Below are 72,089 nucleotides of genomic sequence, written 5' to 3' on the forward strand. Positions count from 1 at the left end.
TTACAACATTTACAATCTTGCTCTTTGCTTTTAAATCACAGTTTCATATTCTGAATTGTGGCGCGCTGTGTTGTGACATAATGTCTGTTGTCTTCCGGGTTCTGTGTAAAGTCGCGTAGTACTGGAGACGACTGGGCGCTTTTGATTACGCACCCTGTAACGTCACTGAGAGAGGCGGGGAATATGAAGGCTTTGATAATATCAGGCTTAGGGGCGGGAGATATGATTTAGTGTCGCAAAAGCAAATCAGCCAGGTCAATAGCGCCAGTCATAGGATTATCACATAATGTCGGCGCACACCAGCCGGATTTATCGTTTCTTTAGTGGACAAAAAGTCGGTTGACGCCCCTAGGAAATTGTACTATTAGCGAACAAAAGGAGTGCTCTTAAAACACTTTCACCCTGACAACGAACAATACAAACAACGTTCTCAGAACACCCCCATTTTGTGTAATTGCAACCATTTCGGGACACTGCGAGTGTTCTTAGAACACATTCAACTAGACAGATTACAATACGGACAGCGTCCTGAGGACACCCCCAGTTTGTGTATTTACGAACAATTAAGTACACTGCGAGTGTTCATAGCTCATTTTTACCTTCCTTGCGAACAAAAATGACACATTCTCCGTCCTCTAAACACCCCACCATTTAGTTTATTTACAAAATGTCAGAACAGCCGTGTTCTCCGCGGACAAATCGAACGCAACAAAAAGGTCTAGCACATAAAAAAACAAAACATTGAACCTATCTCATACTCCCCCACCCTCCCCAAACACTCTTACACACCAACACAAGGCACTAAATACAATTTTTTATCCACGTTTCACTGCGCTGTACGCGGTCGACTGCGAATACAAGATGGCGGGCGCCACAGAAAATCTGACGCGCTCCACGCCCCTCGCCGTCCAATCAGCGAACACGTCGCATGTCCGCGGACATGACGCAAGCCCATGGGCCAATCGGGGTGCTGGACGCGGAGCGAACAGGGAAGTCCGTCCGCGAAGCGAACGCAGATATCACTCATTTTTTTGCCTTACATTTTGGTCATTTTTAAAAAACTACTGGACAGATTTACACCAAATTTACAAAAGCACGCTTTTGGGACCAGGCCGCCGCTCCTGCCGCAAATTTGGTGTAAATCCGTCCAGCGGTTCGGGCTGTAGCCGTGCACAAAGATTTTTCCCATTCAGTCTATGGGAAAAAAAAAAGTTTTGGGACCCCCCCTATAACTTTTCCCCCCCTGGACGAATCCTCACCAAACTCTGCAAGAATATTCAGAGTGACGCAACTACTTTTTTTGCAAAGTTTGGTGAGGATCCGTCCAGGGAGAGCGAAGTTATAAGCCGCCCAAAAAGTGCTCTTCCTATGGAAACAGCAACTTAACCATAACTACATGGCCACTACCGTGGCCATGTAATATATATATATATATATATATATATATTACACTTCTTTATTTTTTTTTATTTTTTTAAATGATCAAAAAGTAGGTCATAAAAAATTAGTGATATTTGTGTTCTGTCCGCGGACACACTTCCCTGTTCGCGCCGGGGACAGTTTCCTGATTGGCCAATCAGATTGTGTGATGTCTGCGGACATGCAACATGTTCGCTGATTGGACGGCGTGAAGCGTGTCATATTTTTGGTAGCGCCTGCCATCTTGGATTCGCGGACGTCCGCGGACAGCGCAGTGAAACTTGGTTTAAAATTTGTATTTGGTAGAGTGTGTTGGTGTGTAAGAGTGTTTGGGGAGGATGGGAGAGTATGAGATAGGTTAAATGTTGTGTTTTTTTATGTGGTAGATGCTCTTGTTGTGTTCGATTTTTCTGCGGACAACATGGCTGTTCAGAAATGTTTTAAATAGACTAAATGGGATGGTGTTCTGAGGACACAATGTGTGTCAGTTTTGTTCGCAAGCAAGCTGAAACTGTTCTAAGAACACTCGCGGTGTCCTGAAATGTTCGTAAATAAACAAAATGGGGGTGTCCTGAGGACGCTGTCCGTATTGTTCGATGGGAAGTTGAATGTGTTCTAAGAACACTTGCGGTGTCCTGAAATGTTCGTAAATAAACAAATGGGGGTGTCCTGAGGACGCTGTCCGTATTGTTCGATGGCAAGTTGAATGTGTTCTAAGAACACGCGCGGTGTCCTGAAAAGTTCCCAAATAAACAAAATGGGGGTGTTCTGAGGACGCTGTCCGTATTGTTTGTTGTCAAGTTGAAAGTGTTCTAAGAACACTTGCAGTATCCTGAAATGTTCGTAGGGGGTGTCCTGAAGACGCTGTCCGTATTGTTCTCCTGCAAGTTGAATGTGTTCTAAGAACACTTGTGGTGTCCTGAAATGTTCATAAATAAACAAAATTGGGGTGTCCTGAGGACGCTGTCCATATTGTTCGATGGCAAGTTGAATGTGTTCTAAGAACACTCGCGGTGTCCTGAAATGTTCGCAAATAAACAAAATGGGGGTGTTCTGAGGACGCTGTCCATATTGTTCATTGTCAAGATGAAAGTGTTCGAAGAACACTCGCGGTGTCCTGAAATGTTTGTAGGGGGTGTCCTGACAACGCTGTCCGTATTGTTCGCTGGCAAGTTGAATGTGTTCTAAGAAAAGTTGTGGTGTCGTGAAATGTTCGTAAATAAATAAAATGGGGGTGTCCTGAGGACGGTGTCCATATTGTTCAATGGCAAGTTGAATGTGTTCTAAGAACACTCGCGGTGTCCTGAAATGTTCGCAAATAAACAAAATGGGGGTGTTCTGAGGACGCTGTCCGTATTGTTCGTTGTCAAGTTGAAAGTGTTCTAAGAACACTCGCGGTGTCCTGAAATGTTCGTAGGGGGTGTCCTGAAGATGCTGTCCGTATTGTTTGCTGGCAAGTTGAATGTGTTCTAAGAACACTTGCGGTGTCCTGAAATGTTCGCAAATAGAAAAATGGGTGTGTTCTGAGGACGCTGTCTGTATTGTTAGATGGGAAGTTGAATGTGTTCTAAGAACACTTGCGGTGTCCTGAAATGTTTGTAAATAAACAAAATGGGGGTGTCCTGAGGACGCTGTCCGTATTGTTCGATGGCAAGTTGAATGTGTTCTAAGAACACTCGCGGTGTCCTGAAATGTTCGTACAGGGTGTCCTGAAGACGCTGTCCATATTGTTCTCTGGCAAGTTGAATGTGTTTTAAGACTTTGGGTCAAAATCTAATTTATAAGGAACAAAGTTATACGCTACTATGGGTGTGATATGCTGCGATAGTTGTACTTATTATAATATACTTACTGTTTGGTTTAGTAACTGTAGTACATGTATTTCTTGTTCATTTCTGTGATAAAAGAAAATAGCATGTTACTATTAGTATTTTGTAATGACTTATTACATTGTATAATCAACATTTTTTTTGTTTTGACCCTCATATTTAGTAGATTACAAACCAGAGTACTGTGCAATGTGCTCAATTTCTGTGTTTGTTGCTAAAATCATTGGGTCTGTGGGAGAAAAAAGAAAATCCATGTTGGATTAAAAAAAAAACTTTTTCTGTAATGCTACAGTTTATTTGTTTATTTGTTTTCAGTGTTCACTTGTTTCTGGCTAATGCTTTATACATTGGCTTGTTGCAGTTTTTTGGAGCAGTAACATATTATTTATTTGTTTGGATACTGTAAAATTTTGGAGCAGTTAGATACCAGTAGGCGTATTCTAACTGTCTATTTTTTGATATATTTTAGTGGTATTGATTTATCTGTTTGGATATTGCTAAATTTTGGGACAGTTAGATACCAATTGGCGTATTCTAACTGTCTATATTTTGCTCTAATTTAGTGGTATTCATGTATCTGATTAGTTGTTGTAGATTCTTTGGCCAGTTAGATAGCTTTTGGTATATTCTAACAGTTTATATTTTTTACTACAAGTTTACTTAAGGTTTAAGTACAGTTTAGTCATCAAATTTTGGTTTTAAGAACATTAAATAATCATTTGTAAGAATTGCTGGTAATCTCTGCTTTAGAGTAATGTTACTATTATTACATTCAAACCTTCCACATTTCTTTTTTATATATGCAGTGTAGTGCCCTGAATTGGTTGTGGCTCCTGCGTGGTAGATTATAGCTATTGGTGTGAAGGTTTTCTTACCAAGTGATATTTGACCATGTGTGAATCCAGTCAGCTTGCAGTTGTTTTTGGTACCATCTGCATTGTAACGTAGAAGCATTAGTATTACGTATTTACTATGTGTTTGTATTACTAACGTGGAGTGATTATCCGAATTGCAGGTAGTACATAATCTACCATGGTTTGCATTTTGAAATGGAATGGATTCACAATTAGGTATTGATATATATTTGAAGCGTTCATTGGGGATTTCTTCTTGTGTCACATTGTTGCAGAGAGTGCATCTATGTTTCCACATGTATGAAATCTGGAAGATTTCATTTATAGGTATGTTTCTGTTTTCCAGTACTTGTAGTAAGTACATTAGAAATTCTTGTGGATCTTCGTGTGAGTTTATAGTGAATTTAACCATTCCAGCACAGTAGTCCAATTTTTGTCTTATTCCATAAACACTATGCGTGTTGTCAGGATTATTTGTTGCATTTCTGTGAAGTACTAACATTTGCAAACCCAATTGGTCTGTACTGTGTAAGTAAATGTTGTCAACAATTGGTGGCAATTGAGATAGAATATTCATTGCTACATTTGCGTAGCAACTTGCTCCAACTATATTTGAGTGTTTAAATGGACCAGGTAGTTCTGTATCTGATTGATTTTTTTTTATTTTGTCTTCCTTCTTTGATGAAGTATCTGGTTTACTTTCCCTTATGGGTTCTTTTATGTTTGTGGTACTTGATGAAGTTTAAGTTTCTTTTACTCTCTTTGGAGGATTTGCAGTGACATCCTGTTGCATTTCTGTTTGATTTCGTTTTCTTTTACAACGTTTTACTTTTTGTGGTACAGAATATGTTTTTAGATGGGGGTTTATAGTGAGCACAGTCTATTGTATTCTAAAATACAAGGAATATCAGTGTTTACTTTACTTGCATCGAAGTTGATTAGAAATAGACCGTCAAGTGTACGTAAGCTTGATAGTGCTACGTAGCTCATGCCTTCTTTAAAGACTGTGTTACCAATGTCTATCATTGCTTTGTCTAGGGTAAGACCTTTTGATTTATGAATGGTGACTGCGTATGCAAGGGTTAGAGAAAATTGTTCTCTGCGTATATACATGTCTTTGAAGAGAAGGAATCGAGCTGTTGAGCATCCTATCCTTTTTACTTCTGAAAGTTTGTCAAAGAGAATATTGACAAACTGAATTTTGTTGTCACATGGTTATGTTTGAAAGCCAACAACTGTACCCAGTGCTCCTTTAACTATTCCTTGGTCCACTTCAAGATTACGTTTAAGCATTACTCTGAAATTTAAGGATAATTTTAATATCTTTTCCAAGCCTGCTGTGTTTGAGATTGATTTTTCTAAACTATTGTGGCTTGGTCACACATGGGTAGTGTCATACCATGTACATCTAGTTTGTCAGTGGCGCTAATTTCCATTATTGGTTGCACTTATTTACTTAACATTATTTCTTTGAATTTGAAACAGCTTGCAAGAGTTGGCATTAAGGCCATACAATTGACATTTTTGTGGGCTAATTGTTCCATGACATCTGTAGCACATACATTATCACCATAAAGTGCATGAATGTAACGGGTTTTCAATATTGCTTCTGCTTCTTTAGAAAGTATACCAACTCTGATACCTTTTAAGATGTTGGCATAAGTGAGATCTGCAGATTGCCGCATGTTTTCTGTTAATTCTCTGTATTGGAAATGTTGCCAAAGGTTGACATTTCCAATGCTGCCAACAGTTTTACAGCAGAGTTTGTGTCCTAATGTTTTAAAAATAGGCTCACCTTTTACTGGTGTCATTTGAAGAAGATCTCCAAAAACAATAATGTGTTTTCCTGCAAAGAGCTCTTCATAGTTTGTTTTGAGTACTGCTTAGTAGCATTTTCATTTGTTTCAATACTCTGTGTAGTTCCATTTCAGCTTCTGTAGAAAGTTTGTAATAGTCTAATTTGTTTTGGTTTTCTACTGGCAGGAGAAGTAATCAGTGTAAAGTGACACCACCTATGTTGTAGGCAGCTAAACCTGTGGGGGCAGTGAACACAGTTGACAGTTTGTTGTTTGTCAATTGTTGAAGGAACTTACTGATGATTTTGATTAGGAATGTTTTGCCAGAACCAGCCTCACCACTGACGTACAATAGTATAGGTTTGTAATTGTGGCAGGTGCATTCTTTGTTTCTATGTTGTACATCATGTGCAATTTCTTTTGTTACTTCTTGAAAAATGCTACGTTGCTCATTGTTTAGTTTTGATTGTAGTATAGTTAAGTCTTCTTTATCTTCATACTGACACATGGTGTTTTCTACTTCTATCATAGCTAATTCTGCCTCATGTGTTATTAGTGGTTCTCCCAGTGGTTCATGGCTTCCTTTTACAGAAGGTTGACTGCTGTCAGGAGTGTCCTTATCGAGTTGGGTCTGGAGTTCTTCTTTGTGTTGCTGTTCATTGTGCAACATTGTTCTGTACTGTGTAAAGTTTATATAGTGCTTTCATTTGCTTTGAAAGCATCTTCATATGAGTCATAGTTATCAAGTATGTCTTCTTCTTTTCTCCATGGTTTAAAGAGTTGTAGCAGGGACATGTAATATACTTATTTATGTTGAGGAGTCTTTAATGACAATTTGATATGATTAATTACATTTGGTTTGGTGGGTTTTACTAAGCTGCCTTCACAGTTTTTCACTCTGTATTTACCGTTTTTTCATCAGGTTTTATATTATTTTTGTATGTGTAGTTTTGGGCTACGTGGTATAGACACATGGGTTCCAAAGTGGTACTCCTGTTTGGGTAGTATGGGCCTCATTACACGGTAGGCGATAAGGGTTTACCGGTACCGGTATTTTACCGGTACCGGTAAATCCTTACCGCCTTACTACGAGGTCCCTTTGCAGGTTGGGGAATTTAACGCCTGCTTTTTGCAGACGTTAAAAACCAACCCGCAAAGGGACCAGGGATCTAATTACGGTACCGCAATTTGCAGCACCGTAATTAGCGCCTTCCCCATTCCTATAGAGCCCTATCGGGCAAAATGGGAATGGGGAAGGGCAATGGGGGAAGGGGGAATTAGCGCCCCACCAACCTTGGAATAGGGCGGTAATTCCCCTTTCCACCAAGGCGGTGCCGGTATTTTACCGGCATGGACCAAGGTGCTTATAGCACCTTGGTCCACCGCCATCCGTGTAATGAGGCCCAATGTGTCTAATACATTCTTTTTTAAAATGTCTTGGCTGTTTGGATCATGTTTGGCTATTGTTTCTATATCTTCGTGTGATTTTAGAACTCTTTTTCTAGATTTAGCTGGACCAAGACTTAGCCATACTATAGTTTCAGATTTACCATTCAATGCATTACCAGTTAAACGATCAGCTGCTTCATAGGATCCACATTCACTATGGGACAGGAATTTTATGCCCAAGCTGTATAATTTCTGAGAAACTGTTTTATCTGATGATAGGTCATCCTAGAGGTCTTGCACGTCTGTCTTTTCTGCTTTGGTTAAGTATGCTGTGACATATCGTGCAACTGCAGTAGAATTGTCTGCAATGTACTGCACATCTATGTTTGCATTCCATAAGTGGGCAATGACTGCATTGTAATCATTGATATATTTTTCTTCTTCTTTTCTTTTTATGTAATATGTATTTTTAGTTGACTTACCTTTAACACTATGTCTAACTGAAGACATGAGGTTGTTCACTTGACCTGTATTTGTAACTGGTCTAGGGAAACCAAATTGGCATTTGATGCAGTATTTCCCTTTGTTTTTGTATTTGCGACGACAATGTTTGACACATTTGTGTCTTTGACATTGTAAAACTTGTGCATGAAGATCACTATTTGTGGATTCTGATGGAATTTCACAAGTGACACATTTTTCAATAAACTGTAAAACAGTGGCATCACTGTCTTGACCAAATTTAGGAGCATCTTTAATCCCTAAAAGCATGTGGATATGTGGTGCTCCTCTGGCTTGGTATTCTTTTCTCCAAAAGAAGTGTTGCACTTCTCCAAGAGGAGGAACAGTTTTATTACAAATAAAATGTAGCATAGCAATGAAGCGATGGTGAAAATATCTTGAAACATTAACAGGATCCAGAGAACAAAGTTCTCCAGGTGTTAGTATATCTATGTTTGTTTTGTTTTTGTTTGATATGCGAGGAAATCATGTAAATCTTCCCATGCATATTCTGCACAACTTAATGTAACAAACCAAGTGGGTGGGCCAAGGTTTCTGATCATACAACATACATCTCCATGATGTCGAAACCAGTACTCTTTCGTACCATGCATATTTGCTAATAGATTTGTAAAATTTTATTGTAAAACCTCATCTTTTTGTTGAACTTTTTGTAATAATTGTGTAGCTGTCATATTTTGAAAGTGCGATCCTAATTTTAATATGTGTGCAACACTGTAACATAAAGTTGCTAGTTCACTTTCAAAGAGTAGGTGGAATATGTATTCCACATTTTGTCTAAATCTAGGATCTTCATAATACATCCGTAATGAGCGGTATTCTGATGCTGATATTTGAATAGGTCTATCATCGTACCTTCCTCCTCTGCCAGTAGGAAAGAGTAGAGGAAAAGCACGTGCTTCTATACTTTTTTCCCATATGCTGATTGGTGATCCTTTTGTTTGACGCATTTGGTACGTTTCCAGTGCATCTTCTATGGTGTCATTAAAGTGCAATGGATGAATTGTATAAAGTGTTTGATATTGTAGCAGGATCTAGGAGCTCAAATTGACCAGCTTCTTATGTCTCTTGAATTATTTCAGTTGTATCCTTCAAGTTTTCTTCAATATCAATTTCTTTCTAATATTCATTATTCTCTTTAATATATTGCAAGGCTTCTGTAACTTTATGTAAATCTACCAGCTGTTACCAAATTGTTTTGTCTTTTGTAGGTACTCCATTTACCAAAATAATTAAAGATTGTTGCATTGGGCGTTGCACCCCTAGAGTGTGCACATTTTCTTTTAGATCTAATGGTAAATACACAACTTTTCCACGAATACCTTTCACTAATTCAGAGGGAGGTAATTTTGCAGTTTTTGGTTGAAGGCGTATTATTGCTTGAAATGGGTGCACTGTTTGAATTATGATGCTCTCATATAAATTAAGTTGTTGAAGGGGTTTTGGTAGTGGATATATTTCCAAATTATTTGTGATAGCACGTGAAGGAGTTTGGTTGTTGTCAAGTTTTGTAGTGCAAAAACTGCAAAGTATTACGGGGTCAGTTATTTGGTATTTGTTTTCTGCTATAAGGTAGAGAGCTAATTCAAACCCTTTAGAATCTTCATTGTCTTCTATTTTGTATGATAGGTCTACAGTTTTTGTGTTACTTTTATAAAAAGTTCTGCGGCAACATACACACACATGGTTTGGTACTTCAGCTGATGTACTTTTACATTTTAGTATTTCTTTTTTGTGTGGGTGTAGTAAAAGTTTGCCATGTTTAGAATTGTTACTAATTTGGTTTACAGCTATTTCATTCTGTAAGTGGGTTTCACTTCCAAAATATTTTTTCTGGATATAGTCGATTTCTTCTAGTAGGTCTTTTGCTGTACCATGTAGAAGAATGTTATTTAAATTGGCTAGTGCTAAAGCAGAACTTTTAGCATAGTACAGTTTATAAACTAGATTTCTTATAGTTGAATGATGTGTTGATATCCTTTTGATATCATGGAAGGTGGTTTTACAAGTAGGTCCTGTAATGCAGGCCTATGAATGTTCTTGTAGTCCTGAGTACTTGCATACTGGACAGGTATCCATATTTTGCAGTAGTTTAATTTTGATTTTGTCTTTGCTTTTCACATATTGATTGAGGAATTGGCGTAAAGTCTTGAAAAATTGTTTGGGAATGTTCCACATTGACGTGCATGGCCATTTGTACACTAGACCTTCTGATTCAGTTGAATGGAGGGGTAATTCTAAGTTTTCAGGGCATATTTTTGTAAGGAGTACTTCTTGTTCCATTATGGTATTATTAACTTTTTCATAACCTCGACCACTGCTATGTATGGCAATTGTATTTGTTTGCTTTTGTTTGTAAGCTTCTTCATTAAAGTATGGTTCTGTGCTCGAAGTGTGACTCCATTCACCTCCGCAGATACTTAAGAAGTTCTTCCTGTTGACAATTTGTTTATTGAGAAGTCTTTTTTAATTTATTAGTTTTGTTAGTGGTTTCATTTTGTTTAACACTAAAATAAATAACTTTCTTTTGAGAAGAATTGCACTGTCTATCAATGCTTCTAAGATTAATTTCCTACGATAGGTTTTAAGCGTTGAACCTGGTTTCTCTCATGTTTTTATAAGATTTTGAAGGACTTTGTGACGGAACATTTTGGCTAAAATACTTTTCTTGGTATGCTTACTTTGCACTATATCAAGATTTAAAGAAGCAGTTTTATCTGTAGTGATAGCTGATTTTCTGTTAATTGTTTTTTGGTTTGTTTTACATTTTGATAGAGGAGGCAAAGTGTTTGTACTTGAAACTTCTTTTGCTTCACTAAATGACTGTATTAGCTGTTTTGTTTCAACTTTTTTTACAAATTCTGCTAGAGATGGATGCTTATGTTGGACACTTTTATTTTCATTTGCTCTACTTCTGCGTTGCTTTCTACGGACTTGATTTTTGGTAGGCATTCTTTAGGGTCTGTTGAAAAAAAAATAAGGTATGGGTTGGGGTGTGCTTGAGTGTTTTAGTATGATGATAAAGATGTATGTAATGGTGTGTGATTGTGCATTGGGAACTAAAACTAGTAGGGATGGGGGTTCTTGAATTAATGTGTTACTAAACTGGGGTTCAGATGACAGAAAAAAGTAAGCTAGTGGTGTGGAGAAGTATAAATAGTATATCTAATGCTATACAATTAAAACATTTGTTTGTTCTATAACATCTCAATTCTAGCGGCTAGCTAGAGTTGGGTAATTTGTGTGTCAAAAAATAGGAATTTGTGGGCCATTCTGGCTATAAATCTCTGTTTAAGACATGGGGATTTTTGGACAGAATGGTGCAGCATCTCTATTTTTAGGCACAGAAATAGCATGAATTAACCTTACAGTGTGTTTGAGTAATAATACAAATATTATGGTGATATTCTACTTACTTTTTTTCTAAAATGAGCAGGTTACTTCTTAGTTGTTCTTTGTACTTCAAATTCGGCTGCTTCTTTTCAGGAGAATGGTCTTCACTGAAATTGTAAAAGAAACAAATTAGTAATTTTGTTTGTATATACCACTGTTTTTAATTTAGACATTGATTTTTTTAAAATTGAAATCCTCAGCACTTTACATTACAAACCATTAAAACTATCTTGTTTACATAAGATATGTCGCACCAGTTGAATACATATCATATGTTCTTAATGAATAAATTGTATTGAAATGACTAACTGTAGCAAACAAAATATCTTTACTATGCCTTGTGAAATTCATAATGGACCACTGAATACCACTATTCTTGTTACTAAGCTCTTCCAAGTAATAGTGCCTCAATGTCATGGGCTGCTTGTCCTATATAAATGTAAATAATTAAATAAATAAATAAATTAAAAATATGTACAAGTATTATTGTTTGAGATTTGAACATAGAGTGTGCATGAACTTTTGTTTGACTATACGTAGTCTATATATTTTGTTTCAAAAATGTTAGTTTAACCTGATTTGAGTGTGTGTGTGTATAAAGAAATTAAATAGTATAAAGGTTTGTAACTGACAGTTGATTTTAGGAGATTGAAAAAAGACAGTAGATTCATATTGCAGATTATACAAGCAAAAAGTCAGTTAGAAAATGTGTTCATGTACTGTACAGAAAATATGCATACCTGTAGTTTGTGTTCATGCATATGGATATGCATGGAGCTGCAAGTAGAAATCTTGGAGACTTGTACAGTATTTCTTGTAGATGCTGCTTGCCAATGATATGACACTTGTACTCAGAGAGATTCACAGTACCTTTGCAGTGCTGATCTATGATGATGCAGTTAGAAGTAGAGGTCTTGAATGTGATTGGTGGATGGTCATGTGACTTCTTAGCTACATCCAATGAGGGAATGGCACAGAGAGTGAAGTGGAAATGGTAGAATGGCTGTCCATGTTACGATATGTCCGCGGACATGGCGGTAGTTCGCGGACATCGGGTGTTACATCCGGGGATTTTTGGGTTAGGAAGTCATGCAAATGAGAATGAGCACAGAAAGGGATTGGTTTGGAAAGTTTAGTGGGTGTATTGTGCAGGAGAGAGTTTCTCAGATACTCTTTTTGCTGAAAGAAGAACAGATAGCTATGGCTGTGTGTTTCAGAAAACAGATTGTTTGGATTTTGGGAGACTCGTGGATACATTGGTTGAAGGTGCATGCAGAAACCTGTGGAGTAGCTGTAGATCTTGGATTCCCACATGTGGAAGTACACAGGCATGGAGTACGTGAAATGAAGTGGTTGGACTTGTTACCTCTCTGTGCTACTTTGGAGACGGAGCACCATCCAGATATAATTATAATTCATTGTGGAGGGAACAGTTTAGGACATGTGTCTGGAATTTCTTTGCAATTTGCAATGAGAGAAGGACTTGGGAATGTCATGGACATGTTTCCAAATTCTCAAGTAATTTTTTCACGGATTGCGCAGAGACAAATGTGGCTTTGTTCTTCTTCATTTGGTCCACAAATGGAGAAAGCAAGGCGTTATATCAATAAGGCTGTTTGTGCCTTTCTAAGAGATTTTGGCATGTCCTCTTTTTACAATGAAAATATTTTGTTTCGTAGTACATACATTTTTCGCAGAGATGGAGTACATCTACCTTATGCTGGCAATCAGATTTTTCTAAGAAACGTACAAAATGCATTGCGACCTTTTTTAGAATTACAGCATCCATTTTGAAGTAGGTGTTGAGTATTTATAATTTTTGAAACACAAACACCTCCCAAAGGCTCTTTTCAGAGTCACCACTTCCTCCCAGAGAAAATTGCAATGGTTATGATAGGGAAGCACCCCAAAATTGTAGATGTCCGTGGACTGTCCGCAGACTTCTAAAAATACAAAGGGCCCTGCTTCATTTATTTTCACCTCTATTTTTTAACTGTGAACGGCGGCTCTGAAAAGAGCCTTATTTTTTTATTGATTTTTGTTATTTTATATTTTTTGGGATTTTTATACATGACATACTAGGAGAGGAGGGCAAAGGAGGATAAAGGGGGGACACCAACCACAGGGATAAGAAAGGGCGAGCTGAGAGAGGAAGATGTAGAGTGGGTTTTATTTGGCTAGTGACAAGTTCTTCTCGTGCTCTGAGACGATAGTCTCAAAAGCACTGCGAAGCCGCTCCCCCCTGCAGAGTACTGCGTTGCAGTACATACACACAACTGTGACCCTCGAAAAGTAAGGGTCATCAGCATTGTGGATTGACTGTGAGGCAGCTTGAGGAAGACGCTGTCCCACAGGAGTGTTCCTTGTGGTGACAGGATCAGAAACGGAGGATGAAGTAGAGGAAATCAACCTACTACGCTCCTCGCGAGGTACAACCTTGCGAAAGGCCCCAGTGTGGAATGACTTGAGGTGTCGCTTCATGGTAGTCGTTCCAAAGCTATACAAACCATGCCTCCCGCGAATGAGTACCATTTTGCACTCATTGCAGGTGAATCGGTTCGCACAAGCCTTAGGACCATTCCCATGAATGGTGAATAACCGCCACACCCAAGACTCTTGTCGAGTGCGGGTAGTAGGGATTTCCACTACCTCATTCTCGTTCTCGTCATCCTCTTCTTCCTCCTCTGCATCCTCACTCCTGTTCCCCTCTTCAGGCCCTTGGGGAGGTGGTGGTGGTGGAGGTGTTGGGGGTGGTGCTGAAGCAGGTGCAGCCCCAGGTGGCAGTAGTGCAGCCATGGATGCCATCTCGATGATGGTATAATCTGCAAGTTGCAGGAAAAATAGCTGTGCTCTGAAGAATAGGCAGAAACACAATGAGAATAAGCTCTAGGGCATGGTCTTTTATAGGGGTGCTTGTACGCGGTTCGCGGACATGCGCGCTGTCCGCAGACAGATCAAACACAAAAAAAGGTTCAAAAACTTTCAAAAAGTATGTAGAAACTCAGGATTAGTATGTGGGACTTGTGCTATGGTGAGTTTTTATTGAGAAATATTGTGGATTACTTGAAAATGTACTTTTAAATTGTTCGGGGACATGAACAGTGTCCGCATTCAGAACGGCGCGGTCATATGATCGCTTCGCAAACATGTTCACGAAAGAAGCGGCTGTCTGCAGGACACCAAATGCACGGACATTGGTTTGCGCATGCGCATTGATGTTCTACGGACAATGTACGGGTCCTGAACTAATTAAAAGTGCGTCACACGTCAAACGAACAGTTACGGACAGCCGTTTCTTCTTAGAACAGTTTAACTTCCTTGCAAACAATACGGCCAGACATAGCATCCTCAGGACACCTCCATTTTCGTTTATTTACGAACATTTCAGAACACCGCGTGTGTTCTTAGAAGAGTTTCAACTTGCTAGCGAACAGTACAGACAGGTATACTGTTCTTCAGGACACCTCCATTTTCGTTTATTTACGAACATTTCAGGACACTGCTTGTGTTCTTAGAACAGTTTCAACTTGGTAGCGAACATTATGGATAGGTATAGTGTTTTTCAGGACACCTCCATTTTCGTTTATTTACGAACATTTCAGGACACCACTTGTGTTCTTAGAACAGTTTCAATGTGCTAGCGAGCACTACGGACAGGTATAGTGTTCTTCAGGACACTTTCATTTTCGTTTCCTTACGAACATTTCAGGAAACCGCGTGTGTTCTGGAACAGTTTCAACTTACTAGCTAACAATACGGACAGGTATAGTGTTCTTCAGGACACCTCCATTTTCATTTATTTACGAACATTTCAGAACAACCGTGCTGTCCACGGACACCTACATTGTTTTTTTTTTTTTTTAAACTGAAACTAATTACAACAAAATATAAAAATGTAACTTTATTTAACATATATTAACAATTTATGAAAGAGAAGGTGAGGCAGAAACGGAAACAAAAACATGAGAATTAGGGGTTTCAACATGATTGGTATCAGGTGAAGAAGGGATGGAAGTCTCATCAAAACGTTTTGGGTTATGGAGAGGGTTTGGGGATAATTGACTGGGATATGGTGAGGAGGGACAAGTACATGTGGGACAATGGTACGCGGTTTTTGTTTTAAAATGATCCTCAAAAAAACGTTTCAAATTATTAATTGGTCAACAATAAATCCATTTTCTCTTTTATGCTGTCAAGAGTGTTATCCGTAACAGTTTCTTCAGAGGTATTTTCTATTTTGATATGCTCTGTACAAAAAAAATATATATATGTTAAATGTATATAAAATAATAATAATTAAATGGTTTATATTGTAAAGTGTCTACCATTAGTTTCACTATCTTCTGACATTTCCTCATGTGGGAAATGCTCCTCTAGCCATTCCAGAGTACTAGACATTTCTGTGAGAAAAAAAAAAGATAATATATATTTTTTTATCTAATACAGAAAGTTTATAAATATATGAGTAAAATGAAGTACACTTACTATTTCAGGTAAGATATGTTCTGAGTACTCTGTAGGTCTGGTCTTGCTCTTAGTTGTGGAGTGTTTGTGAGGTAATTATGTTGGGAGCCAATTTATCTTCTTTTGGTATATTCCATGTTAGAACATATTGGGCCTCATTAAGACCCAGGCGGTAAGTTACCGCCTGGGTCGTACCTTTACCACCATGGCGTAAACTACGTTTACGCCATGGTGGTTGGCGGACTTACCGCCCCATTCCGAGGTTGGCGGGGCGGTAAGTCCCCATTGACCCATTTACCCTTCCCCATTCCCATTTTTGCCCCATAGGGCATAATGGGAGTGGGGAAGGCGTTAATTACGCCACCGTAAATTACGGTGGCGTAATTAACAACAAGGTCCCTTAGCGCCATGGATTTTAACACCTGCTAAAAGCAGGTGTTAAATCCTCCATGGCGCTAAGGGACCTCGGAATCAGGCGGTAAGGGTCTGCGCTGTTTACGCCGCCGTAAACCCCTTACCGCCTGGGTCGTAATGAGGCCCATTGTATTTAAATGAATGATTAGTGTGTTACATATATGGGTTACATTTCATATGTAATACTACATATAATGTCTATGTGTGCTGCTTTGTGAATATGTTAAATGTTCCTATGTTATGACATAACAATTAAACATACCCCCCCAGAGTTTTTAGGTAGTGGTACTGTTGTCCGAACATGTCCACGGACATCAAAAAAGTTAGCAGACATCAAATTCAGTAGAAGGGGTTCAGTATGTTCCATATTACATGTACATTAAGTCAAAGTTATTATTGTTAAATTGTGCTACTAAAAACCTATGAAATGCAGTGAAAAGACTTTGTTAAAGAGACTTTATGGTTAAGTTACGCTACTAAAAACCTATGAAATTCAGTGAAAAAAACTTTGTTAAAGGGACGTTATGGTTAAGTTGCGCTACTAAAAACCTATAAAATTCAGTGAAAAAACGTTGTTAAAGGGACGTTATGGTTCCAAGTAAAACCGAAAAACCCCTGAAATTTGCCAGTTATGGTAAGATAAGCAACCATAACTCACGCCACCACCGTGCACTGCTAAGACTAACACCCAGGACATCATAGATAACATCACAAATGTCATTGATGACATCACTGATGACATCACATGTCTGGCTCCCTCTTTTTTCCTTTACTGACATATCTAGGCCACATGGTTTTCTTCAGTAACAGTCAGAAACTAAACATTTTATTTTATTTGTAGACAAATCCTTCAAGTAGGTTCTTACAGTAATTCCCTTAGACAGACAGACACGGGGCATGAGCAGGGGTTGGGGGGCAACAGGAGAGACACGGGGCATGAGCGGGGGCGGGGGGTACAGGAGACAGACACGGGGCATGAGCGAGGGGTGGGGGTAAGAGGAGACAGACACGGGGCATGAGCAGGGGGTGGGGGGAACAACAGACACGGGGCATGAGCAAGGGGTAGGGAGAGAGACACACGGCGTTCGTGTGCAGGCGGCAGATCCCGCTCCTCGGCCCTCCGCTGGCCACCATGTGCCGATGGCGTGAGCGGGGTCTGGAGGAAAAGGGGAGACACAGAGCATGAGTGGGGGTGGGGGGACAAGAAGGACACACGGGGCATGAGCGGGGGTGGGAGGAACAGGAGACAGACACAAGACTTACTGTGCAGGCGGTGAGGAACAAAGATGGCAGGCGTCTCTGAAGCCAGACGCACTGCACGCTTTCACCGCATCCAATGAGAGAGCACATCAGATGTCCACGGACATCACGCAAGCTGCTTGCCCAATCACTGTCCTGTCCGCGGAGCGAACAGGGAAGTGTGTCTGCAAAGCGAACACAGACGTCACTAATTTTTTTTTCACTTACAAATTTGTCATTTTTTTTAAAACTACTGGACGGATTTACACCAAATAAAGCAAAGCACGCATTCGGGACCAAGCCACCGCTCCTGCCGCAAATTTGGTGTAAATCCGTCCAGCGGTTTGGGCTGTAGGCGTGATCAAAGTTTTTTCCCATTATGTCTATGGGGAAAAAAAGTTTTGGGACCCCCCCTATAACTTTGCCCCCCCTGGACGAATCCTCAACAAACTTTGCAAAAAAATTCGGAGTGACCCAGATACTTTTTTTGCAAAGTTTGGTGAGGATCCGTACAGGGAGAGCGAAGTTATAAGCCGCCCAAAAAGTGCTCTTCCTATGGAAACAGCAACTAAACCATAACTACATGGCCACTACCGTGGTTTGTTGAGGATTCGTCCAGGGGGGGCAAAGTTATAGGGGGGGTCCCAAAACTTTTTTTTTCCCATAGACTGAATGGGAAAAAAAATGTGCTCGCGCCTACAGCCCAAACCGCTGGACGGATTTCCACCAAATTTGGACCAGGAGCAGCGGCTTGGTCCCGAAAGCGTGCTTTTGCAAATTTGGTGAAAATCCGTCCAGTAGTTTTTTTTAAAATGACCAAAAAGTAGGTAAAAAAAATTAGTGATATCTGTGTTCGGTTCGCGGACACACTTCCCTGTTCGCTCCGCGGACAGTGTCCTGATTGGCCAATCGTCTTGCGTGATGTTCGCGGACATGCAACGTGTTTGCTGATTGGACGGCGTGGAGCGTGAAGTGCGTCAGATTTTTCGGTAGCGCCCGCCATCTTGGATTCGCGGACGTCCGCGGACAGCGCGGTGAAACTTTGTTCAAAATGTGTATTTTGTAGAGTATTGTGGTGTGTAGGAGTGTTTGGGGAGGGTGGGAGTGTATGAGATAGGATGAAAGTTGTGTTTTTTATGTGTTAGAAGTTCTTTTTGTGTTCGATTTGTTTGCGGACATCACGGGTGTTCTGAAATGTTCTAAATAAACTGACTTGGGGGACTCAATATGTGTCTGTTTTGTTCGCAAGCAAAGTGAAACTGTTCTAAGAACACTCGCGGTGTCCGGGGAGTGTTCGTAGGGGGTGTCCTGAGGACGCTGTCCGTATTGTTCTCTGTCAAGTTGAATGTGTTCTAAGAACACCCGCGGTGTCCTGAAATGTTCGCAAATAAACAAGATGGTGGTGTTCTGAAGAAGCTTCTAAGAACACTCCCGGTGTCCTGGAATGTTCGTAGGGGGTGTCCTGAGGACGCTGTCCGTATTGTTCTCTGTCAAGTTGAATGTGTCCTAAGAACACTCGCGGTGTCCTGAAATGTTCGCAAATAAACAAGATGGTGGTGTTCTGAAGACGCTTCTAAGAACACTTGCGGTGTCCGGGGAGTGTTCGTAGGGGGTGTCCTGAGGACGTTGTCCGTATTGTTCTCTGTCAAGTTGAATGTGTTCTAAGAACACCCGCGGTGTCCTGAAATGTTCGCAAATAAACAAAATGGGGGTGTTCTGAAGACGTTTTTGAGAACACTCCCGGTGTCCTGAAATGTTTGTAGGGGTTTTCCTTAGGCCGCTGTCCGTATTGTTCGTTGTTAAGTTGAAAGTGTTCTAAGAACTATCTCGTTGTTCTGAAATGTTTGTAGGGGGTGTCCTGAAAACTGTGTCCGTATTGTTCGCTGGCAAGTTCAAAGTGTTCTAAGAACACTCACATTGTTCGCGGACATTAAAAGTTTCCCATAGATCATAGTTGAAATGTTTGACTCTATGGATGTGATCTGCTGCGGTGGTTGTTGCCAGGGCATAGTGTCTTGGGTGCATGGCCATTTGGCACCCAAGACTCTATGCCCTGGTAACAACCACCGCAGCATATCACATTCATATTTGCTTATAACTTTGGGTGAAAAACAAATGTATAAGGAACAAAGGTATTAGATACTATGGATGTGATATGCTGCTATGGTTGTCCTTATTATTGTATACTTACTGTTTGGTCTAGTAATGGGAGTCCATGTTTTTCTTCTTCATTTCTGTGATAAAAGAAAATAGCATGTTAGTATTAGTATTTTGTAATGACTTATTACATTGTATAAGCAATATACTTTTATTTTTTTTCGACCCTCATATTTAGTAGAGTACAAATCAGAGTACTGTGCAATTTGCTCAGTTTCTGTATTTGTTGCTAAAATCATTGGGTCTGTGGGAGAAAAAAAAAATCCATGTTGGATTAAAAAAAAAACCTTTTTCTGTTATGCTACAGTTTATTTGTTTGTTTGTTTTCAGTGTTCACTTTTTGTTTCTGGCTAATGCTTTATACTTTGCTTTGTTGTATTTTTTTTTGGAGCAGTAACAGATTCTTCATTTGTTTTGATATTATAAAATTTTGGAGCAGTTAGATACCAATTGGCGTATTCTAACTGTCTATTTTTTTTAATATATTTTAGTGATTTTGATTTATCTATTTGGATATTGTTAAATTTTGGGACAGTTAGATACCAATTGGCGTATTCTAACTGTGTATTTTTTGGCCTTATTTAGTGGTATTCATTTATCTGATTAGTTGTTGTAGAATCTTTGAGCTGTTAGATAGCTTTTGGAGTATTCTAACAGTTTATATTATTTTAACACAAATTTATAATTTTGGGACAGTTAGATACCAATTGGCGTATTTTAACTGTATATTTTTTGGTCTAATTTTGTGGTATTCATTTATCTGATTAGTTGTTGTAGAATCTTTGAGCAGTTAGATAGCTTTTGGAGTATTCTAACAGTTTATATTTTTTTAACACAAATTTACTTAAAGGTTTAAATACAGTTTATTTATCAAATTTTGGTTTTAAGAACATCAAATAAGCGTTTGTAAGATTTGCTGGTAATCTCTGCTTTAGAGTAATGGTACTATCATTACATTCAAACCATCCACATTTCTTTTTTATATATGCCGTGTAGTGCCCTGAATTGGTTGTGGCTCCTGCGTGGTAGATTATACCTATTGTTGTGAAGGTTTTCTTACCAAGTGATATTTGACTATGTGTGAATCCAGTCAGCTTGCAGTTGTTTTTGGTACCATCTGCATTGTAACGTAGAAGCATTAGTATTACGTATTTACTGTGTGTTTGTATTACTAACGTGGAGCGATTATCTGAATTGCAGGTAGAGCATAATCTACCATGGTTTGCATTTTGTACAAGTTGCTGAAATGGAATGGATTCACAATTTGGTATTGATATATATATGAAGCATTCATTGGGAATTTCTTCTTGTGTGACATTGTTGCACAGAGTGCATGTATGTTTCCACATGTATGAAATCTGGAAGATTTCATTTATAGGTATGTTTTTGTTTTCCAGTACTAATAGTAAGTACATTAGACATTCTTGTGGATCTTCCTGTGAGTTTATAGTGAATTTCCCCATTCCAGCACAGTAGTCCAATTGTCGTCTTATTCCAAAAACACTCTATGTGTTGTCAGGATTGTTTGCTGCATTTCTGTGAAGTACTAACATTTGCAAACACAAAGGGTCTGCACTGTGTAAGTAAATGTTGTCAACAATTGGTGGTAATTGAAATAGAATATTCATTGCTACATTTGCATAGCAACTTACACCAAATATATTTGAGAATTTAATGGTCCAGGTAGTTCTGTATCTAACTGCTTTTTTTGGAGTTTGTCTTCCTTCTTTAAAGAAGTACCTGGTTTACTTTCTCTAATTGATTCTTTTTTGTTTGTGGTACTTGATGAAGTATTAGTTTCTTTTACTCTCTTTGGAGGATTTGCAGTGACGTCCTGTTGCATTTCTGTTTGATTTAGTTTCCTTTTACAACGTTTTAGTTTTTGTGGAACAGAATATGTGTTTAGATGGGGAGTGTATAGTGAGCGAAGTCTATTATATTCTTAAATGCAAGGAATATCAGCATTTACTTTACTTGCATCAAAGTTGATTAGAAATATACCGTCAAGTGTACATAAGCGTGATAGTGCTACGTGGCTCATGCCTTCTTTAAAGACTGTGTTACCAATATCTATCATTGCTTTGTCTAGGGTAAGACCTTGTGATTTATGAATCGTGACTGCGTATGCAAGAGTTAGAGAAAATTGTTCTCTGCGTACATACATATCTTTGAAGAGAAGGAATCTAGCTGTTGAGCGTCCTATCCGTTTTACTTCTGAAAGTTTGTCAAAGAGTATATTGACAAACTGAATTTTGTTGTCACGTGGGTATGTTTGAAAGCCAACAACTGTACCCAGTGCTCCATTAACTAGTCCCTTGTCCACGTCAAGGTTACGTTTAAGCATTACTCTGCAATTTAAGGATAATTTTAACATCTTTTCTAAGCCTGCTGTGTTTGAGATTGATTTTTCTAAATTATTTAGTCTTGTTGTGGCTTGGTCACCCATGGGTAGTGTCATACCATGTACATCTAGTTTGTCTGTGGCGCTAATTTCCATTATTGGTTGCATTTCTTTACTTAACATTATTTCATTGAATTTGAGACAGCTTGCAAGAGTTGGCATTAAGGCCATACAATTGACATTTTTGTGGGCTAATTGTTCCATAATATCTGCAGCACATGCATTATCGCCATAAAGTGCATTAATGTGCTGGGTTTTCAATATTGCTTCTGCTTCTTTAGAAGGTATACCAACTCTGATACTTTTTAAAATGTTGGCATAAGTGAGATCTGCAGATTGCCGCATGTTTTCTGTTAATTCTCTGTATTGGAAATGTTGCCAAAGGTTGACATTTCCAATGCTGCCAACAGTTTTACGGAAGAGTTTGTGTCCTAATGTTTTAAAAATAGGCTCACCTTTTACTGGTGATAATTGAAGCAGATCTCCAAAAACAATAATGTGTTTTCCTGCAAAGAGCTCTTCATAGTCTGTTTTGAGTACTTCTTGTAATCTGATGTGAATCAAAACTAACATCAGGTTGGAGACCATGCTCACTTCATCTATTAGTAGCATTTTCATTTGTTTCAATACTCTGCGTAATTCCATTGCAGCTTCTGCAGAAAGTTTGTAATAGTCTAATTTGTTCTGGTGTTCTACTGGTAATAGTAGTAATCGGTGTAATGTAACACCACCTATGTTGTAGGCAGCTAAACCTGTGGGGGCAGTGAGAACAGCTGACAGTTTGTTATTTGTCAATTGTTGAAGGAACTTACTAATGATTTTGATTAGGAATGTTTTGCCAGAACCAGCTTCACCACTGACGTACTGTAGTTTAGGTTTATAATTATGGCAGGAACATTCTTTATTTTCATGTTTTACACCATGTGCAATTTGTTTTGTTACTTCTTGAAACATGCTACTTTGCTCATTGTTTAGTTTTGATTGTAGTATAGTTAAGTCTTCTTTATCTTCATACTGCCACATGGTGTTTTCTACTTCTATCATAGCTAATTCTGCCTCATTTATTATTAGTGGTTCTCCCAGTGGTTCTTGGCTTCCTGTTACAGAAGGTTGACTACTGTCAGGAGTGTCCTTATCTAGTTGGGCTTGGAGTTCTTCTTCGTGTTGCTGTTCATGGTGCAACATTGATTTGTACTGTGTAAAGTTTACATCAGTTATAGTGCTTTCATTTGCTTTGAAAGCATCCTCATATGAGTCATAGTTATCTAGTAATTGTTCTTCTTTTCTCCATGGTTTGAAGAGTTGTAGCACGGACATGAAATATACTTCTTTATGTTGAGGAGTCTTCAATGACAATTTGATATAATTAATTAAATTTGGTTTAGTGAGTTTAACTAAGCTGCCTTCACAGTCTGTCACTCTATATTTACCTTTTTTTTCATCAGGTTTCATATTATTTTTGTATGTGTAGTTTTGGGCTATTTGGTATAGACACATGTTTTCCAAAGTATTACTTCTGTTTGGGTAGTATGTGTCCAATAAATTGTTTTTCAAAATGTCTTGGCTGTTGGGATCATGTTTGGCTATTGTTTCTATATCTTCATATGATTTTAGAACTCTTTTTCTAGATTTAGCTGGACCAAGACTTAGCCATACTATATTTTCAGATTTACCATACAATGAAGTACCAGTTAAACGATAAGCTGCTTCATAAGATCCACATTCTCTATGGGTGAGCATTTTGATGCCCAAGCTGTATAATTTCTGAGATACTGTTTTATCTGATGACAGGTCATTCCAGAGGTCTTGGAGCTCTGTCTTTTCTGTTTTAGTTAAGTATGCTGTGACATATCGTGCAACTGCAGTAGAATTGTCTGCAATGTACTGCACATCTATGTTTGCATTTCATAAGTGGGCAATGATTGCATTATAATCATTGATATATTTTTCTTCTTCTTTTCTTTTTATGTAATATGTATGTTTAGGTGACTTACCTTTAACACTATGTCTAACTGAAGACATGAGGTTGTTTACTTGACCTGTATTTGTAACTGGTCTAGGGAAACCAAATCGGCATTTGGTGTAGTATTTGCCTTTGTTTTTGTATTTGCGACGACAATATTTTCCACATTTGTGTCTTTGAAATTGTAAAATTTGTGCATGAAGATCACTATTTGTGGCTTCTGATGGAATTTCACAAGTGACATATTTTTCAATAAACTGTAAAACAGTGGCATCACTGTCTTGACCAAATTTAGGAGCATCTTTAATCCATAAAAGCATGTGGATATGTGGTGCTCCTCTGGCTTGGTATTCTTTTCTCCAAAAGAAGTGTTGCACTTCTCCAAGGGGAGGAACAGTTTTATTACAAATAAAATGTAGCATAGCAATGAAGCGATGGTGAAAATATCTTGAAACATTAACAGGATCCAAAGAACAAAGTTCTCCAGGTGTTAGAATATCTATGATTGTTTTGTTTTTATTTGATATGCGTAGGATGTCATGTAAATCTTCCCATGCATATTTTGCACAACTTAATGTAACAAACCAAGTGGGTGGGCCAAGGTTTCTGATCATACAACGTACATCTCCATGACGTCGAAACCAGTACTCTTTAGTACCACGCATATTTGCTAATAGATTTGTAATATTTAATTGTAAAACCTCATCCTTTTGTTGCACTTTCTCTAATAATTGTGTAGCTGTCATATTTTGAAAGTGTGATCCTGATTTTAATATGTGTGCAACTCCGTAACATAAAGTTGCTAGTTCACTTTCAAAGAGTAGGTGGAATATGTATTCCACATTTTGTCTAAATCTGGGATCTTCAGAATACATCCGTAATGAGCGGTATTCTGAAGCTGATATTGAATCGGTCTATCATCATACCTTCCTCCTTTGCCAGTAGGAAAGAGTAGAGGAAAAGCACGTGCTTCTATACTTTTTTCCCATATACTGATTGGCGATCCTTTTGTTTGACGCATTTGGTAAGTTTCCAGTACATCTTGTACGGTGTCATTACAGTGCAAAGGATGAATTGTATAATGGTCTAAAGTATTTGATATTGTAGCAGGATCTAGTAGCTCAAATTGACCAACTTCTTGTGTTTCTTGAATTATTTCAGTTGTATCTTTCAAGTTTTCTTCAATATTAATTTCTTTGTAATATTCATTATTCTCTTTAAGATATTGGAAGGCTTGTCTAACTTTATATAAATCTACCAGCTGTTGCCATATTGTTTTGTCTTTTGTAGGTACTCCGTTTACTAATATAATTAAAAATTGCTGCATTGGACGTTGCACTCTTAGAGTATGCACATTTTCTTTTAGATTTAATGGTAAATAAACTACTTTTCCACGAATGCCTTTTACCAATTCAGAGGGAGGTAATTTTGCTGTTTTTGGTTGAAGGCGTATTATTGCTTGAAATGGGTGTACTGTTTGAATTATGATGCTCTCATATAAATTAAGTTGTTGTAGAGGTTTTGGTACTGGGTATAATTCCAAATTATTTGTGATAGAACGTGAAGGAGTTTGGTTGTTGTCAAGTTTTGTAGTGCAATAACTGCAAAGTATTAAGGGCTCAGTTATTTCATATTTGTTTTCTGCTACAAGGTAGAGAGCTAATTCAAACCATTTAGGGGCCGATTCATGGAACAAACGTGCGCCGAAAATCTTCGCGCAAGCAGGCGCAAGCAGGCGCAAGCAGGCGCAAGCGGAAAAAAACAGGCGTGCGATTCATGGAAGTCCCTGCGCGTGTACACCTCGGGATGTGCGCCAAACCCGTGCATGGCGCACAAGTCACTGCAACATCCCGAAAGGCGTGCGCGACGCGCACAGTGAAAGCGCACAACCTCGGCGCATACACCAGAAAGTGGGCAGGACACGGGGCGTAACGCGCGGAATGGGGAACAACGCGCGAAAATAAGGGCGTAACTGGGGATGTACTGCAGGGAAGCAGACGGAACGCCCACACGCACTCGAACCACACGTATTCATGGAATCGAATAGGGCAAATCCACGCACAGCCAAAGACACGCACAAGCTGAAACACGTCCGCCACACGAAGGCAGGCGGTAGAGTCCCAGCGCATCACAAAAGTGGCAACATACAGCAATTGGGCCTGTGCGAGCGGGGCACGTGTATTGCGGGGGTGCGCGTGAAGCAACACACGCGATCGAGCGGGGTACGTGTATTTTCGGGGGCTCACGGGAAGTTACACACACGATTGAGCGGGGTACGTGTATTTCGGGGGTGCGCGGGAAGTTACACATGCCATTGAGCGGGGTACGTGTATTTCGGGGGTTTGCGGGAAGTCACACACGCAATCTCATCAGGGTACGTGTATTACAGGGGTGCGCGGGGAGCAGCGCACGTGAATTGCATGTGTGGGTCCTCCCAGGTGTTCCCTCTACAGCCTCCACGGCCCCTGCAAGTGGCTCACACCACAGGGGCCTACCCAGCACATGTCCTGCAGGCACCCCATCCACCATGGCCATGCCCACCAGCCAACCCACATGTCAACTTGCACTACTGCCCACCAACGCATGTCCCCCAGCCACCAGGGGCACCCTCCACCAGGCCCCCACCCATGTCTCCCACCACCCCCACCCCCCAGTCACCAGGGGCAGCCTCCACCAGGCCCCCACCCATGTCTCCCACCACCCCCACCCCCCCAGTCACCAGGGGCGGCCTCCACCAGGCCCCCACCCATGTCTCCCAGCACCCCCACCCCCCAGCAGTGCAGGGGCACCCACCACCAGCCCCCACCAATGTCTCCCAGCACCCCCACCCCCCAGCCACCAGGGGCACCCACCACCAGGCCCCCACCCATGTCTCCCACCACCCCCACCCCCCAGCAGTGCAGGGGCAGCCTCCACCAGGCCCCCACCCATGTCTCCCAGCACCCCCACCCCCCAGCCACCAGGGGCAGCCTCCACCAGGCCCCCACCCATGTCTCCCACCACCCCCACCCCCCAGTCACCAGGGGCAGCCTCCACCAGGCCCCCACTCATGTCTCCCACCACCCCCACCCCCCAGCACTGTGGGGCACCTGCCAGCAGGCCCCCACCCTTGTCCAACTCATGTTCCCCAGCACCCCCACCCCCCAGCCCTGTGGGACACCTGCCAGCAGGCCCCCACCCATGTCCAACTCATGTTCCCCACCACCCCCACCCCCCAGCACTGTGGGGCACCTGCCCGCAGGCCCCCACCCATGCCTCCCACCACCCCCACCCCCCAGCACTGTGGGGCACCCTCCACCAGGCCCCCACCATGTCTTCCACCACCCCCACCCACCAGCAGTGCAGGGGCACCCACCACCAGGCCCCCACCCATGTCTCCCAGCACCCCCGCCCCCCAGCCACCAGGGGCAGCCTCCACCAGGCCCCCACCCATGTCTCCCACCACGCCCACCCCCCAGTCACCAGGGGCAGCCTCCACCAGGCCCCCACCCATGTCTCCCAGCACCCCCACCCCCCAGCAGTGCAGGGGCACCCACCACCAGGCCCCCACCCATGTCTCCCAGCACCCCCACCCCCCAGCCACCAGCGGCACCCACCACCAGGCCCCCACCCATGTCTCCCAGCACCCCCACCCCCCAGCCACCAGGGGCAGCCTCCACCAGGCCCCCACCCATGTCTCCCACCACCCCCACCCCCCAGCAGTGCAGGGGCAGCCTCCACCAGGCCCCCACCCATGTCTCCCAGCATGCCCACCCCCCAGCCACCAGGGGCAGCCTCCACCAGGCCCCCACCCATGTCTCCCACCACCCCCATCCCCCAGCAGTGCAGTGGCAGCCTCCACCAGGCCCCCACCCATGTCTCCCAGCACCCCCACCCCACAGCCACCAGGGGCAGCCTCCACCAGGCCCCCACCCATGTCTCCCACCACCCCCACCCCCCAGCAGTGCAGGAGCAGCCTCCACCAGGCCCCCACCCATGTCTCCCAGCACCCCCACCCCCCAGCCACCAGGGACACCCACCACCAGGCCCCCACCCATGTCTCCCACCACCCCCACCCCCCAGCAGTGCAGGGGAAGCCTCCACCAGGCCCCCACCCACGTCTCCCACCACCCCCACCCCCCCAGCAGTGCAGGGGCACCTGCCAGCAGGCCCCCACCCATGTCCAACTCATGTTCCCCACCACCCCCACCCCCCAGCAGTGCAGGGGCACCCACCACCAGGCCCCCACCCATGTCTCTCAGCACCCCCACCCCCCAGCCACCAGGGGCACCCACCACCAGGCCCCCACCCATGTCTCCCACCACCCACACCCCCCAGCCACCAGGGCCAGCCTCCACCAGGCCCCCACCCATGTCTCCCACAACCCCCACCCCCCAGCACTGTGGGGCACCTGTCAGCAGGCCCCCACCCATGTCCAACTCATGTTCCCCAGCACCCCCACCCACCAGCACTGTGGGGCACCTGCCAGCAGGCCCCCACCCATGTCCAACTCATGTTCCCCACCACCCACACCCCCCAGCACTGTGGGGCACCTGCCAGCAGGCACCCACCCATGTCCAACTCATGTTCCCCACCACCCCCACCCCCCAGCACTGTGGGGCACCTGCCAGCAGGCCCCCACCTTTGTCTCCCACCACCCCCACCCCCCAGCCACCAGGGGCAGCCTCCACCAGGCCCCCACCCATGTCTCCCACCACCCCCATCCCCCAGCAGTGCAGGGCCAGCTTCCACCAGGCCCCCACCCATGTCTCCCAGCACCCCCACCCCCCAGCCACCAGGGGCAGCCTCCACCAGGCCCCCACCCATGTCTCCCAGCACCCCCACCCCCCAGCCACCAGGGTCACCCACCACCAGACCCCCACCCATGTCTCCCACCACCCCCACCCCCCAGCAGTGCAGGGGCAGCCTCCACCAGGCCCCCACCCACGTCTCCCACCACCCCAACCCCTCCAGCAGTGCAGGGGCACCTGCCAGCAGGCCCCCACCCATGTCCAACTCATGTTCCCCACCACCCCGACCCCCAGCAGTGCAGGGGCACCCACCACCAGGCCTCACCCATGTCTCTCAGCACCCCCACCCCCCAGCCACCAGGGGCACCCACCACCAGGCCCCCACCCATGTCTCCCACCACCCACACCCCCCAGCCACCAGGGGCAGCCTCCACCAGGCCCCCACCCATGTCTACCACCACCCCCACCCCCCAGCACTGTGGGGCTCCTGCCAGCAGGCCCCCACCCATGTCCAACTCATGTTCCCCAGCACCCCCACCCACCAGCACTGTGGGGCACCTGCCAGCAGGCCCCCACCCATGTCCAACTCATGTTCCTCACCACCCACACCCCCCAGCACTGTGGGGCACCTGCCAGCAGGCCCCCACCCATGTCCAACTCATGTTCCCCACCACCCCCACCCCCAGCACTGTGGGGCACCTGCCAGCAGGCCCCCACCTTTGTCTCCCACCACCCCCACCCCCCAGCCACCAGGGGCAGCCTCCACCAGGCCCCCACCCATGTCTCCCACCACCCCCACCCCCCAGCACTGTGGGGCACCTTCCAGCAGGCCCCCACCCATGTCTCCCACCACCCCCACCCCCCAGCCACCAGGGGCACCCACCACCAGGTCCCCACCCATGTCTCCCAGCACCCCCACCCCCCAGCCACCAGGGGCAGCCTCCACCAGGCCCCCACCCATGTCTCCCACCACCCCCATCCCCCAGCAGTGCAGGGCCAGCCTCCACCAGGCCCCCACCCATGTCTCCCAGCACCCCCACCCCCCAGCCACCAGGGGCAGCCTCCACCAGGCCCCCACCCATGTCTCCCAGCAACCCCACCCCACAGCCACCAGGGACACCCACCACCAGGCCCCCACCCATGTCTCCCACCACCCCCACCCCCCCAGCAGTGCAGGGGCACCTGCCAGCAGGCCCCCACCCATGTCCAACTCATGTTCCCCACCACCCCCACCCCCCAGCAGTGCAGGGGCAGCCTCCACCAGGCCCCCACCCACGTCTCCCACCACCCCCACCCCCCCAGCAGTGCAGGGGCACCTGCCAGCAGGCCCCCACCCATGTCCAACTCATGTTCCCCACCACCCCCACCCCCCAGCAGTGCAGGGGCACCCACCACCAGGCCCCCACCCATGTCTCTCAGCACCCCCACACCCCAGCCACCAGGGGCACCCACCACCAGGCCCCCACCCATGTCTCCCACCACCCCCACCCCCCAGCCACCAGGGGCAGCCTCCACCAGGCCCCCACCCATGTCTCCCACCACCCCCACCCCCCAGCACTGTGGGGCACCTGCCAGCATGCCCCCACCCATGTCCAACTCATGTTCCCCAGCACCCCCACCCACCAGCACTGTGGGGCACCTGCCAGCAGGCCCCCACCCATGTCCAACTCATGTTCCCCACCACCCCCACCCCCCAGCACTGTGGGGCACCTGCCAGCAGGCCCCCACCTTTGTCTCCCACCACCCCCACACCCCAGCCACCAGGGGCAGCCTCCACCAGGCCCCCACCCATGTCTCCCACCACCCCCACCCCCCAGCACTGTGGGGCACCTGCCAGCAGGCCCCCACCCATGTCTCCCACCACCCCCACCCCCCAGCCACCAGGGGCACCCACCACCAGGCCCCCACCCATATCTCCCAGCACCCCCACCCCCCAGCCACAAGGGGCAGCCTCCATCAGGCCCCCACTCATGTCTCCCACCACCCCCATCCCCCAGCAGTGCAGGGCCAGCCTCCACCAGGCCCCCACCCATGTCTCCCAGCACCCCCACCCCCCAGCCACCAGGGGCAGCCTCCACCAGGCCCCCACGCATGTCTCCCACCACCCCCACCCCCCAGCAGTGCAGGGGCAGCCTCCACCAGGCCCCCACCCATGTCTCCCAGCACCCCCACCCCCCAGCCACCAGGGGCAGCCTCCACCAGGCCCCCACCCATGTCTCCCACCACCCCCACCCCCCAGCAGTGCAGGGGCAGCCTCCACCAGGCCCCCACCCATGTCTCCAAGCACCCCCACGCCCCAGCCACCAGGGCAGCCTCCACCAGGCCCCCACCCATGTCTCCCACCACCCCCACCCCCCAGCAGTGCAGGGGCACCTGCCAGCAGGCCCCCACCCATGTCCAACTCATGTTCCCCACCACCCCTACCCCCCAGCACTGTGGGGCACCTGCCAGCAGGCCCCCACCCATGTCCAACTCATGTTCCCCACCACCCCCACCCCCCAGCACTGTGGGGCACCTGCCAGCAGGCCCCCACCCATGTCCAACTCATGTTCCCCATCACCCCCACCCCCCAGCACTGTGGGGCACCTGTCAGCAGGCCCCCACCCATGTCCAACTCATGTTCCCCATCACCCCCACCCCCCAGCACTGTGGGGCACCTGCCAGCAGGCACCCACCCATGTCCAACTCATGTTCCCCACCACCCCCACCCCCCAGCACTGTGGGGCACCTGCCAGCAGGCCCCCACCCATGTCCAACTCATGTTCCCCACCACCCCCACCCCCCAGCACTGTGGGGCACCTGCCAGCAGGCCCCCACCCATGTCCAACTCATGTTCCCCACCACCCCCACCCCCCAGCACTGTGGGGCACCTGCCAGCAGGCCCCCACCCATGTGCAACTCATGTTCCCCAGCCAACATGTCATCACAATCTAGATCCCTGGTCCCTATGGTCAGCCTCCAAATGCAAAACACTCACCCGAGTATTGCATCCACCCACTCATAATTTTCAATTACATCACAGAACACCAATTGCAAGTTCCGAAACAAACACATTTCCCTCACATACACCCAATGGGTGTCAGTGAATCGCAAAACACATATCATGAAATGCATGAAACCAATGAGATACCACACATTGAAGTTCACCAAAAAAAAATATGTATTAAAGGAAACATAAATAGAATCAAAAATGAAGAAACAGAAATGTGAATGTACAAAAATTAAAAGAAGCATGTCCGTGAAAAAAAGCAAAACCAAAAATAAAATTCCAAAGTAATGTTGTCCAAAGTCAATGTCCACAAAACAAAATCCAATGGGAAATAAAAAAGAAAGCCATTGCTCCATGGTTAAAATGTGAAAAAAAAATACAATCCAACAGTGAACTATGTACATGGGAACAAGCCAGGGTCCATTATCCCAACAAAAGAAAGGAAACCTATCTAACTACACTAACTAATAAAATAAACTATATACAAAAATGTGGCCAATGTCAGAAAGGTCCAAATGAAATCAAAACAAAAATGAAACCTAACACTACCTACATAACTATGTACAAGGGCAGCGGGCTAGTTTCACGGCTCACTTGTGGATGTCCCGGGCCAGGGCATCATCGAACTCCTCCTCAATGTCCCGGAGGCGGTCCTCCTCCATGGCCCCGAGGGTCTGCAGGGCCGTCAACGTCTCCACCTCCAAACCCCTGCGGATTGCCTCGAGGCACTCGGCCTGCCTCAGGGCCCTCCGCATGAGTTTTCCGCCCTGACCATTGTGAGCCGTGCCTCTTCCGCCCGCTGCCGCTCCGCATCTATGGCGTGGCCCAACCGCTGCCACACGGAAGACACTCTCTGTCCTGGGTCCTCCTGCCCTCCGGCCGATGCCTGCCCCTCCGATGTTGAAGGCCCCGAGCCTTCATGGCTCCCACCACGTTGCTGCTGCTGCTGTGCCTCTGCCCGTGCACTGCCTCCTGCTGCCTGCACATCCTCCGCCGACTGGGGTGCAGTCGTAGATGTGGCCACCCCTGCTGGACGTCCGACTCCCGACTGTGGCAGGGATGCCTCCTCCACCAGCCTGGCCTCACCGTCAGAGGCAGCTCCACAGGGCACCCAGGTGACTGATGGGTGGGAAGATGGCACGGAGAACGACTGGCGCGTAGGGGGTCCAGTTGAGGAGGGGGTCGTAGCAAGCCCCAGCAGACGGAGAATCCGGTCTGGGTGACCTGTCCCAGCAGGCTGACGTGGTCAACGAGCCATTCGAGATGACGTGCAGTCTCCTCATGAAAAGACTGCAGGTCACCTCGCATGGCCCGTTGACGCAACGCCACACCAGCCAGGACAGGCTCAACCCGGACCTGGATAGCCACGTCCGCAGGCAGAGGAAGGCCAGTTGACGTGAGCTCATCCCCTGCCTGAAAACGGGTCTGGAAGTAGGCATCCGTGCTGGGGCAAGATGATGCAGGGACAGGATCAGGGACAGGATTGCACACAGGCACCTCCGCGGCGGCCTGTGCTGCCTCCTGTCCCTGGTCCTGCACTGCACCACTAGCACCAGTGGGATCCCCACCTCCAGACCCCGTCCCTGGTGCTTGCACGGCCTCCTCCTCCACCAAACCCCCCACCAACCTGGATGACTCCGTGCCATCTTCCCCTGTTGGGCCCTGTGGGGTCCCAGCTGCCCCATTTGCTGCCAAGGAGTCCAACTCCAACCTCCGCCTCTTGGACCTCCCCCCGGCAGCTGCGGCCTGGGACGCGGCACCGGACTCCTCACTCCCCGACGAGATCACAACATGGGAGGGGAGCCGGGCCTTGCGTCTCCGGCTGGCGGTGGGATCCTCGCCGCTGTGCTCCACAGCACCTTCTCCGCCCTCTTCATCAGTTGACGCTGCAGACAGGGAGAAACAAAACACAGGCATCAGGGCACTGTACAATGGACACATACACACATGACAGTTGTACATGAGTGGCATTGGCAAACCTCAGACATGTCATCACAATCCCCAACACACATGTCATTACAACTCGCACACATGAGCCATACCACAGCCATATCGCAACTGCCACCACCATCCATACACATACAACAGCATGAGCAGCCAAAGGTGAGCCAGACATCACATGCAACACAGGAAGTGCACCACACATGTACACACACCACCACACTTGCATGCATGTGTACACCTCTGCCAAGTGTCTCAGTGTTCAGACGGGCATCCACGTCACATCTGCAATCAGGCTTCCACATACCGCTGTCACATGCATCCGTGTTGAATCACTGTTGCACCCTTGTCAAATACACACACATGCACATGTACACAGTGCTGATACATGCAGCCGAAAACAACATACATGCGTGACATCACGGACATGTCTACTTACATACACATTCATCCAAACATGTGTGCCCACACAACTGCATTTGGCATTCAAGCCTACACACACAAGCACCATCCATGTCTCACACATTCCAGCCCTCGCATGTGTTAGCCCCACGGCCCTGTACACCCCCACCCATACTCGACCCCATACAAACAGATGTGCAACCTGCACACTACTGAATAATCACCACACGCACTGCTCACAATCAGGATGCATGTACACTCACCGCTCGACTCCAGACGGGTCTGCCTCTCAAGGACCTGGACGTGGAGCGCTGGGGATATGCGTTCCAGGACCCTCATCTGTTCTTCCGACAAGTGGCCCCGGCGCCCCTTGGCATCCGCTGCCTTCAAGAGGCGCAGGGCCTTGTTCAGGGTCCTGGACCTGAAGTCCTCCCAGCGCTTCTTGACATGTTGTAAGTCGCGGACTGCCACCCCCTCCGCGTTGATGGCAGTCACGATGTCAGTCCAGATCCGAGTCCGTCCTTCCTTGTCGGCGCGGGAACTTCCGAAGAGGGCATCATACTGCCCCAGGACTTGCTCCACCAGGACACCAACTTCGGTGGCACTGAAGCTGGTGCCCCTCTGCCTTTCTGGCCGGGGGTTGTCAGTGGTCTCAGATCGTGTTTGCCCCGACATGACAACCCCAGAGGCAGGAGTGGGTGGGCAACTGGGTCCTGGGGCTGGGCTGTGGAGCGATGGAATCCCAGTCGGGAGTCTTCGGTTCCAGCAGGGGTGGTCACAGCAACAGCACCCCTGGCTGATGTGCAGGCAGCAAATGGCAGGGCACGTGGGCAGCAGGCAGTCAGGCAGCAGCAGATGGCAGGTGGGAGCGTGCTCGGGGCTCTGGGGGGCAGTAGTTCGGCCTTCTAGGCAGGAGCGTGGTCTTCCGTGTGCTTACGCGCGGCCAGCTTGATACGGAGTGATTTGGCACGTGAAAAATCTGCACGTCAGCGTGTAATTCGATTAAAGGCCTTTAGCGCGTAAGCGTGTCTGCACCCATACGCATTTTCATTGGACAGAAGGCCCCTCAAGCACAAGCGCCCCTGTGACGTGACGCGTACAGACGTGCATGGGCATTTCAGCGCACGCGAAAAAATGCACGTCCGCGTGTAATACGAGGAAAGGGCCCATGCGCGTAAGCGCGCATGGAAAACTGCACGTCCGTGTGCAATACGAGGAAAGGCCCTTAGCGCGTATGCACGGCAGCACGCATATGCGATTTCATTGGACCAAAGGCCCTTAGCGCGTGAGCGCGTCTGTGACGTGACGCGCACGGGTGTTTCCCTCATTGCACGTGATGACAGAACACACGTGGATTTCCACCAATCGTGTGTGAAAGTTCCCGGCACCCCGGAACACACGTACCCAGGCTAATCACGTGTGGAACTTCCCGCGCACCCCGAAACACATGTACCCAGGCCAATCGCGTGTACGCTCACTCCCCTCCGATCACACGCGATGACACTCGGACCTACAGTCTTACCACGTATCCGAATACGGGAAACCCGCGCACGGCAAAAGACGTGCACAGGCGTCAACGCGTCCGCCCACACGAAGGCAGGCGGAGGCGTCCCCGTGACTAGCATTAAAGTGCGCGCAAACAACAAACTCGTAGATACAGCTACGATGAATGCCCCATTTGTCGCTGCACTGATCGTGGGACACCGCAGGAGGAGGAGAATAGCCAGGGCACGCATTTTCGCACCACGGACAAGCCTTTTTGGGATGCCTGACGACCAGGTCTACGGCAGGTATAGGTTTCCACCCCATATTATCCTAGACCTGGCCAGGGAGTGGGAAGATGTCCTCACATCCCCCACCCTTTGCTCCCAAGCATTGAGCCCCTTGGAGAAGCTGCTCAATGTCCTGCATTTTTTGGCCACTGGGTCATTTCAGCGGACCATTGCCATAGTGGGGGGGGTCTCACAGGCCACGCAGTCACGCTGCCTACACCAGGTACTGGCAATCATGACAGCGCGCCCCTCAGTCCGCAGGCACATATACATGCCCAGAACACCCGCAGAAAGGCAGGCCGTTGTCCTGGATTTTTTCAGGGTGGCACACTTCCCCAAAGTTCTCGGTGCCATAGATTGCACCCATGTGGCCCTACGTCCACCTAGGGCCATTGAGCACATCTACCAAAACCGCAAGCACTGGCATTCCATCAATGTACAGGTGGTATGTGATGCAAAGGGAATCATCACCTCTGTCTATGCAAACTACCCTGGCTCCACCCATGACAGTTTCATATACAGAATGTCCGCCCTGAGCCGTGCCCTGGAAGCTGGGCAGCATGGCGACACATGGCTCCTAGGTCAGTATAAATGCCCTTGCACATGCATGCAAGTCACACACAGACAAATATCCAAACCCTAATAATCTCAACTATTATCACCTCCCCAGGGGACAGTGCCTACCCTCTGAGCAACCACATGATGACGCCAATCTGGAACCCCACCACACCACCCCAGGTAAGATACAACGCCGCCCATATTGCAACCAGGGGCATAGTGGAGCGCACATTCGGAGTGCTCAAGTCACGTTTCCGCTCCCTTGACTGCTCTGGTGGGCAACTACTCTATGCACCACCAGTAGTGTGCAGGATCATTGTGGCAGCATGTGTCCTGCACAATGTTGCAACACGGCAGGGCGTCCCGGTGGACATGGTGGTGCCCCCACATCCCCAACCACAGGTACAGGCGCTGCCCATGGGAGGGGACAGGGCACGTGGCGAGGAAGCCCGGACCCAGCTTGTGGCCACATTTTTCACCTAAACTCCCACCCCTGCGGAGTGCACACAAGCCTGGCACATAGCAGGTGACAATCGATGATGACAAAGAGACAGTCAACTGTCACAACCCTACCACCCTGAGATAGTTGCCATGGAAGTGCCACATCATCTGCATCCCTAGCTACTTAAACACAAGCTATCCTGTGTGACCAAAAGGCACACATATGACATATGACATGATATGGGCCATACACAAGTATTCCAAGGTGCAATGTGGCAGGGAGGGGGGAACAAGGGAACACAGAGAATGGTACTACTAGGCCAGGTGTCATTGAGATTGTGCAAGTGCAGGGGTAGGTGGAAGGGAAAAGTGCAAGGAGAAGGGTGGGGGGAGTCCAGTACAGGGGAAGTAGCCCAAAAAATAATACATAGGTCGCCTGGTGGCAACTACAAAGGTAAGTGCAGACAAGTGCTGGGAAGGGAGGGCTGTAGGGATAGAGAGACAGTACTGCAGTGCAGGGGTTGCCAGGGAGGAAGTGCAAGTGGAGAGTGGCTGGGCCAGGGACCGAGGTCGGTGAGAGTGGCCCAGTTGCAGCTCCTGTGCAGTTCCAGTGAAGAATTCTGCAAGGGAGAGGCAGAGAGTAAGCAGAAGCAAAGAGGAAGGTCTTGAGGTGCTTCCAGAACTGGAGATGGTTCCCCTCAAGTTCAAGTCAGGCAGGAAGTCTGTTCCAGGGGGAGGGCCCTGCTGCGGAGAGAAATCTACCCCCAGCTAGTTGCTCTGAGAAGCAGATGACCCGGACATGCAAGGTGTGCATCACACACACCTGCAAAACAGGCCATGGCCATCACTGTCATGTCACTCAAACCCTCCCAAACATCAACATGACATGGCAAGCAATACCCATACACCAACGCAGTAACAATAAGGTACACATTGCCATGTCCTAAATGTACAGTGGCATCGGACAATGATGCCTAACCCGGAATCAGATGAAATGACAGACCAACAAAATCTCCCACCCAAAATAAGACATTTCCAAATGCATTACAACAGTCGTAGATGTAACATCACAATGAATGCCTGTCTGCATGCACATTATGCATTGCGAAATCAACACTGCAGCTCATGTGTGCAGTGTCCTACTCCTGCATCACACTGCTCAGCGCACAGCACAGTGAACAGCCATTGTGTGTGATTCACACCCTGAGCATCACATCTAAGTGACAGACCACATCAAACATCAAATTAGGCATGTACTGGATCCATAATCAGTCACAGAACACGTGCTGCCCGGACACAGTGGGCACCAGAAGGCAAACAGTGTACACGTGGATATGCAAGGGTGGGAGTACATGTAGTGCATCAGAGTGCAAGTGTGTGGTTCTGCAAGGACATGCACTCCACATATGCATGTGCACTCAAGTGACCATCAGTGTTCCCTACACATCACATGTGAACATCCACCATGTGTACACCCCAGCATGTCAAACCACAACTATCCCCTCGCACCTGAAAGGAAAACACAACACATGAACAGGCATTGATCAGCAGAACACAACATGTACATAGGATACCACCATTACTATGTCAGAGTTCCCATCACACTGCAGGGCAAGGCAACTACCAACAACAACGCCCCCCTCCCTCACAAATGACCATGACCCACTGAACAACTGCACCTGGGTCATGGAGCCTCCAAACCTCAATTCCACCTGGCCACAGGATCACCTTTACCCTTCGTCACCATCTCCCACCTTGTGTGTAAAAAGATGCCTGAACCCTCAGAATCCACACTCATTTCCAAAATCACGAAATCCAAGGCATAAAAACGAACCCGAACACCCTCCAGTAGATGATTTGACGTAGCAGTACCTCACAAAGGCCAAGTACTACCCCAATGATGCAACAACCAAGGTAGCACAGCAAAACAGTGTCACGACAGGATATGAGACATGTGTGGTACATGACATAGGATGATGCACCATGAATGGATGTGTACTGTCACAGGTCCCCTGTACAGGTGCGGGAGTGTCACGAAACAACCACCCCCACCATGTCCCGGGTGCCTGCAAGGTCAAACTCACACAGGCCCCTGAGACCCTGGTGGGGAATGAGGTTCGGGGATATGTAGTCGGGACAGGTGTTGACACACTGGATGACTGGAATGAGTGGCAGGAGAGGCGAGGAGGAATGACACATGAAACTAGGGAATGCACGAAAATGTACAAACTGCATGAACACATACACAATCCAAACAAACTTGGACATCATTTTCATGGCCTTCTGTAGTCCAGGCTCAGGAGTGGTACGAACCAACCACCCCCTCTAGGGTTTTGGCGCCTGCAAGTTCGGGGCTTACACAGGCATCCGCAACCCCAGTGGGGAAAGAGGGTCAGGGAACGTTGCTTGGATAGGCACGGGAAGCAGGAACACCGAGTAGAGGGTACAGGTTTCAAAATTGCACAGGATCACGGGTGATTAGGGAGAAAAAACATACCAAATTGAACCACACATACATCCATGCATCAGTACACTCCCCAGCAAGCCTATGCAGAGCAGTTCGAAAGAAAAACAACAAGACACTTAGCTCTGGTTTTGAGTGCTGGCCTCCTGCCTGCGCACTCTCAGGTCCGGTTACAGGAGCACTGCCATGCTGCAAAGAGAGCCACAGTCAACAACCTGTACGTGCCAATTACACAAAAACACAACACCAAACATGCCCCATAGCAACAAACTACTCTACAAACAGACAATCTGTGCTCGATGCTTCGTACCCATATATAACATCACCCCTGTGACGGGTCATACACAGTTAATGCAGTAAGTCAGCCGCTGGTGGGTGCGTGGCAAATGGAACACCAATGTGTCACAATTCACACAACATGCAATGTTCCCTGGGTAAGCAGACAGACCCATATAGCAAGCCATGACTACAGAGCAAGTTGCGTACCACCATGACCGAAACAAAGTTGGCAGTGCATTTATCATGAAGTACGTGGAAAAGACATGCACTGCACCCGAGTATGTCCCTTGCTGTATGTCCCTGTGAGCTGCCCCTTTCCATGTCTCGGAAGGCTACATGGTTGATACAAGTGCCTCAATGGACCTTGGTGTACCGGAGGGTATGTGCTACTGCCCCTGCATGTGTCCCAGACAACCCTACTATCAACAGCCATCATTCCACCAACACATCTGAGCTGCATTGTGTGCTTCAACACCAATATTCGTCTAAGCTCACCCTCAGTGCTGTGACTAAGCCTGCATGTGCAACTCGCCTGGTGCAAGCTTTGCTGTGTCGTGGCCCCCCTGTGATGCTCACCTTGCCTGGAGTTCCTTGGAACATGTCAGCAGTTCTAGGATGTGGGTCTGCAATCACTGTGCCTCTGCTTGTGCACACATGTGCATGTGGGCACCAACAAACGGGTCCAGAATTCAGTCGTCCAATGGGCCATGTCTGCTGGCAAAGGTGCTCTGGAGGCTCATCCCCCTGCAGAAAGGGCATGAAACACATGATTAATGCTTCAAAGTCATCTGTGTGTGTCTCATCAGGCATCTCATTACTTGAACATGTCAGAGAGTCACATCACGAATCACACCATCAGTCCGTCTTTCACCTCCAAAGTGTGGAACACTATCTACAGCATGAATTGCAACAAGCACGTGTACAGGAAAGATATGAAAATACTACACAATGCATAGCAATCAATGTCCACATTAATCATGACACACTCCATCCAGCAAAAGCTGAACAGTGGACAATGACACCTAAATCATCCCCACTAGGGGTGTCAACACAAGTCACACAGCACCAGACATGCCACAGATATGACAGTCCAAAGCCCTTGTGTAATATTCTGTAACACCGAACCATCCTTGCGAGCCCATGGATAAGGGAGGCAGGAGTGGCATATGTGAGTCAAGGACCCCAAGCAGCAAACACATACACAAGACAACCATGAAGGGCCCAGCTGGAACAGACAGTGGATGCCTTCAAAAGCCACAAAGCACTGCACCGTCACATGAAAGCACAATAGACCAGCAATTTTAAACTAACTCAACTATTAACTAATTACACTAACTATGGAAAACCTACATTACCTATTTAAACTAACTATCAAACAGAAACTTAACTAACTAAACTAAAAGAAAAATCAAAAATGGCCACATACGACCCGATGGGGGAGGGGAGGCACCCCGGAGGGGGGAGGTACAGGGTGCTGCTCAACATCCACATGCGATGATGCTGAGCCAAAAAAAAAATCCTCCATGGGCTCAACGCCTGCACAGCACGACCTATGTGGGAGATAGATGGTCGTCCGAGTCTGGCTCATTCTGGAAAGGAGGACGTGGCACAGTAGCCTGGTCACGCCTAGCCGCAGCTTGCCCCTCGTCGGCAGCAAGTCTGCCGGACGGGTGAGCCTGGTTCTGTGTGGCGATGTGACATAGGTCTGCATGCAGAACCTCATGTGATACACGTGCTTCCTCTTGCAAGGTAGCACGTATAACACGGAGTTCCTCCTGCAAGGCCTGGCTGGACAACCGCTGCACCTCCCGGCAAGCCTGTAGCTCAGCCGAGATGGTACGCTCAAGCTGTGCAAACCTCTCCTCTGCCTGCTGTCTCTGGGACATCATAAGGACACCCAGAGTGGATCTGAGGGAAGCATACTCCTCCCTCAGGGCATCCATGTGCGCCTCTGCGTGAGCAGCAATTGCTTGTCGCAGAGACGACATTTCAGCCTGGCGTGCCCTGTCTGAGGCCGCCATGCCCAGCCTGAGCGAGCGGGCCGTGGATCGTGCCGCCTGCTGCTGGAGAAGCACCTGCCTAGCAGGTGGGAGCACAGATCGGGCCACACGCTCCATGCTCTCAGCGATGTTCTCCATTGCTGCCCCCTGCCGTTCGGAATTGGCAGTCATGTCTTGCTCCCACTCAGTATACAGCGGTTGCGCACGGCGACCGCGTTGCCGGGCTTGACCCCTGCGGGACCCAAGGACCGGGGGTCCTTGCTGTGTTGGCACCGCCTGCGGCTGCACGACTACATGCCCCCGTCGACGTGATGTCCCAGGCACATCAGTGACTGGTGTGGAGGGTGACCCTGCGTCCCGATCCACCACGGGCGGAGGAACCAAGACTGTCTGATCACTCAGTGCAGGTGTCGCAGACAGAGGAGTATCCACATCAGAATCACTCACCCCTGACACATGGACTTGATGTTCATCCAACTCAACATGGACGTCAGAGTCGTCATCAAGGCTGGACTCATAGGCAGCCAGAGACAAGATGGACTGCAGCACTTGGGGGTTTTCGTGGCCTACCACCCCACGACCCCCACTAGTGCCGGGTTGATGTGGTGTTACCAACCCTGTGTCTGGCATGACAACACCATCCTCCACCTCCATTGCGTCATCACCTGAAAAATAGAGAGAAAAAGGTCACTACACATGTCAGAAGCACACGACACACACACACACCGACAGCAAAGGCATTCGGCAGACATGTGACACACAACATATGACCTGGCATGCATGCTGGGTCTACTTTGAATTGCTTCTGTGATCAGACCTGTTGAAAGGTGGCAGTTTCCATGGAAGTGGGTCTATGCAGTGCAGAAAATGTGTATGCCACTCACTAACTACATGTACAAGCACTACATGGTGTGTGCCAGGAAATGTGAAGGCAGTGCAATGTCAAATTCAGACATCACGTGCATTGTGCATTCAATGTGTACCATGTCTAGAAGCCAAGCACCCCTCCACCCCAGTACCAAAGCAGGGATGCCTAGCATGGTATCAAAAGGCTGACCATACACCTGTGTATTGACAGGCAGTGTTGACTGGCATCAACAGCTTAATGTGATTCAAATTACAACACTGCAAATGATGCTGGGACAGTGGGCAGGACACATGATGAAAATTCCGGAGGCCGCCCACGTGTGAAGAAGACACAAGAGTTGGACAGAGTCATTGGCCATTGAACAGGCTGAGGCCTGTGAGCCACACAGATTGTCAGGGCCTAAACATGTGTGCAACGCAGGACTGACCCACAGTTGACATGGGGAGGCCGATGAGATGGCAGGCAATGTATGTAACCAAGGACTCATATTACAGTGATCATCCAGTCAAGGACACATAGGGGCATGCGTGCAATGCACATGGAGCATGAATGGGCACTCATGTCCCTGCGGGACATCTGACCCATGCACAGTACAAGTGAGATACCCTGCATCGAGTACTAAGGCTGTACCACACGGCATATGTCTGGCAGTTTCTACGCTGGAAGTTAGCATCTACACAGGACACATGAACAAGAAACTACACATTGGCAAGATTGAAGCAGACCAGTGCAAAGGTGGAACTGGAGTGCAGAGTGGCGGAGGAGGGGCAAGGGAGCATGCCCACATGGAGTCCCGCATGCAGGCACAGGAGACATGCATGACGGTAGCATTGCATTACTTACACATCAGAACCATGTACACATCACATGTAGCAGCAATCATGCACAACACATCCCACAAGTGAAACACACACGTCCTCAACAAACACGCATCAACACTCACTGGACTGGGCATCAAAGTCCAGCATCTCTCCCACTCCTTCGACCAATTCAGGTGGTATGAACTCCGCAACGAGAGCCTCATGCGGAGTGAGTTCTTCCTCCTCTGGTGCAGGCCCACCGCCAGTCACCACAGTCAAGTTGTAATTTGAGGAACGCTTGGCCTTAGTGCTGCGCTTGATGTCATTCCAAAGCTTTTTGCACTCCTGCTCCGTGCGCACCTAATGGCCGAATGAACTGACATGTTCCGCAACATGCTTCCAGTGGGTGTCACGTTGGGCAGCTGTAGTCTGACTATTGGCAGCCACTAGCATGTCACGGCTGTGGCCGCGCGCGTAGTCCACGAGGAAGTCCAGTTCCTGCTTACAGAAAGGCTTCTTCCTCGACGTGCAGGAGGTCGTGGCTGTGTGTGGGGTCCCAGCCTGTGCTGCAGGTGCAACCTTCCTCCTCTTGGATTGTGGCGCAGACCCTGGCTGGCTAATGCCGCCCTGACCAGTATGGCCAGTGGGTTCGGTGGATTGAGCCAAGGGAGTGGCAGGTGGAGGGATGACCAAAGGTCTGACTTGTGTCAGTGGCAGCTGGGTGCCCACTAATGGACCCTGCGCAGGAACATCAGCTGTGGCAGGGTCATTGACCGCAACGGTCCTGGTTGGCAACTCACAACCGGGGTGCTGTTGGGTGCATCTGCCCCTGCACTTGCCAACACCCGGCTGTTCGGGGCAGCAGATGACATGACTGCCCCAGGGACACGTCTGAGCAGCCCAGCCTGCCCCTATGGTTTCCCCCCTGGCCTGTTGGAGATCTACCAAGGGCTCTTCAAGTGCCAACGCAGCCTGCGCTGGCAGACCCTGAGCCTGGGTGGCGGTGTCCACAGCTGCACCTGCAGCTACCACTACCCTTGGGCCCGTGGCAGTTGATGGAACGGACTGCCGGGTCATACGGGTGCCAGTGCCAGATGCAGGAGCTGCATCCCCCAGAACCACAGGGGGTGGTGGCATGGCTGCACCGACACATGGCACAACATTGTTCTCAAGTGGTGCACCCCTGCCTCTTCCCCCTGTGTGGCTGCCCTGGACACCCTGGAGTCCCCCTATTCCCTTGTCACCACGGCCACGTCCCCGACCACGCCCGCCACGCGGAGTACGCCCAGCTGACGCGCCCCTCACCTTTGGTGGCCTCCCAACCATGGCACAGATGTAGTAGTGCTGGCACAGATGGAGTGGTGCCAATGGGAGGTGTACACCACAATTGACCTGGGCAATTGGGGTGAAGGGGGTGGGAAGCAAGATGTTAACAGCCCCCCTGCACCTGCAAGGCTGTATGTGACCCCGGTGATGTGGTGATGGGTCACGCAACGCTCAGGCACCCCAAAACTGCAGTAAAACCGTGCACGCAACCCTGCAGCCTACGTGCGTGGATTCAACCTCCCGCAGTACGCGGTGGCACCCAGTAACACGAATAACGCGTACGCGTGGGACACGCAGGCTACTATGACATCGAAAATGGGTGCGATACACAGGGGCACCCGCAGTGGGAAAAAGAGCGTGTGCGACTCACCGTCTGACTAACGCGATGCAGAAAAACACACGTAGCCAATACCCCTGCCAAAAGAAGAGATACGTCCTTGATAGCTGTGAAGTTGTGATGGCGCGCGAAACAACAGGAAGCAGCAACACACGTCGGTCTCCACGAAAGGCACGTACAGCGAACTGCTGGGCCCGCTCACCTTTAACCCGTGCTGAGGGAAACGCACGCGCGTGTCATGTCACTTACGCGCATGGGCCCTTTCCTCGTATTACACGCGGACGTGCAGTTTTCCACGCGCGCTTACGTGCATGGGCCCTTTCCTCGTATTACACGCGGACGTGCATTTTTTCGCGTGCGCTGAAATGCCCATGCACGTCTGTATGCGTCACATCACAGGGGCGCTTGCGCTTGAGGGGCCTTCTGTCCAATGAAAATGCGTATGCGTGCAGACGCGCTTACGCGCTAAGGGCCTTTCCTCGAATTACACGCTGACGTGCATATTTTTCACGTGCCAAATCACTCCGTATCAAGCTGGCCACGCGTAAGCACACGGAAGACCACGCTCCTGCCCAGAAGGCCGAACTACTGCCCCCCAGAGCCCCGAGCACGCTCCCACCTGCCATCTGCTGCTGCCTGACTGCCTGCTGCCCACGTGCCCTGCCATTTGCTGCCTGCACATCAGCCAGGGTTGCTGTTGCTGTGACCACCCCTGCTGGAACCGAAGACTCCCGAGTGGGATTCCATCGCTCCACAGCCCAGCCCCAGGACCCAGTTGCCCACCCACTCCTGCCTCTGGGGTTGTCATGTCGGGGCAAACACCATCTGAGACCACTGACAACCCCCGGCCAGAGAGGCAGAGGGGCACCAGCTTCAGTGCCACCGAAGTTGGTGTCCTGGTGGAGCAAGTCCTGGGGGAGTATGATGCCCTCTTCGGAAGTTCCCGCGCCGACAAGGAAGGACGGACTCGGATCTGGACTGACATCGTGACTGCCATCAACGCGGAGGGGATGGCAGTCCGCGACTTACAACATGTCAAGAAGCGCTGGGAGGACTTCAGGTCCAGGACCCTGAACAAGGCCCGGCACCTCTTGAAGGCAGCGGATGCCAAGGGGCGCCGGGGCCACTTGTCGGAAGAACAGATGAGGGTCCTGGAACGCATATCCCCAGTGCTAGACGTCCAGGTTCTTGAGAGGCAGACCCGTCTGGAATCGAGCGGTGAGTGTACATGCATTCTGATTGTGAGCAGTGCGTGTGGTGATTATTCAGTAGTGTGCAGGTTGCACATCTGTTTGTATGGGGTCGAGTATGGGTGGGGGTGTACAGGGCCGTGGGGCTAACACATGCGAGGGCTGGAATGTGTGAGACATGGATGGTGCTTGTGTGTGTAGGCTTGCATGCCAAATGCAGTTGTGTGGGCACACATGTTTGGATGAATGTGTATGTAAGTAGACATGTCCGTGATGTCACGCATGTATGTTGTTTTCGGCTGCATGTATCAGCACTGTGTACATGTGCATGTGTGTGTATTTGACAAGGGTGCAACAGTGATGCAACATGGATGCATGTGACAGCGGTATGTGGAAGACTGATTGGCAGATGTGACATGGATGCCCGTCTGAACACTGCGACACTTGGCAGAGGTGTACACATGCATGCAAGTGTGGTGGTGTGTGTACATGTGTGGTGCACTTCCTGTGTTGCATGTGATGTCTGGCTCACCTTTGGCTGCTCATGCTGTTGTATGTGTATGGATGGTGGTGGCAGTTGCGATATGGCTGTGTTATGGCTCATGTGTGTGAGTTGTAATGACATGTGTGTTGGGGATTGTGAAGACATGTCTGAGGTTTGCCAATGCCACTCATGTACAACTGTCATGTGTGTATGTGTCCATTGTACAGTGCCCTGATGCCTGTGTTTTGTTTCTCCCTGTCTGCAGCGTCAACTGATGAAGAGGGCGGAGAAGGTACTGTGGAGCACAGCGGCGAGGATCCCACCACCAGCCGGAGGCGCAAGGCCCGGCTCCCCTCCCATGTTGTGATCTCGTCGGGGAGTGAGGAGTCGGGTGCCGCGTCCCAGGCTGCAGCTGCCGGGGGGAGGTCCAAGAGGTGGAGGTTGGAGTTGGACTCCTCAGCAGCAGAAGGGGCAGCTGGGACCCCACAGGGCCCAACAGGGGAAGATGGCACGGAGTCATCCAGCTTGGTGGGGGGTTTGGTGGAGGAGGAGGCCGTGCAAGCACCAGAGATGGGGTCTGGAGGTGGGGATCCCACTGGTGCTAGTGGTGCAGTGCAGGACCAGGGACAGGAGGCAGCACAGGCCGCCGCGGAGGTGCCTGTGTGCAATCCTGTCCCTGATCCTGTCCCTGCATCATCTTGCACCAGCAGGGATGCCTACGTCCAGACCCGTTTTCAGGCAGGGGATGAGCTCACGTCAACTGGCCTTTCTCTGCCTGCGGACGTGGCTATCCAGGTCCGGGTTGAGCCTGTCCTGGCTGGTGTGGGTTGCGTCAACGGGCCATGCGAGGTGACCTGCAGTCTTTTCATTAGGAGGCTGCACGTCATCTCGAATGGCTCGTTGACCACGTCAGCCTGCTGGGACAGGTCACCCAGGCCGGATTCCTCCGTCTGATGGGGCTTGCTATGACCCCCTCCTCAACTGGACCCCCTACGCGCCAGTCGTCCTCCGTGCCATCTTCCCACCCATCAGTCACCTGGGTGCCCTGTGGAGCTGCCTCTGACGGTGCGGCCAGGCTGGTGGAGGAGGCATCCCTGCCACAGTCGGGAGTCGGACGTCCAGCAGGGGTGGCCACATCTACGACTGCACCACAGCCGGCGTAGGATGTGCAGGCAGCAGGAGGCAGTGCACGGGTAGAGGCACAGCAGCAGCAGCAATGTGGTGGGAGCCATGAAGGCTCGGGGCCTTCAACATCGGAGGGGCAGGCATCGGCCGGAGGGCAGGAGGACCCAGGACAGAGAGTGTCTTTGTGTGGCAGCGGTTGGGCCACGCCATAGATGCGGAGTGGCAGCAGGCGTAAGAGGCACGGCTCACAATGGTCAGGGCGGAGAACTCTATGCGGAGGGCCCTGAGGCGGGCCGAGTGCCTCGAGGCAATCCGCATGGGTTTGGAGGTGGAGACGTCGCCGGCCCTGCGGACCCTCGGGGCCATGGAGGAGGACCACCTCCGGGACATTGAGGAGGAGTTCGATGATGCCCTGGCCCGGACATCCACAAGTGAGCCGAGAAACTAGCCCGCTGCCCTTGTACATAGTTATGTAGGTAGTGTTAGGTTTCATTTTTGTTTTGATTTCATTTGGACCTTTCGGACATTGGCCACATTTTTGTATATAGTTTATTTTATTAGTTAGTGTAGTTAGATAGGTTTCCTTTCTTTTGTTGGGATAATGGACCCTAGCTTGTTCCCATGTACATAGGTCACTGTTGGATTGTATTTTTTTTTTTTCACATTTTAACCATGGAGCAATGGCTTTCTTTTTTATTTCCCATTGGATTTTGTTTTGTGGACATTGACTTTGGACAACATTACTTTGGAATTTTATTTTTGGTTTTGCTTTTTTTCACGGACATGCTTCTTTTAATTTTTGTACATTCACATTTCTGTTTCTCCATTTTTGATTCTATTTATGTTTCCTTTAATACATATTTTTTTTGGTGAACTTCAATGTGTGGTATCTCATTGGTTTCATGCATTTCATGATATGTGTTTTGAGATTCACTGACACCCATTGGGTGTATGTGAGGGAAATGTGTTTGTTTCGGAACTTGCAATTGGTGTTCTGTGATGTAATTGCAAATTATGAGTGGGTGGATGCAATACTCGGGTGGGTGTTTTGCATTTGGAGGCTGACCATAGGGACCAGGGATCTAGATTGTGATGACATGTTGGCTGGGGAACATGAGTTGGACATGGGTGGGGGCCTGCTGGCAGGTGCCCCACAGTGCTGGGGGGTGGGGGTGGTGGGAGACATGGGTGGGGGCCTGCTGGCAGGTGCCCCACAGTGCTGGGGGGTGGGGGTGGTGGGGAACATGAGTTGGACATGGGTGGGGGCCTGCTGGCAGGTGCCCCACAGTGCTGGTGGTGGGGGTGGTGGGAGACATGGGTGGGGGCCTGCTGGCCGGTGCCCCACAGTGCTGGGGGTGGGGGTGGTGGGGAACATGAGTTGGACATGGGTGGGGGCCTGCTGGCAGGTGCCCCACAGTGCTGGGGGTGGGGGTGGTGGGAGACATGGGTGGGGGCCTGCTGGCAGGTGCCCCACAGTGCTGGGGGGTGGGGGTGGTGGGGAACATGAGTTGGACATGGGTGGGGGCATGCTGGCAGGTGCCCCACAGTGCTGGGGGGTGGGGGTGGTGGGAGACATGGGTGGGGGCCTGGTGGAGGCTGCCCCTGCACTGCTGGGGGGTGGGGGTGCTGGGAGACATGGGTGGGAGCCTGGTGGAGGCTGCCCCTGCACTGCTGGGGGGTGGGGGTGGTGGGAGACATGGGTGCGGGCCTGGTGGAGGCTGCCCCTGGTGGCTGGGAGGTGGGGGTGGTGGGAGACATGGGTGGGGGCCTGTTGGAGGCTGCCCCTGGTGGCTGGGGGGTGGGGGTGGTGGGAGACATGGGTGGGGGCCTGGTGGAGGCTGCCCCTGCACTGCTGGGGGGGTAGGGGTGGTGGGAGACATGGGTGGGGGCCTGGTGGAGGCTGCCCCTGGTGGCTGGGGGGTGGGGGTGCTGGGAGACATGGGTGGGGGCCTTATGGAGGCTGCCCCTGCACTGCTGGGGGGTGGGGGTGGTGGGAGAAATGGGTGGGGGCCTGGTGGAGGCTGCCCCTGGTGGCTGGGGGGTGGGGGTGCTGGGAGACATGGGTGGGGGCCTGGTGGAGGCTGCCCCTGGTGGCTGGGGGGTGGGGGTGGTGGGAGACATGGGTGGGGGCCTGGTGGAGGGTGCCCCTGCACTGCTGGGGGGTGGGGGTGGTGGGAGACATGGGTGGGGGCCTGATGGAGGCTGCCCCTGGTGGCTGGGGGGTGGGGGTGGTGGGAGACATGGGTGGGGGCCTGGTGGTGGGTGCCCCTGCACTGCTGGGGGTGGAGGGGGTGGGAGACATGGGTGGGGGCCTGGTGGAGGCTGCCCCTGGTGGCTGGGGGGTGGGGGTGCTGGGAAACATGAGTTGGACATGGGTGGGGGCCTGCTGGCAGGTGCCCCACAGTGCTGGGGTGTGTGGGTGCTGGGAGACATGGGTGGGGGCCTGCTGGCAGGTGCCCCACAGTGCTGGGGGGTGTGGGTGCTGGGAGACATGGGTGGGGGCCTGGTGGTGGGTTCCCCACAGTGCTGGGTGGGTGGGGGTGGTGGGAGACATGGGTGGGGGCCTGGTGGAGGCTGCCCCTGGTGGCTGGGGGGTGGGGGTGCTGGGAGACATGGGTGGGGGCCTGGTGGAGGCTGCCCCTGGTGGCTGGGGGGTGGGGGTGCTGGTAGACATGGGTGGGGGCCTGGTGGAGTCTGCCCCTGGTGGCTGGGGGGTGGGGGTGGTGGGAGACATGGGTGGGGGCCTGGTGGAGGGTGCCCCTGGTGGCTGGGGGCTGGGATGGGTGGGAGACATGGGTGGGGGCCTGGTGGAGGCTGCCCCTGGTGGCTGGGGGGTGGGGATGGTGGGAGACATGGGTGGGGGCCTGGTGGTGGGTGCCCCTGCACTGCTGGGGGGTGGGGGGTGTGGGAGACATGGGTGGGGCCTGGTGGAGGCCTGCTGGCAGGTGCCCCACAATGCTGGGGGGTGGGGGTGCTGGGAGACATGGGTGGGGGCCTGGTGGTTAGTGCCCCACAGTGCTGGGGGGGTGGGGGTGGTGGGAGACATGGGTGGGGGCCTGCTGGCAGGTGCCCCACAGTGCTGGGGGGTGGGGGTGGTGGGAGACATGGGTGGGGGCCTGGTGGAGGCTGCCACTGGGGGGTGGGGGGTGGGGGTGCTGGGAGACATGGGTGGGGGCCTGGTAGAGGCTGCCCCTGGTGGCTGGGGGGTGGGGGTGCTGGGAGACATGGGTGGGGGCCTTATGGAGGCTGCCCCTGCACTGCTGGGGGGTGGGGGTGGTGGGAGACATGGGTGCGGGCCTGGTGGAGGCTGCCCCTGGTGGCTGGGGGGTGGGGGTGCTGGGAGACATGGGTGGGGGCCTGTTGGAGGCTGCCCCTGGTGGCTGGGGGGTGGGGGTGGTGGGAGACATGGGTGGGGGCCTGGTGGAGGGTGCCCCTGCACTGCTGGGGGGTGGGGGTGGTGGGAGACATGGGTGGGGGCCTGGTGGAGGCTGCCCCTGGTGGCTGGGGGGTGGGGGTGCTGGGAGACATGGGTGGGGGCCTTATGGAGGCTGCCCCTGCACTGCTGGGGGGTGGGAGTGGTGGGAGACATGGGTGGGGGCCTGGTGGAGGCTGCCCCTGGTGGCTGGGGGTGGGGGTGCTGGGAGACATGGGTGGGGGCCTGGTGGAGGCTGCCCCTGGTGGCTTGGGGGTGGGGGTGGTGGGAGACATGGGTGGGGGCCTGGTGGAGGGTGTCCCGGCACTGCTGGGGGGTGGGGGTGGTGGGAGACATGGGTGGGGGCCTGGTCGAGGCTGCCCCTGGTGGCTGGGGGGTGGGGGTGGTGGGAGACATGGGTGGGGGCCTGGTGGTGGGTGCCCCTGCACTGCTGGGGGTGGAGGGGGTGGGAGACATGGGTGGGGGCCTGGTGGAGGCTGCCCCTGGTGGCTGGGGGGTGGGGGTGCTGGGGAACATGAGTTGGACATGGGTGGGGGCCTGCTGGCAGGTGCCCCACAGTGCTGGGGGGTGTGGGTGCTGGGAGACATGGGTGGGGGCCTGGTGGTGGGTTCCCCACAGTGCTGGGGGGGTGGGGGTGGTGGGAGACATGGGTCGGGGCCTGCTGGCAGGTGCCCCACAGTTCTGGGGGGTGGGGGTGGTGGGAGACATGGGTGGGGGCCTGGTGGAGGCTGCCCCTGGTGGCTGGGGGGGTGGGGGTGCTGGGAGACATGGGTGGGGGCCTGGTGGAGGCTGCCCCTGGTGGCTGGGGGTGGGGGTGCTGGGAGACATGGGTGGGGGCCTGGTGGAGGCTGCCCCTGGTGGCTGGGGGGTGGGGGTGGTGGGAGACATGGGTGGGGGCCTGGTGGAGGGTGCCCCTGCACTGCTTGGGGGTGGGGGGGTGGGAGACATGGGTGGTGGCCTGGTGGAGGCTGCCCCTGGTGGCTGGGGGGTGGGGGTGGTGGGAGACATGGGTGGGGGCCTGGTGGTGGGTGCCCCTGCACTGCTGGGGGGTGGGGGGTGTGGGAGACATGGGTGGGGCCTGGTGGAGGCCTGCTGGCAGGTGCCCCACAGTGCTGGGGGGTGGGGGTGCTGGGAGACATGGGTGGGGGCCTGGTGGTTAGTGCCCCACAGTGCTGGGGGGGGTGGGGGTGGTGGGAGACATGGGTGGGGGCCTGCTGGCAGGTGCCCCACAGTGCTGGGGGTTGGGGGTGGTGGGAGACATGGGTGGGGGCCTGGTGGAGGCTGCCCCTGGTGGCTGGGGGTTGGGGGTGCTGGGAGACATGGGTGGGGTCCTGGTGGAGGCTGCCCCTGGTGGCTGGGGGGTGGGGGTGGTGGGAGACATGGGTGGGGGCCTGGTGGTGGGTGCCCCTGCACTGCTGGGGGGTGGGGGGGTGGGAGACATGGGTGGGGGCCTGGTGGAGGCTGCCCCTGGTGGCTGGCGGGTGGGGGTGGTGGGAGACATGGGTGGGGGCCTGGTGGAGGCTGCCCCTGGTGGCTGGGGGGTGGGGGTGGTGGGAGACATGGGTGGGGGCCTGCTGGCTGGTGCCTCACAGTGCTGGGGGGTGGGGGTGGTGGGGAACATGAGTTGGACATGGGTGGGGGCCTGCTGGCAGGTGCCCCACAGTGCTGGGGGGTGGGGGTGGTGGGAGACATGGGTGGGGGCCTGCTGGCAGGTGCCCCACAGTGCTGGGGGGTGGGGGTGGTGGGAGACATGGGTGGGGGCTTGGTGGAGGCTGCCCCTGCACTGCTGGGGGGGTGGGGGTGCTGGGAGACATGGGTGGGGGCCTGGTGGAGGCTGCCCCTGCACTGCTGGGGGGTGGGGGTGGTGGGAGACATGGGTGGGGGCCTGGTGGAGGCTGCCCCTGGTGGCTGGGGGTGGTGGGAGACTTGGGTGGGGGCCTGGTGGAGGGTGCCCCTGCACTGCTGGGGGGCTGGGGGTGGTGGGAGACATGGGTGGGGGCCTGGTGGAGGCTGCCCCTGGTGGCTGGGAGGTGGGGGTGCTGGGAGACATGGGTGGGGGCCTGGTGGAGGCTGCCCCGGCACTCCTGGGGGGTGTGGGTGCTGGGAGACATGGGTGGTGGCCTGGTGGTGGGTGCCCCACAGTGCTGGGGGGGTGGGGGTGGTGGGAGACATAGGTGGGGGCCTGGTGGAGGCTGCCCCTGGTGGCTGGGGGGTGGGGGTGCTGGGAGACATGGGTGGGGGCCTGGTGGAGGGTGCCCCTGGTGGCTGGGGGTGCAGGGGGACATGCGTTGGTGGGCAGTAGTGCAAGTTTACATGTGGGTTGGCTGGCGGTCATGGCCATGGTGGATGGTGTGCCTGCAGGACATGTGCAGGGTAGGCCCCTGTGGTGTGAGCCACCTGCAGGGGCCGTGGAGGGTGTAGAGGGAACACCTGGGAGGACCCACACGTGCAATTCATGTGTGGTGCTCCCCGCGCACCCCTGTAATACACGTACCCTGATGGAATCGCGTGTGGAACTTCCCGCGCACCCCTGAAATGCGCGTACCCTGCTCGCATGGGCCCAATCACGTGTGGAACTTCCCGCGCACCCCTGGAATACACGTACCCTGATGGAATCGCGTGTGGAACTTCCCGCGCACCCCTGGAATACACGTACCCTGCTGATGTCGCGTGTGAAACTTCCCCCGCACCACGAAATACACGTACCCTGATGAGATCACGTGTGGAACTTCCCGCGCACCCCTGAAATACACGTGCCCTGCTGATGTCGCGTGTGAAACTTCCCCCGCGCCCCAAAATACACGTACCATGATGAAATCGCGTGTGGAATTTCCCGTGTACCCCTGAAATACACGTACCCTGCTGAAATCTCGTGTGGCACTTCCCGCGCACCCCTGAGATACACGTACCCCCAATCGCGTGTGGAAATTCCCGCGCACCCCTGAAATACATGTACCCTGCTGAAATCGTGTGTGGCACTTCCCGCGCACCCCTGAGATACGCGTACCCTGCTCGCACAGACCCAATCGCGTGTGGAAATTCCCGCGCACCCCTGAAATGCACGTACCCTGCTGAAATCGCGTGTGGCACTTCCCGCGCACCCCTAAGATACGCGTACCTTGTGGAAATCGCGTGTGGAACTTCCCGCGAACCCCTGAAATACGCGTACCTTGCTCGCACGGGGCCAATCGCGTGAGGTACTTCCCGCGCACCCCAGTGATACACGTAGCCCGCTTGCCTTGCTGGTACAGGGTTAGCGCAGCCCTTTGCGCTGGATTGGGTATATTGATGGCTTTTCCCTGCGCGAGAGGCGTTCTTGGGGGAGTAACTGGCGCTGCTGCAGGGTCGCTGCGCCACTGTGCGCCACGGCTGGTTTTGGTGGCTGGAATCCATGAATGCGCTGTGCGCGGAAATTAATTTTACCGCACGCAGCTGGCGCAGGGATTCGCACGCGCACACTGTGCGCCAGCCGCGTGCGTCACTTGTGCGCTGAATTCTATGAATTACCCCCTTAGAATCTTCATTGTCTTCTATTTTGTATGATAGGTCCACAGTTTTTGTGTTACTTTTATAAAAAATTCTACGGCAACATACACATACATGGTTTGGTACTTCAGCTGATGTACTTTTAAATTTTAGTATTTCTTTTTTGTATGTGTTTAGCAAAAGGTTGCCATGTATAGAATTGTTGCTTAATTGGTTTAAAGCTATTTCATTCTGTAAATGGGTTTCACTTCCAAAATATTTTTTCTGGATATAGTGAATTTCTTCAAGTAGGTCTTTTGCTGTACCATGTAGAAGGATGTTATTTAACTTTGCTAGTGCTAAAGCAGGACTTTTAGCATAGTACAGTTTATTGACTAGATTTCTTATAGTTGAATGATGTGTTGATATCCTTTTGATATCATGGAAAGTGGTTTTACAAGTAGGTCCTGTAATGCAGGCCAATGAATGTCCTTGTAGTCCTGTGTACTTGCACACTGGACAGGTATCTATATTTTGCAGTAATTTAATTTTGATTTTGTCTTTGCTTTTTACATATTTATTGAGGAATTGGTGTAAAGATTTGAAACATTGTTTGGGAATGTTACACATTGACGTGCATGGCCATTTGTACACTAGACGTTCTGATTCAGTTGAATGGAGGGGTAATTCTAAGTTTTCAAGGCATATTTTTGTAAGGAGTACTTCTTGTTCCATTATGGTATTATTCACTTTTTCATAACCTCGACCACTGCTATTTATGGCAATTGTATTTGTTTGTTTTTGTTTGTACGCTGTCATGTACCGGCGTGTAAGCAGTGTCAAGAAACGGATGCATAGCCCTTTAAGAACACTACAACCAGGGGCTTGGAAGTTGGCATGGCAACGCTGGCGTCCTCTCAGCGTTTCCCACGGTCGACGCTGGAAGCCGCGGAACGCTGTCATGTGACCTCACCTTTATATTCTCCGCCTACACTCCAGATCGGTGCTTCTGATTGAGAATTGGTGGCGCCTCGTATCTTGTACATTGTATCCAGTTTTCCTTATCATCCCGGTTCTGTCCCTTTCCCTTCCCCTTCCCTCCAGCATTTCTGATTACCTCGTTGCCTCGACCCGGACCGTTTACCTGGCTTTGGATTTTGGACTGCCTTGTTCTTGTTTGCTGCCCGCATCATTCTTCGACCTCGGACCGCTCACGGATTTCCTAGCCTTCGCCCATTGGTTTTGGTTGCTCTTCGGTTATCTTCTGGATCATCAATCATCTGGACTGCATCTGGGTATTTTGAGGAACTTTGGAACTTTTCTTGAACTTTGGATTATTGAACTTGGAACGTATGAACTTCCAACCTGGGGTTTCCTTGTGACGCACACTATCTAGTGTGTATTAGGCGTCCTCGTGCCGGCGGGATAGGTGGTTGAGCTTTGCTGGTATTCTGCATTGTGGACTTCGGAGTTCTTCTCTTCCTGGTTCCATCTGGTTCTCCCCGGAGTAACGGTAAGCCTAGGGGTTGTTATCAGAATTGGGATCAACGTATTGCATTCTTTCTGTTGTGTTCGGGTTTGGTCAGAAGGGCGGTTGTTATATTATCTGTATTGTGTTAACTCCTCACTTACAGATCCAACGCCTGTCCTCGGCTACTCGTACCACCCTGACTTCTACATTACAACTCCTGCGTCCTCTGGGTCTCATCAGGTATCCGTTCTTTCCTCTGATTGATCGCTCTGGCTGTCCGTTCCTGGGGCCAGAGGGTTCCATCGGGAGGAAGAACTCTTCGGCTACACGACGTGGGCAACTGGATTCTGACATACGCTTCTTCATTAAAATATGGTTCTGTGCTCGTAGTGTGATTCCATTCACCTCCGCAGATACTTAAGAAGTTCTTTCTGTTGACATTTCGCTTATTGAGAAGTCTTTTTTGTAATTTAGTTATTAGTTTTGTTAGTGGTTTCATTTTGTTTAACAGTAAAATAAATAAATTTCTTTTGAGAAGAATTGCACTGTCCATCAATGCTTCTAAGATTAATTTCCTACGATAGGTTTTAAGCTTTGAACCTGATTTCTCTCCTGTTTTTATAAGATTTTGAAGGACTTTGTGACGGTATATTTTGGCTAAAATACTTTTCTTGGTATGCTTACTTTGCACTATATTAAAATTTGAAGAAGTAGTTTTATCTGTACTGATAGCTGATTTTCTGTTAATTGTTTTTTGGTTTGTTTTACATTTTGATAGAGGAAGCGAAGTTGTTGTACTTGAAACTTCTTGTGTTTCACTAAATGATTGTATTAGCTGTTTTGTTTCAACTTTTTTTTACAAATTCTGCTAGAGATGGATGCTTATGTTGGACACCTTTATTCTCATTTGCTCTACTTTTGCGTGGCTTTCTACGGACTTGACTTTTGGTAGGCATTCTTTAGGGTCTGTTGAAAAAAATTGAGAAGATACGGGTTGGGGTGTTCTGGAATATATGTGTGCTGTGTGCATGAGTGTTTGAGTAAGATGATAAAGATGTATGTAATGGTGTGTGATTGTGCATTGGGAACTAAAACTAGTAGGGATAGGTATTCTTGAATTTATGTGTTACTAAATTGGGGTTCAGATGACAAAAAAAAAGTAAGCTAGTGGTGTGGATAAGTACAAATAGTAAATCTAATGTATACAATTAAAACAGTTGTTTGTTCTATAATATGAAAATTGTAGTGGTTCAGTTGGGTAATTTGTGTATCCAAAAATAGAAATTTGTGGGCCATTCTGGCTGTAAATTGCTGTTTAAGACATGGACATTTTTGGACAAAATGGTACAACATCTCTATTTTTAGAAACCCAAATAACTCGTATTAATGTTATAGTATATTTGATTAATAATACAAATATTATGGTGATATTTTACTTACTTTTTTTTAAATTAACAGGTAACTTCTTAGTTTTTCTTTCTTCTTCGAATTCGGCTGCTTCTTTTCAGGAAACTGGTCTTCACTGCAATTGTAAAAGCTTCAAATTAGTAACTTTGTTTGTATATAGCACTGTTTTTAATTTAGATATTGATTTTTTTAATTGAAATCCTCAGTGCCTTCTGTAAAACCATTAAACTAATTTATTTACATAAGATACATTGCATCAGTTCATTGCATCAGTTATTTACATAAAATACATTGCATCAGTACATATGATATGTTCTTAATGACAAATTGTATTGAATGACTAACTGTAGCAAAAAAAAATATCTTTACTATGTCTTGTGAAATTTATAATATATTAGTGAATACCACTATTTCTGTAAGTAAACTTTTCAAGGTAATAGCGCCTCAATGTCATGTCTAATTTAAAGTAATTAAGTAAATAAATAAATAAAAACAAAAAATATGAAATTGTATAAGTATTTTTATAAAGGTTTAAACATAGATTGTGTTTGCATGCAATTTTGTTTGAATATATGTAGTCTATATATTTCATTTAAAAAATGTTAGTTTAACATGATTTGAGTGTGTGTATAAAGAAAGTAAATAGTATAAAGGTTTATAAGTGATAGTTGATTTTAGGAAATTGAAAAAAGTACAGTAAATTCATTTTACAGATTTTACAAGGTAAAAGTCTGTTTGAAAATGTGTTCATCTACTATACAGAAAATATGCATACCTGAAGTTTGTGTTCATGCATATGGATATGCATGGAGCTGCAAGTAGAAATCTTGAAGACTTGTACAGTATTTCTGGTAGATGGTGCTTGCCAATGATATGACACTTGTACTCAGAGAGATTCAGAGTACATTTGCAGTGCTGATCTATGATGATGCAGTTAGATGTAGAGGTCTTGAATGTGATTGGTGCATGGTCATGTGATTTTGTAGGTACATCCAATGAGGGAATGGCAGAGAGAGTGTAGTGGAAATGGTAGAAGGGCTGTTCATGTTACGATATGTCCGCGGACATGGCGGTAGTTCGCGGACATCGGGAGTTACATCCGGGGATTTTTGGGTTCAGAAGTCATGCAAATGAGAATAAGCACTGAAAGGGATTGGTCAGGAAAGTTTGGTGGGTGTGTTGTGCCAGGAGAGATTTTCTCAGATACTCTTTTTGCTGAGAGAACAAAAGATAGCTATGGCTGTGTGTTTCAGAAAACAGATTGTTTGGATTTTAGGAGATTTGTGGATACATTGGTTGAAGGTGAATGCAGAAAGCTGTGGAGTAGCTGTATATCTTGGATTCCCACATGTGGAAGTACACTGGCATGGAGTACGTGGAATCAAGTGGTTGGACTTGCTACCTCTCTGTGCTACTTTGGAGACAGAGCAACATCCAGACATAATTATAATTCATTGTGGAGGGAACAGTTTAGGACATGTGACTGGAATTTTTTTGCAATTTGCTATGAAAGAAGGACTTAGGAAGGTTATGGACATGTTTCCTAATTCTCAAGTGATATTTTCACGGATTGCGCAGAGACAAATGTGGCTTTGTTCTTCTTAATTTGGTCCACAAATGGAAAAAGCAAGGAGCAATGTTAATAAGGCTGTTTGTGCCTTTCTAAGAGATTTTGGCATGTCTCCTTTTCACAATGAAAATATTATGTTTTGTAGTACATACATTTTTCGCAGAGATGGAGTCCATCTTACTTATGCTGGCAATCAGATTTTTCTGAGAAATGTACAAAATGCATTGCGACCTTTTTTGGAATTACAACAACGATTTTGAAGTAGATGTTAAGCATTTACAATTTTTGACTTACAAACACCACCCAAAGGCTCTTTTCAGAGCCACCACTTCTTTCCAGAGAAAATTACAATGTTTGTGATGGAGTAGCAACCCAATTTTTTTAATGTTCGCGAACTGTCCGCGGACTTCTAAAAAATACAAAGAGCCCTGCTTCATTTATTTTCACTTCTATTTTTTAACTGGGAAAGGCGGCTCTGAAAAGAGCCTTATTTTTTTTTGATTTTTGTAATTTTGTATTTTTTTGGGTTTTTCAGACATGACACACTAGGAGGGGAGGGTAAAGGAGGGTAAAAGGGGGGACACCAACCACAGGGATAAGAAAGGGGCGAGCTGAGAGAGGAAGATGTAGAGTGGGTTTTATTTTGGTAGTGAGCAGGTCTTCTCGTGCTCTGAGACAATAGTCTCAAAAGCACTCCGAAGTCGCTCCCTCCTGCAGAGTACTGTGTCACAGTACATACATACAACTGTGACCCTCGAAAGGTAAGGGTCATCAGCATTCTGTATGGCCTGTGAGGCAGCTTGAGGAAGACGCTGTCCCACAGAGGTGGTCCTTGTGGTGACAGGATCAGAAACAGAGGATGAAGTAGAGGAAATGAACCTGCTACGTTCTTCGCAAGGTACAACCCTGCGAATAGCCCCAGAGTGAAATTACCTCAGGTGTCGCTTCATAGTAGTGGTCCCAAAGCTGTACTTACCGTGCTTCCCGTGACTGAGTATCATTTTGCACTCATTGCAGGTAACACGGTTCGCACGAGCCTTAGGAACATTACCATGAATGGTAAATAACCGCCACACCCAAGACTCACGCCTAGTGCGGGTAGTAGGGTTTTCCTCTACCTCATTCTCATCATCCTCTTCTTCCTCCTCCGCATCCTCACTCCTGTTCCCCTCTTCAGGCCCTTGGGGAGGTGGTGGTGGTGGAGGGGGTGGTGCTGAAGCAGGTGCAGCACCAAGTGGCAGTTCAGCTGCCAAGGATGCCATCTCGATGATGGTGTAGTCTGCAGGTGGCAGCAAAAATCACTGTGTTCTGAAGAATAGCCAGAAACACAATGGGAATAGCTCTTGGGCGTGGTCTTTTATAGGGGTGCTTGTGTGCGGTGCGCGGACATGCGCACTGTCCGCGGACAGATCGAACACAAAAAAAGGATCGGAAAGTTTCAAAAGGTATATAGAAACTCAAGATTGCTATGTGGGACTTGTGCCATGGTGAGATTTTATTGAAAAATATTATGGATTAACTGAAAATGTACTTTTAAATTGTTTGGGGACACGAACAGTGTCCGCATTTCAGGACACACGATGAGCGTGGGCGCGGTCATATGATCCGTTCGCGAACTAGTCCGCAAAGGAAGCGCCTGTCCACAGGACACCAAGTGCACGGAGATTGGTTAGCGCATGCGCATTGATGTCCTACGGACACTGTTCGGGTTCTGAAGTAATTAAAAGTGCGTCACACGTGAAACGAACATTTCAGGACACCATGTGTGTTCTTAGAACAATTTAAACTTGGTAGCAAACAGTAAGGACAGATACAGTGTTCTTCAGGACACGTGTAATTTAGTTTATGTACGAACATTTCAGGACACCAATTGTGTTCTTAGAACAGTTTCAATTGGGTAGCGAACACTACGAACAGGTATAGTGTTCTTCAGGACACCTCCATTTTCGTTTACGTACGAACATTTCAGGACACCAATAGCGTTCTTAGAACAGTTTGAACTTGCTAGCGAACAGTACCGGACAGGTATAGTGTTCTTTAGGTCACTTTAATTTTTGTTTGTTTACAAACAATTCAGGACACCTCGTGTGTTCTTAGTATAGTTTCATGTTGCTAGCGAACACTACGAACAGTTGTACTGTTGTTCAGGACACATCATTTTTGTTTATTTACGAACATTTCAGGACACCAATTGTGTTCTTAGGACAGTTTTAAGTTGATAGCGAACATTACGGACAGATATAGTGTTCTTTAGAACACTTTAATTTTTGTTTCTTTACGAACATTTCAGGACACCACGTGTGTTCTTAGAACAGTTTCAACTTGCTAGCGAACAGTACGAACAGGTGTGGTGTTCTTCAGGACACCTCCATTTTCGTTTATGTACGAACATTTCAGAACACTCGCACTGTCCGTGGACACTTTTATTGTTTTAAAAAAAAAAAACGGAAACTATTCACAATACAATATAAAAATTCAACTTTATTTAACATATATTAATAATTTATGACAGAGAAGGTGAGGCAGAAACAGAAACAAAAACAGGAGAATTTGGGGTTTCAACGTGATTGGTATTAGGTGAAGAAGGGATGGAAATCTCATCAAAACATTTTGGATTATGGAGAGGGTTTGGGGATAATTGACTGGGATATGGTGAGGAGGGACAAGTACATATGGGGCAATGGTACGAGGTTTTTGGTTTGAAATTATTTTCTACAAAAGTTTTTAAATTATTAAAATTAGCCAACAATACATCCATTTTTTCTTCTATATTGTGAAGACTGTTATCCATAACAGGGTTTTCTGAAGTTTTTTCTATTTTGGTATGCTCTGTACAAAAAAATAATATATATGTTAAATGTATATAAAAAAAATAATTAAAAAATGGTTTATATTATAAAGTGTTTACCATTAGTTTCACTATATTGTGACATTTCTTCATGTGGGAAATTGTCCTCTAGCCATTCCAGATTACTAGACATTTCTGTGAGAAAAAAAAAAAAAGATAATATATTTTTTAATCTAATACAGAAAGTTTATAAATATATGAGTAAAATGAAGTACACTTACTATTTCTGGTAAGATAAGTCCTATGTATTCAGTGGGTCTGGTCTTGTTCTCAGTTCTGTTGTGTCTGTGGGGTAATTATGTTGGAAGCCAATTTACCTTCTTGTGGTATATTCCATTTCAGAACATATTGTATTTAAATGAATGGTTAGTGTGTTACATATATGGGTTACATTTCTTATGTATTACTATATATAATGTGTTTGTGTGCTGCTTTTTGAATTTGTTAAATGTTCCTATATTATGATATAACAATCAAACATACCCCACCACACCCCCCCCCCACAGTTTTTAGGTAGTGGTACTGTTCTCCGAACATGTCCGCGAACATTAAATAAGTTTGCGGACATCAAGTTCATAAGAAGAGATCTAGTCAGTTCCATATGACATGTATATAAAGTCAAAGTCATTATTGTTAAGTTGTGCTACTAAAAAACTATGAAATTCAGTGAAAAAACTTTGTTAAAGGGACGTTATGGTTAAGTTGCGCTACTAAAAACCTATGAAATTCAGTGAAAAAACTTTGTTAAAGGGACGTTATGGTTCCAAGCAAAACCGAAAAACCCTTGAAATTCGCCAGTTATGGTAAGCTAAGCAACCATAACTCGCGCCACCACCGTGCACTGCTAAGACTAACACCCAGGACATCAAAGATGACATCACAAATGTCATTGATGACATCACTGATGGCATCACATGTCTGACTCGCTGTTTTTTTTTCCTTTAGTGATATATCTTAGACAGCAATAGTTAGTTACAAAGAAATCAAAAAGTACTATATTTGTAGACTTATACTTCAAATATGTTCTTACAATAATTCACTTAGGATCCACTCACAGCATATGAAACATATACATAGGAAAAATACACACTTAAAAGATAGCAATGCTTTCTGTGTATGAAGACAATCAGTAAGGTTATCAACACTTTCTTATTGTCCTGCTGTGCTGTTTTTTTTATTTCTGCACTTTCTCTGGATGTGCTCATATTTGTATTTGCATTGCTTTCTTTAGGGTGCAGTCACATCATGTGATATTTCTACATAGGGAAGTAGTAGGTTTCAAGCAGAGCAATCCTTTCTCTGCATAAAGATAATCAGTTACGTTGTGAACACTTTCTGCTTCTACTGCTGCCTTTTTGCGTACTTCACTTTCTCTATATATACTCATATTTGTCTGTGTTTTGTGTCTTTTTTGTTTTGTATGAAATAATGAAATTATGTAGTAAGTGTTTTTATTAGCTACTTATTACATATTGCAAAGTACACAAAACTGTAATAAGAAAGCATTTATCATTTATCATTACACTATTCAACATGGGAAGATTATGAATATTGCACCTCCATCATGTATGCAGCAAAGAATGCTTATATTTATACATGAGTAGCTTAGTATACTGTAAAGAACGTCATAATAGATTGCTATTCATATCAATGCATTGCCTAATGCACTACATATCTCAAGACATCTATTCCAATGATCCTTGACACTTTTTTTGTCAACAATATAATAAGAATCCCTTGTACAGAGTTTTAATGAAAAGTAAAGGCACATGTGATGTCATCAGTGATGTCATCAATGAGATTTGTGATGTCATCTTTGATGTCCTGGGTGTTAGTTTTAGCAAAGGACGGCGGGGGCGCGAGTTATGGTTGCTTAGCTTATCAAAACTAGCGAATTTCAGGGGTTTTCCGGTTTTACTTGGAACCATAATGTCCCTTTAACAACAATTTTTTACTGAATTAGCTAGGTTTTTAGTAGCGCAACTTAAACATAACGTCCCTTTAAGAAAGTTTGTTTACTGAATTTCATAGGTTTTTAGTAATGCAACTTAACCATAACGTCCCTTTGTCAAAGTTCTTTTTACTGAATATACATATACATAGTGTGAATTTGATAGATGTTTACTAGGATTTCCTTACTTTATATACATATAACATGCTGAACCCCCAGTTTAGTGATTTTGATGTCTGTGGACGGACGCGGACAACAGTAACAGTACCCAAAAACTCAGGGGGTATCTTAGATTGTTCTATCATGCTATATAAACACTAAACAAGTTAAAAAAGCAGCACATAAACACATTATATGTAACAATAAATAAGAATTGCAACCTATATATGTAACACATCAACCATCCATTTGAATACCATGTGTACTAAAATGGAATATACCAAAACAAAAAAGATATGCTTCCAACATAATTACTTCACAGAAACTGCACAGCTAGGAGCAGCAGCAGACCTACACAACAGTAAGAACACAACTTACCAGAAACTAGTAAGTTAACTTCATTTTTCTTATATATTTCTAAACTTCTGTATTTGGTACACTAAAAGTAATATATGTTTTTTTACACAGAAATGTCCAGTACTTTGGAAAGGCTTGAAGAAAATGTCCCACGTGAGGAAATGTCTGAAGACAGTGATACTAATGGTCGGCACTTCTCTATATAAGAAAATTAATAATCATTACTTTATGTGTACTTAACATATATATTTTTTTAACAGACCATACAGACATTGAAAATAATACAGCAAAAGAGATATTAGTACATACTCTACAGCACATGGAACAAAAAATGGATATGCTTATGGAACATTTCAATCTTTTCAAACATTTTGTAGAGGACCACACAAAAGAAAAAAATAAATATCATTGTCCCACATGCACCTGTTCCCCCTCTCCATGTCCCAGTCAACTATCCCCAAACACTGCCCACCAAGAAAAACGTTATGATGAGACTTCCATCCCTTCATCCCCTCACATCGATCCTCTCCAAACCCCTAACTACCTTGTATTTGTGTCAGTTTCTGCTTCCCCCTCTCTTTCATAAATGTCATATTTGTATATAATAATAAAATATTATATGTGTTGTTACTTCAGTCCTTTGTGTCTTATTTTTTTTTAAAAGGCAGTTAGGGTGTCCACGGACAGCGCTGGTGTCCGGAATGTCCGCAATTAACCAAAATGGGGGTGTCATGAGGACACTATACCTGTCCGTACTGTCCGGAAGCAAGATGGAACTGTTCTTAGAACACATTCAGTGCCTGGAATGTTCGTAATTAACCAACATGTTGGTGTTCTAAGGACACTATACCTGTCCGTACAATCCACAAGCAAGATGAATCTGTTCTCAGAACATACTTGGTGTCTGGAATGTCCGTAATTAACCAAAATGGAGGTGTCCTAAGGACACTATACCTGTCCGTACTGTTCGAAAGCAAGATGGAACTGTTCTTAGAACATACTCGGTGTCCAGAATGTCCGCAATTAATTAAAATGGTGGTGTCCTAAGGACACTATAACTGTCCGCACTGTTTGCAAGCAAGATGTAACTGTTCTTAGAACACACTCTGTGTCTGGAATATCCACAATTAACCATAATGGAGGTGTCCTAAGGACACCATACCTATCTGTACTCTCCATAGAACATATACGCACATGAGCACCACACCCATAAGTCCTACGAACATCACACCTGTCTGTAACTATCCGTCTCATGTGTGTTGAATTTTTAATTAGTTTGAGGACCCGAACACTGTCCGTAGAACACTCGCGCTCATGCGCAGGACCATTCCTACCCATTTGGTGTCCTGCGGACACATGTCCCATTCGCGGACGTGTTTGCGACGTCATCATGTGAATGCACCCACGCTGAGCATGTGTCAGTTCACCAAGTACAAGTTCACCATTGCACATGTCCCAGACAATGAGTCTCGCTTTCTACATACTTTTGGGAACTTTATGAGCCTTTTTGAGGTGTTCAATCTGTCCGTGGACGGCGCGGATGTCCGTGGAGCGCGCACCTGCACCCCTATAAAAGGCCACACCCCAGAGCTCATCCTCATTGTGCTTCTGGCTACCAGATAGAGCATTGAATATATTAGCTTTTGGTAATCTTCCGGAATGTGCTGCTCTTGCTGCTTCCCACCAAACCTGATGGCATCTATGCTTGCTGCTGCTCCAGCTGGTGCTACAAGTGCCTCAGCACCACCCCCACCTTCTCCACCACCAAAACCTCCCCAAGAGCCTACAGAGGGGAACAGGCATGAGGATGTAGAGGAGGAGGATGAAGAGGATGAAGAGGTTGAGGTAGTGGAAGTCCCTACTGCAAGCACTCGCCGTGAGTCTTGGCTGTGGCGGTTGTTTACCATTCATGGTGACATACCAAAAGTATGTGTGAACAAGGTCACCTGCAAATAGTGCAAAATGGTGCTGAGTCATGGGAGGCCTGGTTCGTACAGCTTGGGTATGACATCCATGAATCGACACCTAAGGTCGTTCCACAGTGGGGCCGTTCGCAAGGTTGTACCTTGTGATAAATGTAGTAGGTTGAGTTCCGCTACAACATCCTCCATTTCCACTCCTGTCACCACAAGAGACACTCCTCTGGGATAGCGCATCCCTCTAGCTGCCTCACAGGCCATCCATGATGCTGTTGACCCTTACCTTTGGAGGGTCACAATATGTTATATGTACTGCAATGCAGTATTCTGCAAGGGGGGGAGTCTTCGGAGTGATTTCGAGGTGTTGGTGACGGAGCATGAGAAGGTCTGCCCACTACCTAAATAAGGCTCACCCTACATCCTCCTCTCTTCACCTGCCCTTTCTTATCCCCGTGGTTGGTATCCCTTCCTTACCCTCCTTTCCCTTCCTTTCCTTGTGTGACATGTGTAAAAAGCCCCAAAAAATATAAAATAACAAACAATTTAAAAAAGGCTCTTTTCAGAGCCACCTTTCACAGTTTAAAAATAGAAGTGGCAAATAAATGGAGCAGGGCCCTGTGCTTACTACAAAAAGTGCAAGAAAAAGATGAGGTTTTTCAATCAAGCAATAAAAATCTGCTAGCAAACATGTGTGGTGCTAAGGAGTACTGGTTCTGACGTCACAGAGATGTACCTTGTATGATATGAATCCTTGGCACGCCCACTTGGTCTGTTACATTAATTTGTGCAGAATATGGATGAGAAGATTTACATCATTTCTTATGCATATCAAACAAAAACAAAACAAACATAGATATACTAACACCTGGAGAATTTTGCTCTCTAGACCCTGGTAATGTTTCAAGATATTTCCATCATCGCTTCATTGCTATGCTACACTCTATTTGAAATAAAACTGTCCGCCCCTCACAGAAGTGCAACACTTCTTTTGGAGAAAAGAATACCAAGCCAGAGGAGCACCACATATACACATGCTTTTATGGATTAAAGATGCTCCTAAATTTGGTCAAGACAGTGATGCCACTGTTTTACAGTTTATCAAAAAATATGTCACTTGTGAAATTCCATCAGAAGCAACAAATAGTGATCTTCATGCACAAATTGTACAATTTCAAAGACACAAATGTGGGAAATATTGTCATCGCAAATACAAAAACAAAGGGAAATACTGCACCAAATTCTGCTTTTGGTTTCCCTAGACCAATTACAGAAACAGGTGAAGTGAACAACTTCATGTCTTCAGTTAGACATAGGGCCTCATTATGACCCAGGCGCTAAGTGTTTATTGGCCCCGTAAAAGGCTGCAGCGCCGTTAAACACCTAGCGCCTAATTACAAGGTCCCTTTGCGGGACCCGACCTTAACGGCTGGTTTTACCAGCTGTTAAAGTAGGGACCCGCAAAGGGACCTTGGTGCTAATTACGGTACCGTAATTAGCGCCTTCCCCATTCCCATTGAGCCCTATAGGGCAAAAATGGGAATGGGGAAGGGCCATGGCGGCATGGGGAATTACCGCCCAACCAACCTCGGAATGGGGTGGTAATTCCCCATTCCACCATGGCGGACATCCGGCATGGACAATGGTGCTAATAGCACCATGGTTTAGCGCCGGAGTCCTAATGAGGCCCATAGTGTTAAAGGTAAATCACTTAAGAACACATATTACATAAAAAGAACAGAAGAAGCAAAATATATCAATGATTACAATGCAATCATTGCCCTCTTATGGAATGCAAACATAGATGTGCAGTACATTGCAGACAATTCCACTGCAGTTGCATGATATGTTACAGCCTACTTACCAAAATCAGAAAAAACAGAGCTTCAAGACCTCTGGGATGACCTATCATTGGACAAAACATTGTCTCAGAGATTTTACAGCTAAGGCATAAAAATGCTCTCACATAGAGAATGTGGCAGCTGCAGATTGTTTAACTGGTACTGCTTTGTATGGAAAATCTGAAAATATAGTATGGCTATGTCTTGGTCCTGCTAAATCTAGAAAAAGAGTTCTCAAATCATACAACGACATAGAAACAATAGACAAAAATGATCCTAACAGCCAAGACATTTTGAAAAATAATTTACTACCCAAACTGAAGTACCACTTTGGAAACCATGTGTCTATACCACATAGCCCAAAACTTCACATACAAAAATAATATAAAACCCGATGAAAATAATGGTAGATACAGAGTGAAAAATTGTGAAGGCAGCTTAGTGAAACTTACCAAACAAAGCTTAATTAATCATATCAAATTGTCATTGAAAACTCCTCAACATAAAGAATTATATTACATGTCCCTGATACAACTTTTTAAACCATGGAGAAAAGAAGAAGAGTTACTAGATATCTATGACTCCTCTGAAGATGTTTCAAAGCAAATGATAGCACTATAACAGATGTAAACTTTACACAGTACAAAACAATGTTGCACAATGAACAGCAGCACAAAGAAGAACTCAAGGCCCAACTAGATAAGGACACTCCCGACAGTAGTCAACCTTCTGTAACAGGAAGCCAAGAACCACTGGGACAGCCACTAATAGCAAATGAGTCAGAATTAGCTATGACAGAAGTAGAAAATACAATGTCTCACTATGAAGAAGATACAGAAGACTTAATGGCACTGCAATCAAAACTGAACAATGAGCAGCATTGCATTTTTCAAGAAGTAACAAAAGAAATTGCACATGGTGTACAACATGAAAATAAAGAATGTACCTGCCAAAATTACAAACCTATACTATTATACGTCAGTGGTCAAGCTGGTTCAGGCAAAACATTCTTAATCAAAATATTCAGCAAGTTCCTTCAACAATTGCCAAACAACAAACTGTCAGCTGTTGTAACTGCCCCCAGAGGTTTAGCTGCCTACAACATAGGCAGTGTCACTTTACGCCGATTACTACTCCTTCCAGAAGAACACCAAAACAAATTAGAATATTACAAACTTTCTACAGAAGCTGCAATGGAACTATGCAGAGTGTTAAAACAAATGAAAATGCTACTAATAGATGAGGTGAGCATGGTCTCCAACCTAATGTTGTCTTTGATTCACCTCAGATTACAAGAAGGATTCAAAACAAACTACAAAGAGCTCTTTGGAAGAAAACACATTATTGTTTTCAGAGATCTTCATTGACACCAGTGAAAATTGAACCTATTTTTAAAACCTTAGGATACAAACTCTGCCGTAAAACTGTTATCAACATAGGGAATGTTAATCTTTGGCAACATTTCCAATACAGAGAATTAACAGAAAACATGCGCCAGTCTGCAGACCTCACCTACGCCAACATTTTAAAAAGTATTAGAGTTGGTGTACTATCTCAAGAAACACAAGCAATATTAAAAACCTGGCACATCCATGCACTTTATGGCCATAACTCATGTGATACTGATGTCATGGAACAATTAGCACACAAACATGTCAATTGTATGTCCTTGATGCCAACTCTTGCAAGCTGTTCCAAATTCAATGAAACAATGTTGAAAAAAGAAATGCAACCAATAATTGTTATTTACTCCACAGACAAACTGGTCGTACATGATATGACACTACCCATGTGTCAACAAGCCACAACAAGAATAAATACCTTAGAAAACTCTATCTCCAACACAGCTGGTTTGGAGAAAATATTAAAATGATCTTTAAACTGTAGAGTAATGCTTAAACGTAACCTTCCTTGACGTGGAGCAAGGACTAGTTAATGGAGCACCTGGTACAGTTGTTGACTTTCAAACATACCCACGTGACAACAACATTCAGTTTGTCAATATTCTCTTTGACAAACTATCAGAAGTAAAAAGGATAGGATGCTCAACAGCTCGATTCCTTCTTTTCAAAGACATGTATGTACGCAGAGAACATTTTTCTCTAACCCTGGCATACGCAGTCACCATTCACAAATCACAAGGTTTTACCCTAGATAAAGCATTGATAGATATTGGGAACACAGTCTTTAAAGAAGGCATGAGTTACGTAGAACTATCATGCTTATGTACACTTGCCAGTCTATTTCTAATCAACTTTGATGCAAGTAAAGTAAACACTGATATTCCTTGCATTTTAGAATACAATAGACTACGTTCACTATACACCCCAATCTAAAAACTTATTCTGTTCCACAAAAAGCAAAACGTTGTAAAAGAAAACTACTTCAAACAGAAATGCAACCGGATCTCACTGCAAATCCTCCAATGAGAGTAAAAGAAGCTAATACTTCATCAATTACTACAACCAAAGAAGAATCTACTACTAAAAGTATCTCAGGTACTTCTTCAAAGAAGCAGCACACACTCCGAATAAACGACTTGGACACAGAACTATCTGGTCTATTCAAATTTTCAAATATAACTGGTGTAAATTGCTATGCAAATGTAGCAATAAATATTCTATTTCAATTGCCACCAATTGTTGACAACATTTACTTACACAATAAAGACCAATTGTGTTTGCAAATGTTAGTCCTTCATAGAAATGCAAGCAACACACCTGACAACACATATTGGCCCTCATTAGGACCCCGGCATTAACCAATGGCGCTATTAGCGTTAACCAATGGCGCTATTAGCGCCATGGTTAACGCCGGTAACTTACCGACTCCGCCATGGTTAAATGGGGAATTACCACCCCATTCCAAGGTTGGCTGGGCGGTAATTCCCCATTTACCATTGGCCCTTCCCTATTCCCATTTTTGCCCCATAGGGCTTAATGGGAATGGGGAAGGCGGTAATTACGCTAGCGCAAATTGCGGTACCATAATTACCTTCAAACTCCCTTTGCGGGTCCCTACTTTAACAGCTGATCCAGACCAGCCGTTAAGGTCGGGAGCCGCAAAGGGACCTCGTACTAAGGCGTTAAGGGGTTAACTGCACCACAACCTTTTACGGCGCCATTAACCCCTTAACACCAGGGTCCTAATGAGGGCCATAGTGTTCATAAAATAAGACAAGAACTGGACTACTGTGCTGGAATGGTGAAATTCACTCTAAACTCACAAGAAGATCCACAAGAATTTCTAATGTACTTACTACAAGTACTGGCAAACAAAAACATACCTATACATGAAATATTCCAGATTTCATACATGTGGAATGTGGGATGTTTTTACCCATGCATCCAAGCCCTACCATAAAACTGTGCGTTACTGGCATTGAAAACATCATGATGGCCAGAACTCCCCAGAGAGTGCACAGGGAAAACATGAAGAATAGGCTGCCACCCATTTTTGCCTATGTTGTGTGCACAGGAGGGCACTGCCTAAAACCACCATTGGGCTACACACACAGTAGCCTGAAACCATTGGGAATGGCAATGCTGATTGCCAAAAGCAACCCAGAACTGTGGGGAATTAATTTTCTTAATGTCAGAAATGGATGCAATACCGGTGCTCACCACTATCAGAAAGCCGGCGTTTTAAAACCACCAGACTTTTGTGTAAAACTGAACAGATGAACCCAAACCAGGCCAAGGAAAGACTTGCTAAGAGGTGGATACAATGTAAAACTATATTCTGAAATGACTTGAAGGAAGTAATTATTTAATGTATATAGAAAGAATAGCTGCATGTAAGTTGGAATTGAATGTAGAAAACTGGGAACTAAAGTGACATTTAGCTGAATTCTGCCTGACAACTACCTCCGACAGGAGTTGAACTGGCTCAACAACTCTTCCCAGGCCTGGCTGCATCCTGCTGGCCCCACCAAAAGGAGATCACATGGCCCTGTTGATTGAAAGGGGAGTGTCACCTGGGGACTGCAGGGAACTGAACAATGGGCCTTCTTTGGCTCAGGCAAATGTTCTATTGGGGGGGTCGTAAAATGGCTTCCTCCTGGGAGAAACTGGGAGGGGCAGTGCCTCTGCTAGCAAGCTGAGCTTGGGGAAGTGGATAAACCAG

Source organism: Ambystoma mexicanum, chromosome 7q (assembly GCF_040938575.1).
Source record: "Ambystoma mexicanum isolate Mex_15411 chromosome 7q, UKY_AmexF1_1, whole genome shotgun sequence".
In the NCBI taxonomy this organism is placed as follows: Eukaryota; Metazoa; Chordata; class Amphibia; order Caudata; family Ambystomatidae; genus Ambystoma; species Ambystoma mexicanum.